Here is a 72089-nt window from a genome sequence, read left to right as displayed (position 1 = left end):
AAATATCAACTATTAAAAAGTACTGATAGTAACTGTCTGATAAGTTCTACTTTTTCTCTTTAAATGTGGTTCAAACCGTGTACCTTATATCATTCTAAGAATCTTGTACACTAAAAAGCGACCGATACAAAAGCGAAGCGAAGGAAACGACAATAGATGAGTCAAGATATTGATTACCAACAGCGATATACAATTGATAGAATCAAGCTAAAGGAATAAGTGAAAAATCGGAATCAAGTATTTAGAATAACATGATGTTTAAGCCTCAGAATGAATAAATTTGGATTCTCGTATTACGCTCTGCATCTCGTTGCTTCTTCCTCAACCAAATACTCTAGTTATCTCACGGATTCCACTCAAAAGCCTGGCCAAGAGAAATGACTTCAATCGGCATAGTTACTTGTATCTGTTTTCCAAAATATACTCTTACGTTATCTAGTCAAAAACTAAGATGTCGCTCAACCTTACACATTCACATTTTTCCTATCGTGCGTTTGAACACTTAAATTTATGGTTGTGAGAATCCGGCTGCAGTTTTATAGCCCATTCCACCTGATTTGGAAGAGAAAGTGGAATATCATGATCATATGTCACATATTCAGACTATTAAGAAGACTATTTAACTCAGCCTGTAGCCCTTCTATGGTTAATCCAGGACCCAAGCCCGAGTAAACCAGGAGGGTTGAGGATGGAGTCAGCCACCCCATCCCATAGAAAACAACATTACTAAAAAACCTTAACCAGATTCAACAAATTAAACCGTTGAAACTCCACCCTGGCAGTTGAAGGATCTCCATTTAGAAAAATTATGACGTTCATAGTGAAAGCCGAGATTCTTCTGAATTCACGAGACCGATATCCTCTCTAACAACCAGAGCGACAATTAGTATAGATACATGGGATATCCAGACAATGTAGGTGACCAGAAGAACCAATCAAATAGCTACGGAAATGAGGAGATACAACTTGGCGGTTCTCGGAATAAGTGAAACCCGTTAGACCCATGCTGGATAGAAAGGATTAGCTTCGACAGAAATGTTGTTGTATTCCGGTAACAAAGAAGAAAATACTCCAAACACGAAGGGAGTTGCTCTGATGCTGTCCAGAGAAGCATGTAAAGCACTTATAGGATGGGAATCTTATCATTCCAGGATCATCAAAGCATCCTTTAAAACAAAGGAGGGGATCACAATGAATGTTATCCAATGTTATGCACCCACCAGCGATAGCAATGAAGATGATAAAGATCAGTTTTATGGGAGACTGCAGTCGATCGTAGAGAAGCGCTCAGGAAAGGATCTGACTATCCTGATGGGAGATCTAAACGCGAAGGTCGGGATGAAAAATACTGGACATGAAGATATCACTGGACGATATGGACTAAGAGAAAGGAATGAGAATGGTGAGAGATTTGAGAATCTATTTGTGTTCAACAAATTGATTATAGATGACACAATATCCCCCCACAAACACATACACAAAGCTGAATGCGTCTCACTGGGTCACACTACAGAGAATCAGATCGATCATATCTGTTTCAAAAAAATATTCACAAGGTCAATGGAAAACGTGAAAACCAGGAGAGGAGCTGGTATAGCTTCAGATCGCCACATGATGTTTGCTAAGATGAAACTGAAGCTAAAGAAGCAATAAACAACTGGAGGAGCAGCATTACAGAGGTTTAGTACAACCTTGCTTAGAGATACTGACAAACTCAACGTATTCAAGATAACTCTCAAAAACAGGTTCCAAGCCTTACAAGATCTAATCAAAAAAGAAGTGACTATCATTGAGAACAACTGGAGGACATCACTATGGCCATCAGATAAATCAAGTCTGTAAGCAGCAGAACCATACATCATAACACATAAGACAATTATGTCAGACACAGAGGTAACTGCTAAGACGCTTCATGTTCTCTTCAGAAAAATTTGAGAGGAAGAACAATTACCATCAGACTGAAAGGAAAGATAAATTATCAGGATACCAAAGGAAGAAAATCTTAGTAAGTGCGGGAACTACATGGGGATCACACTACTGTCGGTACCAGGGAAGGTTTTCATTAGTGTGTTGCTGAACCGGATGAGAGATTCAGCAGACGCCCAGCTTCGAGATCAATAGGCTGGATGCTGTAAGAATTAGTTGTGTACCGAATAAATTGCAACATTACGGATCATTGTTGAACTCGTCACCATACATCGACTTTTTTGACTGTGAGAAAGTATTTACAGGTTGGATATGAGGACCTTATCTAGTCTTATCCGACACCATGGTGTACCTGAGAATATCGTCAACATTATACAGAATTCATACGACAGACTACACTGCAAAGCGGTGCATGGAGGCCAGCTTACAGATCCGTTCTAAGCGAAAACCGGTGTCAGATAAGTCTGCTTTCTCTTTTTTCTGGTGGCCGACTGGAGTTCAAAAACCTTCACCTTCCAGGCGAAGCATGGAATATAATGGACAACTTGGATGCAGTTGGACGATTCGGACTTCTCAGATGATCTAACTCTCCTGTCCCATACACAGCGAAAATGCAGGTGAAGATAGACAGTGTAGTACCAGCCTCTACAGCAGTAGGCCTCAGCATGCACAAGGGAAAAGGCAAGACCTTGAGGTACAACGCAGAGTAAGAATGTAAATATGCATATTGTTTCGTAAATTTCTTTATAAGGTAAACAAGCTTTCCTTTTTTAAATCTGCAAAGATATTAGAAAAAAACGTCAAATATTCGACGATTCAATCAGTCCCATAAATATTCCACACAATATTTATTATTATTAATTCCTACATATACACATTTCTGTATATCAATAATATTATTGATGTGGGAAAGCATTTAAGGTCTTAAAGAATAAATAAGTAACTAACTTTTAACATATGAAGAATACACTATTTCACGTGATTTTCAGTGTGAAGAATAACTGGTTGAAAAACTGGGTCAGCGAAAAGAATGCTGGGTGATAAAATTAAAATGAAAAATTGGGTGTGTCCACTTGTAACAAAAGTATACTTACTAAAACATATATGAACTCCATTTTTTTACAGTAGATACATAAACATAAATAAAGTAATGGAAATAATAGGAAATTTAGCAAGGTCATATAAAAAATTATATACAGTAATAAACAATGGAATGTAATATAAATAAATATAACAAGGAGTGAGAAACGAAATAAGGTTGCTATTAAAAACGATTTATCAATAGATATAGTAAAATAGAACTTCATACAAAAAAGGTTTCAGTATCATCACAGGCAAGTTAAAGCAGATAAACAGGGAAAGATAAATAAAGTGAATAAACAGAGGAGAACAAGTGAATAGCGTTGGAGTAGTGAGATATTTGTAAATTATAGAAAAAAGTCGAATCAGTAAGATTAGCTTGTTAAACAATTTATCCTTTTATTTCTTACGACCTAAATATCTAATTGTAAGACCAACACGTAATGCAGCCTAAAAAGACAATGATCAAAACTATAGGTTAATATTATATTGTGGTCACGCTAGCTTGAAGTTACATTTTGTGCAATTGACCCCAGCTTTAGACACCGTTACGGAGTGAAGTAACTGTGGAATTTAATTTGATAATTGAAGGACTAGGAAGTACCGATTAGATTAAAATACTATAAACGATCAGTCATAGTCTAGTGTCATTAATTACTTACTATCAGCTATTCGCTTCCAGGCTGTATTGTATGAAACATATGGACTTTCTTATTACCTAATAATAGCCATCATGAGGAGGACCAAATAACAAGAAATAACATCGCATTCATTGATGTGTGTTCAGTCTTTTGTAAACATTTTTCAAATTTAATCGGTTTATTATTGCCTCTTTCTGTAATGCCGCGGAGTGCAAAAGCTGACAACGGTCTGTTATGGTGTAGAGCATCACTTTTAATCTATAAATATCACACAGTGATATAAACAGAGCTAACCAACGCTTGACATGGGAGGGAAATGCTAACAACAAAACTCAATAACTTTTGGATAAAGTTCTTGTTGTGGGACATATCTTAGATGAGGCTGTTTAAAGGTATCTGTCTAAATACTAGTACGTATAAGCAATAATTCGATTTGATTAAATAATCAAAATTTTTTAATGCTTCAGCAATATGAATTAAGAGGTTTGTTTTTTCTTAAGCGGTCAGGATTCAGTGACCAGATTTGCAAAGCACCTTCTCTGTTTTCAAACTTTTTGTGCTCAAATTAGAAGCCCAGTGTTCTAATTTCATCTGAGGCAGTTTTATTATCCACTCAAGTGAATTTTACCTACACATTTAGACATATAAAAGAGTGTATCCCACATGATTTTTTACTTACTTATTATGGTGTTTGGCAAATATTTAACAAAATAGGTTGTAAACAATTGTATTTTCTAAACTACAAAGTTTAATCAAATTAAATATAGCTACAACTTCTTGTCTGAAATCGAATCATTCCCAGATGAAATATAAGGTAGATCACATAGTCAACTTTCATAACTCACTGGGCGACTATGTATCTCCACGAGTTGCTTTGAGGCTTGTAATAAAGCATCGAAGTTTGTCATTTGTTGTTACGTTGCACAACCTGGTCGAGCTAAAAGCTTTTGTATAGGTGGTTTATTTTCCTTCATTAGGTGAAGACATGTTCAAACGAATTGCTTTAAGTTTTATGTAAGAGGCATTAACTACTACATAAACAGTTGAATTTTTGTTTTAACTAGTTTTGAGAGAATAAAAGTAAAGTTGTGGAAATTAACCATCACCAGTGCATTGTGCAAAAAGAATATTATTAGAAACAGATAGCTTTGGCTTAACCTCTCAAACAGAAACTGTTATTGATGTTCTTAAACGTTTGAGTAGAAGTATTCCAAATCTAAATTTCCAGTAACTTTAAGAGTAGTACTGAATAAGGGATGAAATTTTGTTTTCTATCCAAACTAGATTACCATCAGATTCATGGTCGATTGCTACTAGATTACAAAATCTCGTAATATATTTATCTTCTATGTTGATCCGGTTTGCATTGATGAACAGTTCATTTTTTCGAAGATTTATGACTCCGTCAGCTATCATTTGATCAATCAACAACTCTTTGTAAGCAATAAATCTAATAAATATGACTGATTTGTTAAGGTATACTAGGCCATTTATTTAAAAATGAAAATCAAAAGTTACGGAATTTTAGTCAATTTTTCTGACATATAGAGAAAGTCAATTGGCATCCAAACTATGAGCTTGTATTTCAAATATGAGAGGGACTTACTGAAAAAAGAAGTGTGAAGTTTGTATGAACTAATGATTCCTTTGTACCTGATGACTGCCTGGTTTCGAATTCCAAATACAATACGTCCGTTTGTGCTAATTTAATACTTCTTGATTAAATCGCGTTATTTCTGGGATTCCCAGTTTGTAATATAATTCAAATACTCCTAATTATCACAAGGAGATACAATAAAATGGTGAAGATGCTTTCTTTTGCCTTTCACCGATGACATTCCGTCCTTTGGTTGTGAAGTGAAAAACTGTATTCTGATACTCCGTGAATTAAATAGTGACTTTTAAAGAAATTATGCCATATTTCTTCGGCACACCTATCTTAAAGCATTTATTTGGGAATTTAATTCTAATATTTTAAAAATTCCTACAAAATTAATTTAACTTTATACTAACACAAGACTACAAGTCATATAGTTTTTCAACAGGAATATGTGTAATTAACAGTTTTCATACATTATCTGAGAAGCAAAAGTGGATTTCAGTAGGACATCAGAGCATCAGACATTGTGTGGGACACGTAAACTACTATCTCCAATTCTAGCAAGGGAAAGGAAGAAGCCAATTTCATTCAGTGGGATTAAAAGGTCCGATTTGAAAAAATGAGACTAATGACAACTTTAGCAACTCATTGCATTTAATTGCAAAGAAAATAGATTTTCAGCTGATAAAAAACATGACAAAAAACATCCATGTTAAAAATAAACATTTTACGTGTGTCTACTTCACAGTATATTCAAATAATAACGATTTTTACTGTGGTCAAAGTGAAGTTGGATGAGAAAGTGTAGTGTGTGTATAATTAAAATAACAATAAAATTAGAAGTAGGCGCTTTTTAAAATAAGTTTGACAGGTCAAATATCTTGAGAATGGCTTACTTTTAAATCACGATGTATGACATTGCCGGAATGAATATATTTAACTGCTCGCAACAACTGGTAGAAAATGAACTTTTTATGTACGTCTCTCAAAATATTTCCTTTTTTGATGCAATTATTTAAGTCAGTTTCTGTTTTCATTAAGAAGGAAAGTTTACATTACCCATGTACTCAAAAACTAAATAAATGTCTTTGTCGTTTTCTGCTTTTATAACATTTAAAAGACGAATGATATTTGGGTGATTAGAAAATTGCTGCAAGAATGATATTTCTCGAAACGTCCTCTAAACGATTGTTTAAGATAGTGCTTTATACCTGAGCATCTGTTTGATTCCTGAAAGCATCAAATATCTTTTTGAGTGCCAATTTTTTATGTGTTTTCTTATTCACCGCCTTCCAAACTATCCCATAAGCCTGTGGATAGGAAAAAAATTAATTGTGACAAACCCCTTTTCCTATACGCCTCTCAATCGTGTAATTTTTCAAGATAACTGGTTCTACTTCCAGTTGCGTCATTTTTACTGAATTTTGATAGCGCGGGAGCTTTGTGTAGTCAATAGAATCAAGTTAAAACAACAACGTCATATGTTGTTTTGACGTTTTGATTGACATTTTTCTTATCGTTTTTACGTTTTTCAGGCTACATGCTAAAGACCACAAGGTTAATCACTCCAAAGACTGAAAGAATACGAGGTTGGGACACTTTGGACGGTACTATCTCTGTCGACATACAGATTAATGTAAAGCCACCTCAAATGAGCCCGAAAACAGCTGACTCACATTGATCAAAGGAGGGAAAATCGACTTCAAGGAGGTTTGTCCTAAGTAAAAGCTTAAAAAGGAAGTTTTCTCTGTCCCTCGTCCTGGTAGTCAGCAAGAAACACCTAGGAACCCTAGTCGAAAGGCTAGATCTATTTATAGCAGGAAATACAACATGAATGCACAAGTTTTCGATAACGTTCCAGAATCCCACAGCGTGTTTGACGCAACTAGGATTGCTACTCCGACGAAAGTTAGTGAGTGGGTACAGGTCGTGAGCAGGAAACGATATAACGTTATAAAAGATGATTCAAACCCCAAAAAGTAGTCGAGAAATTAAAGACTGATCACAGTGACAGGTCAGTTGTCATTCATAGAATCAAGGTAAGTGAAATTTCTGAACCTAAAACTCGTTTTGTGCATAACATGGGGTTGATAAAACAGCTGCTAAATCTGCTTATGCCTCAGGGTATCTCCAGAGTCACTTTATTAAATGTGTATAGATTAGGTAGCCAAATGAACTTGAAATAAAATCAAACCAGACTGCTTAAAGTTGTATTTGAATTTCCTAATGAATGCGACTTAATTTTACAGAACAACCATAAACTAAAGGGTTCAGGAATTTTTGTCCGTAAAGACTTGCCACTGGCCGACAAAGTAAAAAGACGAGAAGCTGAAAAAGAACTACAACATAAGTTAGACACTGGAGAAAAGAAACCTAAAAATTGTAAATTTTCCTATTGTGAGGCTTCGACAAAGAATGATGTCAAAGCCACCACGGATTTAGCACGATGATTGGTCACAAAGAGATCGATGTCTAATCTTAGGAGACATTAATACACCCGTGGTAGACTGAGAAAATCTGAGAACTGAATTGTCAGAGAATTCTTTCGAGCAGGAACTGGTTATCACATGTGCCCTAGCATACCATATGAAGGAAGCGACTAGGTACGACCTGCATTTGGAATCATCCTTACTAGATCTTATATTGACCCATTATGAGGATGATGTTGAGAACCTCCAATAAATGCCAACTCTAGGCAAAAATTACCATGTAGTTATAACCTTTGCCTTACATATAGTTGCCAAAAACGGGAGCGCATCAACCTAACCAAGACCTAACGTCTGGAGAGCAGATATACAAGATATTATACACTTAGCATCGCCAGTAGATTTTACAATAGAGCCAGAGTCCCGAATTGAAACAGTTACAATACATCAAGGGGCTGAGAAACTCTCCACCATGATTTGGTGGGGAAGTTCGCACACTTCTCCGTAATAGGAGAAGAATGTGAGATAGATTTAGGTTACTGAAAACTGAAAAGGCGAAATCTCAGTATCAAAAAGCTCGGAATACCTGCGCCTCGACCCTCCGTAAGTCCAGAAAGCTGTACGAAGAGAAAATTGTTGAGGAACCCATAGAATGTCGTAAACGCTTGTATTTGTATATAAACCAAAGGACAAAAAGAAGAGGAAATATTCCAACACTGTGGGGAGACAGTACTACCTCATCACTAATGAAGGATGAATTTGGTAAGGCCCAAGTATTCTCAAACTACTTTGGCGATATATATACCATAGAAAAACCCTCCCGCCACTCCATGCAAATCCCCTCACACAAACACTAGACGGGGTGATAATTAAGGAAATCGATGTCTTTGGTCTGCTAAATAAGCTTGACATAGATAAATCCAGGGGCCGATGAATTGCATCCTAGGCTACTAAAGGAATTAACTAACTTCAATGCCAACCCCTTAACCATATGTTGTAATCAATCTGTACTTCAGGGGCGATTACCAAAAGACTGGAGGAACGCCATAGTACGTCCTATCTTCAAAACAGGTACGAAACACAAACCTGAGAACTAACGATCCGTTGGCCTAACTAGTGCAGTTGTTAAAATTTTAGGAAAGATTATTCAGAAGGAGCTGCTCAAGTATCTCAGTGAAAACCTGATACTTTTGGAAAATGCAGCATGGCTTTAGAATAGGTTATTTCTGTCTCACTAACTTATTAATGGATCGTGAAAGCTGATGCGCTCTTAAAGACCAAAAGTTACCTATAGAAGTAGGTTACATTGACTTCAGCAAAACGTTTAACATAGTTCCTCACAACCAGCTGTTACATAAGTTGGGAAATGTCGGGGTTGGATACAATTTACTAGTGTGGATAAAAGACTTCCTAGTTGAGCGACAACAAAGAGTACGGATGAAATCCAAGTTGTCTATCTGGGAAACTGTGTTTGGCGGAATGCCTCAGGCCACAGTTTAGGAGCCAGTTTTATTCCTCTTATATGTAAATGACCTTCCTCGTCTTACTATATGCTGGCGATGTCAAGATATGGAGAGCGATAAGAGGTGATGGTGATAGCTTAGAACTCCAAAGTGACCTGGAGAAACCATATGAATGGTCTCAAACTTGGCAGTTGCCGATAGATACATCCAAGTGTATTGTGATACATATTGGTCACCAAGGTACAGATACATACATGATGAATAACACTGAGCTACCTCAGCACGTAGTCGAGGCTCCATCCCTTGACTCCTTCAAAAAAGTTTAGATCAACTGAGAGATCTCCATTGTCAGGACTAACACAGGCCGTTAAGCCTCCTGTCCTTTCCGAATTGAAACGGACAGAATACCTGCAGAGCAGTGATTTGTTTCTTCCAGTGAATTGCGGTATAAGCATAATTAAAGAGTCTAGAGCAACTATGAGAACCTGTGAAGCAGTCTCTTCCGAGCTGGTTTTATTGGAGAAATATCTTTGGTTATTTACTTACTATGAATGGGTCTGTTTCGTCTCCGTATTTTCGTTTGCCATATGACAAACTATTGTTTGCACTTTTCCAATATCCAGTGCAATATGTTTATCCCGCACTGATCTTCAAGCACCTTGTAGCTCATGGTCTTGGCCACGATTTATGAAGATAAATGGGAAGAGATCTATACTACAAACGTAAGTCTTTTGTTTCACATGAGTCTAAATGTTTTGATGTGACATTTTCACGGGCCATTTTACACACTGGCCACAACCCATTTCCTTTTTGTTACGAAGGCCTTTCAGAACTTTATTTAATCCTCATCTAATTCCAAGTGTCTCTTTACCCTCACGTATTCAGCGTAGATAAGGGCCTAGAAAGTTGAGTGGAAATTAGGAAGAGGAGTGGTTTCAAAGTGGTTTCGTTTGAAAATATTTGTTTCAATACATTTCATCTCCAACTCACTCTATTTGTCTCGCTGCAGAACACTCGGTTTTCCAGAAAAAACAACCGAGGTAGGTGAGTGAAGCTTGTCTTAGTAACTTTTACTATAAAAAGTGATTGCAGTAACGTGTCGAGAGCTTTTTCGAGGTTGAGGACTATTATATGGACCGGTATCTGTTATTGTGGTAAGTTGTCCAGCTGTCTCTTTTAAGCAAGTACTAGACACGCATTGACTGCTTTTTCCGGGTCCGTATTGGACTTCATGAATTTTATTGACTCTGTCCGCATATTACCCACAACTACCATAATGCGACCGGTCTATTACAGGTTGTGTCCTTCCTTTCTTTTCCTTTGAAGAAGAGTGAAGTGATAAAGATCCGTGTCCATTATGTCGGAAGTTGTTGAACTTCTGGTTGTGTCAAATAACGGTGTAATGACAGGTAAGACTATAGGGATGGGTAGTTGTCACGTACTGGTGATTTCGCTGAGCTCAAAAATCTTGGTTTTCTCAGCATCGACCCGAGAGATGGCTGGGCATTTCCCAGACCGCTATCTGGCGGCAGAGTGGGAGAGCGTCTCATGCTTGTAAGTCTCCGATTTGTTTGGATGGCCGAATTAGAAGCAAAGACTTCTGCCGCTGGTAGATTGATAAGTTCGTCACCGTAAAGCCACTGAAGTATGTAGGTTTGTTTGTTTGTTTGTTAGCCTCTGTTTGATAATAAAATCACAGAAATATTTTGAGTTGGCTTGTGTTTTAGCTCCTCAATTGGTCTAGAAATACCTCTTATCGTTTCATACTTTGTAATGCTTCTGTTTATTCGTTTTAGGTAGATGACATTATCAGAATTTTAAAAAGAAACTTTTGACTTACTTCAGGCTCTCTTTTTTGTACACAGATATACTGAGCCACACTTTAGTCTGGTCGTTATCTGCTCGGGCACGTCGTTATCTTGATATACATTATAATCCGTACATAATCTGAAGACGTCAATGTTTTTCCAGAAGCTGGTTATTGGCTGCCTTTGTATACTTTGTTCATCACAGATGTTCTTCCGATAGATTACCAGAGATATACTTCACGTTATTTCACTCGTTTTCCTCTCTAGACGTTATACTCTCTGTAGAACTTCATCAATGTTTAAGACATTCTCTTTTAGCCATGTGGTGTACCATACATAACAAAGTTAGGGAAGATACTTGTCTTTCCATAATATCATGTTTGTGATCATTTTAAAGACGGCTCTGCCGTGATTACTACTCTTCACTGATATCTGGACATGGACATATATGACCAGAAAGTGATATCATTTCCAGGGTTACTTGTCATTACCTAATCTAATAGAGCCGCCTACATGTTCATAAAGTGCTAGATTTTTCATGCTTGCGACGACCTGTTCCTGAACCGAACATGTTCGTTTGTGTGGACTAGACAAATCGCGAAAAACGAAGCCTGCTTAATACCCTTTAAATTCTAAACACAAGAAAGGGGTCGAATAGCTTCGAAAAAGAAGGGAGATAGCCATTTGTATCGGAATACTGTTTTCAGAACTCTATTTTATAATTACACATAATTCCATACTTCGTTCTGGACTACCTTCATTTATACAGTTCCTTATCCACTCATACCTTGTTTACACTTATTTTCCTTAATATATTAGAATGCTCCTGCTTAATAAGTACCTTAAAACAGAGAAATAGACTAAGTGGTTATACCTTAGCTATTCCTCCATGAACATTGTCTACTCTGCTTCTCGGCCTTTGCTTTTCTTACATCCTCCTTCAGCCCCCTTGAGAAACGCCACCGAAAACAGATATGGAACGGATGACTTCGTCCTGTGTAAAGCCTCAGATATTTCAGAGGGGTGTGAGGTTGCGGTTTCTAGAAGCCCCCAACTTCGCATGTATCTATTCTCGACCATCAGTCGCATGTCGCAACGCTATCTTCACAAAGCGCACCAGTTGTGATATTAACAATACGTTTCTTACTAAAACCATCTACCTTCATATCTTATAAAATATCAACCCAGATGAGTAATTTACCACAGTGAAAATGGTAACTTCTGTAACAATTTGATCTTGCCTGTAAACCGGCATGCCTCATGTAAATTATTACTATTAACTCCACTTCATCATTCGTGACACTGTGTTGGTATTGGTTTCTAACCACACGATTCTCGAAGCTGAACATATTATAACTGAGAAGATTAACATCCGAAATACGACAATTGAGGAGGTCAGTAGTGGTGGAGGCGGGAACTGTTATCCGAATTGGCATGACTCAGCCATTCAGTCGTGGTCACTCTACGTAAACCCATTGCGCCCTGTACTACAAATATTACTCTCTACCCAGCTTGAATGTGTTCTTCAGAAGTATCTGACAACATATTGCTGATTCGTGAGATAGGACGAGTCAGTGCAGACATTGATTTGACTTCCATGTAAAATCTCATAGATTGGGTTTTCATACCATAACATATCTACAATTTTAAGATTATTACAGTAGCAAAGATAAATTTACTAATACCAAAGTAGACCATAATTCGTCGACGTCAGTGACGAGTCAGGTTTTATTTAGGAGGACGATATTTAGTTCGAGTTAGAGACACATTTTTCTGTTTGCCCATATTTTCCCTTTATTTTCCTTTACGTGGTTATGGGAGCAACTTACTGACTGTCACATTAAACGGTGTTATTTTATGGAAGTATCCGTTTAAGGAGTTGTAAACAGATTGTAGTTTGGAGCAGGTTGTTCAGTTCTGTGTGAATCGAGTTCAGCCAGTGTAGATGTATTGTCGAGGACCTACGTCACAGGCTTTACATCGAGGTTTACTCAAAATTCAAAGGATTTTCCTAATTCGCGCAGCTTTGTTGTGTACAATAGTTTTGTCTGAACAACCATACTCATACACAATAAACTATCATAATGGTCAGTTCTTTAATAAATACTGATGATTTACTTTAGACGCTTTTTACAGACAATGTTACGATACGTTCAAGTCCAACATCTGAGGACTATGTAACCACTAATCTATTAGACATCACTAGGGTTTTGTATGTCTTGTCTTCCGACCCAAGGGCCACTTTTACTTTTCGGAGTTTTGTGGGGCTAGGGTCTGACTCCAATTAGACCGTATGAATGATTGCTGTCAAAGTATACATTTTGTCTATCCTCGTATGTAGTAAATGATTTAATCCGCGTTGATGAATAACGGAGTTAAATAAGCCAAGTACGGGAATGGATTTCGAATACATATATTTTGTACATTCATTGGTCCGGACAGGAAATCAAAGGGATGAAGCGAATAGAAGAGAGCGAAGCGAAAATGACGAACATTGGAGATGGCGGGTGAACCAACTCACTTCAACCAAGCGTTAATAGATATTTATAGTCAGATAAAAAATAAGTTACGGACATGTGATGAATAGGATAAAAAGTGTACGCACACAAACGCTCATATAAAAAACAGTCACGGTTGATAAGGAAATAATTAACAAGGTCAAAGTGTGACTCATGATGAGTAGGTAATTTGGCTCGTCCTGAAGCTATAATAAGGTACATGGGCTTAACATATCAACCGACACTACAGATTTTAACAAATTTAGGATCTATTTGATCGAGTTCTGCAGATTTTCCCATATTGAGTGTATTTGATAGGGTCTAGATATCGAATTTTGTATTGCTCGCAACGCTCACAGTTGGTACTGGAGGATTTGTTTGCTTCCAAGGGAAGGACGTATTTACAGCCCACCACCATTTTGCAGTTGTAAAGCCCTTTTCATTGGTAGATTCAGACAATGACTTAGGCGGTCTAGATTGACTTTTGTTCAATTCCGTCTTCTGAACAATTATTCTATAAGCCTTCAACAAGGTGCCATCAGCGATATCTTAGGTGTTTAGTTAGTTTGGTAGATTAATAGTTAATCTGGTTTTATACTTAGACGACTTCCGGTCTTGCAGGTTTTTCTCTGCAAGCTTAAATAAAAGGTAACTAGTCTATCATTATGATCAGCCCACAGTTTCTCAAATACAGTTAGGGAATTTCGCATGTTCTTTACGATATGTTGCTGTTGCTCCTATGTACTCACTGCTTGTATCTATTCCTCAGTCTTTTATGGAGTTGCAATCGGAGCTCCATAATCCCCACTTTGAGATCCTGAAAATTTGCCTGGTATTTGGGCGATCAAGCCTCGTATTTAGCTCCTTGTCTGACAAAGACCTATCTAGCTTCGTAGCTGGACTCGGTGTGTACGTCTGAAATGATCCTATTTAAAGGATGAGCCGAAAGGAACCTGATTTGATATTTGATTGCTCATGTTTTTACTTCAGGCAGACCTTTTTGCAGGTGGTTCCTCATTTATCGGCCGGGGTGAGTCGTCTGAATGGAAGCTTGCTTGAGGTGAATGTACGTCACTAATGCAGTTTACAACCACATTCACAAATTCGAGAGCTTCTCATGATAAGCTATTTGCCTGCAAGTAATGCCAACTGAATATCCACATTCATTCGGGTTCAACATACCTTTCAGAAGCTGAAAGTTTAAGATTGAATAAGGTCTCATTGTACCACCTTTTTCGTACCACTGTGCGCCGAATATTGACAGAGGAGGCGGTTGAAAACACCTCTTAAGACCGTTTTGCAGTTATTAAAAGGTTCTCAAATAATTGAAAGAAAAAAGCACACAGAGTCAGAACAGACATTGAAAAAGTAGGGTAACAAAATCGAAACTAGTCGCGAACCAATTCCTTCAAAAAGGAAATAGACAAAAGAACGTGTTTTTTACAAAGAGCATCCTTTCCTCATTTATTCTCTAATTAACCAGTTAAAATGAAAAAATGGCTTGTTCGATAATGAACAGTCAGTGCTACAAAAATGTATTTAGCGAGGTGGAAGACAACATTCCTTCAAGATAGCGACAAGAATAAAATGGAAGTGGCACAATGGAAGAAGCACAATTGTAGGCAAACATCGCCACCAACTGGATACTAAATTAAGGATCAAGTATGACAAACAATAATGACTGATATTTTTTGACAGACCTTCTGTGCCGCATAGTATGTATCATATCGTTAGTTTTAGGATTTAATTGCTAAGTCTAACAGCGCCTGTTCGTCTTTTTTTACTTCGAGGAATGACGGTAAGAGACAATGCGTATGGAAACAAACAGTCCGGTTCTTCGTCTTCATTTCTCCCATTTTTCCAGTCACCATGAATAATAGAGATGAAATAACAAAAACACTTTTCGAACAAAATTGATCGCCTGGGTTCGTAGGGACCTCTGTGACAGTTCCAATGAGTAAGAGATTCTTCATCATCACGTTTATTGTGTACGAAAGACGGAAACATTTACTGACTACGACTGCCATTGACGTTTGTTTTCATGAGATTAATTTTCGTGGCAGTCGAGTCATGTCAGGGAAGTTACGGCGTCCTACTCAATGTTCAGAAGACGTGATGTAGATAACGTTGCAACAACACCAGTTAGAATTCTTATGAAAAATTTGCTGGACTCATGAGCAGTCTCTTGCTTGAACATTCAAAAGGTAAAAGTTACAATTTTGAATATCTTCCGATATTTATTCCTGCGTAAAATATGACTACCTTTACTACTTTTCTCATTTAAAACATGTGTCTTGTTTACTTCCAGTATGAATCGTCTCACATTATATCCCATGATCTACTGAGTGCACACACGGTACTAGCGTTGCCACCAGCACGCACATTACAACTACATTTTCAGCAAATAATAATAATTTATTCTCAAATAACAGTTTGTTGCATGAGGTATGCCTGTTTACAGGCAAGATCAAATTGTTACAGAAGTTACCATTTTCACTGTGGTAAATTACTCATCTGGGTTGATATTTTATAAGATATGAAGGTAGATGGTTTTAGTAAGAAACGTATTGTTAATATCACAACTGGTGCGCTTTGTGAAGATAGCGTTGCGACATGCGACTGATGGTCGAGAATAGATACATGCGAAGTTGGGGGCTTCTAGAAACCGCAACCTCACACCCCTCTGAAATATCTGAGGCTTTACACAGGACGAAGTCATCCGTTCCATATCTGTTTTCGGTGGCGTTTCTCAAGGGGGCTGAAGGAGGATGTAAGAAAAGCAAAGGCCGAGAAGCAGAGTAGACAATGTTCATGGAGGAATAGCTAAGGTATAACCACTTAGTCTATTTCTCTGTTTTAAGGTACTTATTAAGCAGGAGCATTCTAATATATTAAGGAAAATAAGTGTAAACAAGGTATGAGTGGATAAGGAACTGTATAAATGAAGGTAGTCCAGAACGAAGTATGGAATTATGTGTAATTATAAAATAGAGTTCTGAAAACAGTATTCCGATACAAATGGCTATCTCCCTTCTTTTTCGAAGCTATTCGACCCCTTTCTTGTGTTTAGAATTTAAAGGGTATTAAGCAGGCTTCGTTTTTTGCGAATTGTTCAGTTTGCTTGCAATAGGATTATTCGGTAGCAAGTGAAACCAATTCAGCTTTTTAAACACGATATGTGGAGGCATTGAGCGCAAATAAGTTCGCATCAATATCGTTGGTTCGTGACATCTCACTTGACATAAGGAGCCTTGATTTAACATGTTCTGCTTTACAGACACGGATTGATTGAAATTATCTCGCCACCATTGAGGTTTCAATTCAGAGCTAGTGTAAGTACCTGTACCCAGCAACGAAGTTATGAACAAACCCAAGACAGAAAATAAATAATGAACAACACGGACCACTCGATCGAAAGGTCAGAATCAATCCTCCAGCTGAGCATCGAATATTACACTCCAACTTAGATTCCGGCTCCTAGTAAGCCTACCAAGTGAGAAAGAATTAGGATAGAAGGACGCCCTAAATTCCCGGTAACGCAGCTTGTTTAGGAACATGGAAACTATGGCGATACTTGTACTCCTTGCTCATCGCTGCCTAAAACCAGTGATTTCTGTAACGTCTGGTTCCACTGTCTCAATGATACAACAGTGCCAATAGCAGTTCTGTGGGTTGATGTCAAGTCAGTCTTGCCTGTTATCCTGGTGTTAACGGTCGCAGAATATGAAAATAATACTGACGGAACTAACAGAAGAACATATGACTCCACTGAAAACAACCATACCAATTCTCATCAGGATACCAATTTCAGGAAACATAGTCGCAAGCAAACAATCAACTAGGGGAGTCAGCCTGTTTACGAACACCAGGGAAATTAGCGGTTGGTGTGTATATTCTGGTCGATTTTGATATTGAACTACGGTGAGTTGCCATTCATAAGGGAAACAGAAACAGCGTAAACCATAGGCCGAAAGTTCATCGATGAAGACGTCAGAGAGGACTTAACGACTTAATTTACCACTAAACTATTAGAGGGTAGCTTCCTCAAAAGTAGGGCAAAATTTGATAATGAGCAGTGGAATAAATACTTGAAAGTGCTAGGAATAGGGGGTATTTCGTCAAGACTCGGTCGTCTGTATACGTGACCAAATTGTAGTTAAAAGTAAAACCACTATTTTTAATGTAAATTGGATTTAACAAACGTTTCGGAAGAAATCCCACTATTGTGTTGGGAACCGTCATTTTGACAATCTTCGTTAATCCGAGTTAGACACGGAAAACTATAGTCTGTGAAAAGATTTTGTCGGAATATCGTGCAATCGTGAAGTGACATGTTTCACATTCATCGCCCATCACAACCATCGACCAATACGTGTCTGCGTCTGGTATGTGTAAACATACGAGTCCCATGGAGCTTAATTGAGGCTCTGTGAGCTTAATACGGCTTTAATTGGAATGACAACGGTAAAAAAGCTATGCAGAATAAACCCCACTCATAGCTGAACTTCATTATCAACACGCGTTTCAAGGGCACGTAGACTACAATCTTGCAAGAGAACGACACACTATGAAAGTCAAAAATATGCAGTTGCCGATAACGAAAGAAATGGGTAACATATTTGAACAACCATCTGTTTAAGATTCGAAAACAGATGCTGCTCTAGAGAAAAACCAGATTGTGGGAAACCGTTCAGTGTCTCTACAGCAAAGCAGACGAACTGAGAAGCAAATTGGGGATCAAAAACAAATGCTTCCACATGAATCTGAAGATTATAGTTCTATGTGGACACATGGCATGGAACTGTTAGGAAGTGACAGTACCCGAAACAGGAGGAGGAAGGACGAAATATATTAACTCCCACTTCAAAGGCAAAATAGCAAAAAGAACAGAAATAATCGAGGTGACAAAATCGTGCTGAAGTCGCTTCAATGCAAACAGCACTGAGTACTTGGTTGAGGAATACCCCGCCCATTCAACAGATACCCACACTCACGAGTTATCACATCTATCACACCTGGGAATACACCTGATACTTATAGCTTCAGGATTCAAAACCCAGTCTCTTAATATTAACGAGGAGAATGCAACTCTTACAGATTGGTGCCATAAACGAATTTTCACCTTCATGAGAAAATAGGTGACAACCTATGAGTGAAGTCACGAGATGTGGTAAGGACGGGAAACCCTCAAAATTTGATAATTTGCTATCAAATGATCATCTCCTGGTGGAAGATGTCTATACGCAAGCACCAATAGGAAGTAATGATAATGAAAGTCAAATCCTGCAGGACTACAAATGAAGTACTTTTGAGGGACAAGAATATTAATTGTCAATGCTTCACTTGTCCAGAGTGCACAGTCATGATGGGGCATATTCAGAAGGTCGTGTGTCCAAAAGATTGATGGAGGCTAACAGTGGGTGACCACTGGGGGACAGAGAGGGATGATATTCATTGAACTATCCGATACGTCATGTCCTAGAATGAAGCCTGCATACTGAACGTCCTGGGTTACCGACACATAGGTTGGTGAAATCTTCGACGCTGACTTCACAGATCAAATAAACGAGGAATTTTCAGATGCGCAACGCCCATCGAATCTAATGATAGTTGATAGGCTGGTAAATATTCGCCTAACTCTCAGGTTGGTGTCATGTAATATGCTTCATATAAAACTCGAATGGGAAGGCAGACAAAGAGTCTTAAGCCTCATGTGAAATAACGCTATTGGGTAGGTCTTCAACAAATTCACATTATAGACTGAGTTTTCCTGTTCATAACACCTCTCATATTCCTTGAGAATGTTAAGTATATCAGTTTCAACCGATTCCGTCGCGCTTTTATGTAACCTTCGATGCGCCACGAAATAGGTCGCTAATGCTAAACGCTTGAAATTAAGGTGCGAGGGTTCTGGTACACAATGTTGAGGAATTACAGGGCCTAATTAAAGAAGGAACAGTGGTTAATGTCTCTTTCAATAATGAAACGTAGTCTAATGTTTCGACATTTAGATGAAAGTCGGGAGGAGTACTTGGCTTACAGCTTGATACGAACTTATCTAAATCGCGAACTACATATTTTTTCATGTTGCTTAGTTGTTTGTGCGATAAATCTATTCATAGATTAATTAGTTTCTTCGAAACACCTAAGTGTAACATGTGCACTGGACCTAAAGGAAAAATTAGGATCATAATAGTATCAAATGTTTCGAAATCGGAATGGCCTTGACGGTGAAGGGGTTGAAACCACTGACGAAAGCTGTCATCAGTCCTCGATGCATATTTATCATTTGAAAAGACCATCTTTCCATCAAGGTGCCGACCCACTACAACAAACGTATCACAACCTGCTTTCCCATCGTGATTAGCAGTGTATCCAACATCTAAACGAGGAAGTCCATCATGCATTACAGCTACCAGGTTAATGGCTATGTATTTGATGAACTTAACACTTAGAAGACTCACATCCATTAATTCTTTCAGTTCTGAAGTGGTGCCCTTCGAATGCCCTGGTACGGCCGGGAGTGGATAGTCTGCTCCCCCTCTAGTAATGCTCTCACATGGCCAGCGAATATATAGCCTCTGCCAAAAAATCCTACTCACTGCCTTCTCGTGGCATTACTGTTGTTCACAAAAGTGAGAGGACGAAAAGCGAATGTCCGGTGCTTTAACCGGGTTGGTGGACACGGAAAGTTTACCTAGGGGAGTTGGAAAACCCTGATTCCAAACCAATGGTGCACATGGGCTCCAGTATCCTAAAGTAACAAATGGCGTATGAATCAATCGTTGCTCACCGGCTACCATGAGATTGCATCTCCTCATGATGCTCCACTGCCTAGTCGATCAGATTTTTAGGTCAAAAGCTCGGCGAGTGGTCCCCTAAGAAAACCATCTGCTTCGGCTTGGGCACCAGGGCAGTATCACAGCCCTCACACAAATCAAATGAGATTTGTGTGGCGTATATGTATCTGTTGCTTCCTTGTACCAATATTTATGTGTTTAAATAAATAAAAACAAATAAAAGTTCGCAGATATTTTGTCAACTTCTGACTATATAGTTCGTTGTACCTACCATGAACAAGTCACTAAAATTAGGGCAACGATGAGTTCTCATATAGACCGTAACTGTTGACTAGAACTCTATGAAACGGAAAGTCCATCTACGCTGGCGTGCGAATACAACGCATCAAAATCACAAGTACACAACCAAAGTCCAACATATATTAGCAGATTGTTTTTCAGTCAGAGATATTAGTAAACCCCACTGCTGATGAACTTCGGTTAAACACCTGTGCATGTCCACAGCACATTTCTGATGCCGCTTCTTAGGTCAGGAACAAGATCCCGAAACACATTCAGAATGCGATCAGCATCTCTGATGCTCAAACAGCTGTTTATCATCAAATGTCGTGTTGATCTGTTCTTTTCGGTTTGAGGACGTTCGTAAATATAGGCAAATGCCATTACATCTTGCACGAAATGAATGAACGAACCCACTTTTTCACGTGCCATTATCATCTAGTCGTCTTTCATTGTCGTGACTACCGGCAGCTATCCCAGTTGATAGATTCTCATTACAACTAAATTCCGTATTGACTGATAATAATGCGACATAAATCACTGATATAGCCAATTACCGTTGATCGTGCTTTCATCAATAAGTTAGCTAAACGGAGGCAAATTATTTTTTTATATGAAAGTCGTTCGCATCTTATTCCAATTTCGGTCATATGTCGATCTATGACAATCAAGCACGCTTGACAGTTTCACTATTGCCCTATGTCTACGAACACTCTCACGGACTTTTACTGAATTCGTCTTGGAGGACAAACGAGGTAATTAGTGATAATGAATATAAGCAAAGAGTGCACGCCACTTACTTGCATGTTGTAGGCTATTTGTGATTTACAGCAAGCATGTCCGGATAATTTGGATAAACGAACAACAGAGTTTGTATATATACATCTCAGGAAGTCCCCTGTATTTGAATATTTAGACACGTAATAATGATAATTGTTCTCAATCGCCATTTAACAATACGTCGTTTTGTAGAGCAATATGAAAATGTCAGTACAGGGAGCGACATATCCAAACGGCATACTTTACATATGTTGGCCCACAAATTACCTCAAATACAAGACGTTAAGGGAAAAAAATCGACATTTCCATTCAACAACCGACGTCAAGAGTGAAAAGTCGACTTTTCGCTCTATTGACGCTGTTGTTCCCTTCATTCCCCCTCGTTCGTCTTTATTTCCCTTTATTGCTTGCCTGGGTGAAGATATTGAAAATACTGTATACTATCTACAGCTGTTAACAGCGAATACTTGTAATGATTTTCAGAACTTTTCGCATGCTGTTTCTAGTGACAGCATATTGTGCGTAAGACTTTCGTAATTTCGCCACTTTCTTGCTATACGGTGTTAATTTGACTTTTTTTAGCGGTAAAAGTTTACTATACCGACGGCTTTGAATGACCAAATTTTAAACTCTGTTGGAAGTAGATTCAGAGCAAATTATCACTTACTTGACGATAGCGTATAACTTAACGGAACGGTAAAAAAAGTCAGAACCTTACAAAGCCGTCCGCCGTCTCGTTTTACCGACCTTGAACCGCCTGACAAGAGGCACTGTATTTTAAATTTCCGGCGATATACATTTGTCGTTACACTGAATTTGATTGGTTAAGTCCAGGTCACAATCGTCTTGTACTTTCATTTCTAGATTACAGATCTTTGGTCTCCAGCGTAAATAATCGACATTAGCATTTATAAGTTTTCTTATTATCTTAATACAGGAAAGTCATGATATGCTGACGGCCTCAAGTGAGCCAATCAGAATTAAGATAGTTCCTTAAATACTGCGCGGCATTCAAAATGATCAACCGTATCTCTATATCTTTGTCACGAGTTTCCATAAGCGTCGAATTCTTTGCACCCGCTTCTTATTGCTTAGCTACGGTTCAATCATTGTTACACGTTAACATAGGAGTGACTTTTAATTTAAACCTACTGAATAATTGATTGGTTGGGTCGAGACCTTTAATTTGTCAGATGCATTTAGTTGAACGCTAATTGATCAGAGAACTTATATGCAACTCATCGAGAGATATACTCCAGTGGCAAATCCAGCCAAGTAATCGAGTCTCACATTTCAGTGATAAGAACTCGTATGTTACTAATAACAAGATGAGGACTGACAGTAACTGAATCTTAAAATGCTGGGGATCAATGAAGATATTTATTGCTCATTCAGAAGGTTAGTTTATGGTGATGCTCAATGAAATCAATGAAAATTACTTGCTCTCATGGCAAATTCTTCCTGAAAATCCTGTATTTTAACCCGTAGTCGTCTTTCGTGATGATACATTTAGTATTCTGACTTTCCAGCTCCTTCTCAGAGGCACAGCCCGAGGTTTATTCAGTTTGCAAACAGAGGGTTGGCAAAGCATTGAACTATAACTGAAGTCAGTTCGTGATGATAACGCCAAAACTAATTCCCTGGCCCAACTCAAAACTACAGCCTTGCTCTTAATACATTGTCCTAATCGGCGAAACTATAATTTATGGACGACCTTTGAACGAATCTCAAGTGATCGCGAGAAATATTAGCTAATCAGGAAACAGTCAGTATAGAGTGAAAAAAACATATTATAAAAAACCAAGGAATTAAAGTGGATACACTTCTTTTACATGGTCCAAAAACTTGTCAAGGTTAGAAAGAGATTCAAAGGTTCTAAAATCGTAATGCATAAGGTAGAGGAACTCATCTATATGGCTCCATAATAGTCGGTCTCTGGAGAAATGGTAAGGTCGCAAAAACTTTCTCAGCCTCGACCACATAGCTTCAATATTGTTTGTGTGTACTCCGATTGTGTAAATTTGTCATTTTTATTGTGAACATATCCCTGCAATACACATACCAGTGAACAGCCGAAGCTTCAGTAACATCTGCGAATGTTGCAGTCAATGTTACTGGTGCTTTCATTATACAGTTCGCGGCAATTATTATAATATGGCTTAGTCTCAATCTGGATCGAGAGAAAAAGGTTCCTATTCTAGCAAACGTCTTCCTCCAACATATGTTGCATCGAAAGATAACATCACGGTAGTCTGCACAAGGTCTACAAGTCATTTGATTACCTCAATTACAAACAAAGAAGTTTCTTAGTAGTCCCATTTATTGTAGCCGCCTAATTGTCACGTCTTCTCTAAATTCCTCTGTGAGTCGACCGAGCATGAACATCAGGTATTGAAGTTGGCGCCGTGACCTTGAAATCCCTCGAACGCTTCTGATTGACTCGTCCATAAATTATAGTCTCGCCTTATGACCTCTTTACATTTTAGCCGGTGTCATTTGATGTCGAAAACTGTATGGGTAGTATTTCAAGTTAGGCCTGACTCAAAACACTATCGTGACCCTTTATACGTTACTTGAAATTTTGTCTTGCTACCGAGTATTATTTGCCACATGAGTGTATATTATTATTCAGATGCAAGCTGTTATTTTAATGTTATTTTTTATTGTTTTTCTTTGTTGATCGGGTAAGACTACAGTTTATTGGAGACTTTTGGGCAATGCTTCAATGACCTTCAGGATGTCCTACTTGCGAGGGTTTAATGAGGTTTGTAGATTAGTGTAAGGCATGAGGAAACGGATTTACGGTTGAATTGAGTGGTTATGAACTAAAATCAGGGCTTTCATCACAAGCGGGCATCAGCTATAATTCCAAGATGCTATTTAGCCATATGGGGGACTAAATTTTACGCCGACGTCAATGACTTGCTATAGCAAGTTTGATTGGTTTGTCCATAAATTGTAGTCTTATCCTTCTACCGTTAAAACGGACACTTTGATTTTTTTTTGTTTTTTTCCGTTTTACAGTGCTAATATATGAAAGTTGCACTTTAATTGACTTTTTCGACCATCTCAAGGTCGTCCGCAAAGTCTCATAAAGTCGTCGGAGTAGAACAGGTTTACTTTTTTCTCTGTCAAGTAATTACCGACTTTTAAATATAGAGGAGGGTTTGTGGCAGTGTTTCAGTTGGTTTTTGGGTCATCATAACAATATGAAGAACTTATAATTTCACGTTCTTTAACTTGACAGGAATACAACAACTTTTTGTTTTTTGTGATGGGACTAAACTTCAATGGAAATTTATCCCATTAAATGCTCAGCTCAGGAAGTTGTTCAATTCTTAGTAGCTGTAGATATTCCACACAGTCTCTGCATAGCCTAATGATTTCATGTAAGTAATGAAAAGCTGGTAACGTAATCATGCGTTCATGAAAATCGGACACTAGTGCTTAAGCAGTAATACCTTAGAATATACCATGGCAAGTCAGAGCAACAGTTCACTACCAACTATCAAATTAAACAATATTTACATAATCACTATGTATTCTCATTAACCTTCGGTGGTAGAACTATTCTACTTATTATTGCTATCATTACTAATAGTTAACTATGTTTTCTTTGTTGATACGACTTTTTAGATACGAAATTAATTTAATGTTTGCAATTTAAATTTGTTTGCTCTTTTTGATGTTATTTTAAACTAATTTCGCTGGTTCTGAATCCATTTTCTTAAACTTAAATCGCTGATTTGCATTTTGTGTTTTAGGTTACTCCTGTAGTCGAGTTTCTGTTGGCTTATATTGCTGGGTATTTAATACCAGGATATAGAAATGTCCTAAAGGATTCTATTCCTACTTCGTAATAAGAATGCACTTAAAACTCAGGATTCGTTTTTTAATAACAATACTCCTGGTACTATCTATTTCAATTGCATTTATTTGGAGATTGCAAAAGCTGAAATATACCGACTTACCAGGAATATGGACATTCAAAAGGAAATCTGATAAGTTTAAGCCAACTTTGATTAAATCTGTTGGGTATCAATGTGATTCTCATAACATAAGTGTATTCCGAACTCAAATTAACATATATACTAAAGTCCGTCATCAGTCAAATTCTTGTATTGACTGTAAAAGTTCCATAGTAGTTTTTACACTCTCGAAATCCTCACCTACGAGCAGATATCTGGTTCATATTATAAAAGTCTTGCTGATCCCACATCACGTTATTTCAATGAACCATGCTCAACTGAGTAAGATTTCAGATCTTCTGAATTCGATTTCGCAAGAAGAACGTATCAGGATAATAATATTCGAAAATTTTGCTATTTATACAAACTTACCACCACTACAAAAGTTACAACTTGACACTCTGTGCAAAAAATACAATATTGGAGTAGTCGGGTTTCTGTTAGATGGTGAGGGTTTCACTACTGAAGGTGGCACGTGGTCTAAGGTTAGTTACCTTCATTTTTGTGGTTAAATAATGCAACTGGTCACGCCGTTGATTTAAAATTAGCTATTACGAACGATCACTGACGTTCTGTTATGCTTCTACTTATACTTCGGTATCTAGGTATACTGGGTTCAACTAACAACTCTAAGTATTATGTTGACTTCGAATGACCAATGTAATTCACCAGATATTTTTAATAAATTGTGAACAGATGAAACAACTGACGTCGAGTAGCTGGCGGCCATGTAAATGTTCCTCTGCCTTTTATACTATCTGAAGTTCCACTAAAAGCTTCATTTGTGTCTCAGGCATGCTCATCAGTCCAACTACGTAATCTTAAGTCGGAATTGTGTTTCATAATCGATTTTACTGAACTGTTAGGAGTGGCCAAAGTTATTGTACTTATACTGGTGTGTATAGGAGAAGCATGCATCATTTTTAAAACTGACAATCTCGCGTTTAAAATGCCCGTTTATCTATTAGAGAGTGATTATTAAGTACAGCAGTTCACTGTCACTGTAATAAAGGGGCCCCAGAGTCAAATATTATGTGTGAATTGTTGGCACTTAATCAGAGGTTTCTTCATATCATTATTCATGTATGGTGTAACCTCTGAATAATTGATGCTAAATTTAGACTTCAAGTACCAAATAAACAGAATAAATCGGCTAATTAGGTTGATTGTCCTGTTAGAGGGTTTCAGATTTACCGGTTAGTACCATAATCCGTGGTTAGTAAACTAGGGCAGAGGGATTTGAAATTAGCTATGGCGGCCCAGATGCACTTTTCATTCCAAAGTTCCATTCATTCTTTTTTAACTGTGTCCTTACGTTTAGTTTCACATTGACGTTGGTGTCATAGTGACCACTTTAATTTTCCTCACATGCCGATATAAGTTTTGATAATAACGATAGTATTAATGCTTACACAGTCGGTTTGGTCCAGTACACAAATTAATTTGAAGTTACTGCATAGAACTGTTGCGCAGTGCAATTTTAGGCCACAGTCATCTTTAAGGTACAACCTCTTAAAGATAGTCGTTGGACTCTTCCTTTGAAACCCTAAAAGTGAAGCTCCCTGTCGTAGGCTGCCGTTGAATTAATAGATTTTCTAAAAGTTTGGGAGCTTCAGAAAAACCATGAAATTGTTCTTTTTCACATCGAAATATCCTATGAAGTTGTAAATAAAATATATGGTGCTCTTCGTGTGTCCGACCATTAGGCTAATGAAATCTATACCTTCAAAACTTTCGACAACATTAACTTATTAATTATTGAGGATCTCGTGTAATTAACTATCTAAAGTGCACAATTTCGCCTTAGTCAGACCGACTTTCACAAAAAGCGCCTACCAACTTGTTTTCACCATACTGCTTTGTGTTGCGGAAGAAATTGTTATTCACTTGACAAACTTTTATTATGTCATCAAATCCGGTCAGGATACACTGCGATCTGCCTGTGAAAATTGGTCACAAACTTCAAAAAGTAGTTGTATTTTGAAAGTATACTGATTGACTGACTTTGTTTTTGATACAGACACGGAAAGGCTTGGAATATCTCTAAATATACATTAGTCGAAAGATAATTGTTTGATTAGCTCTACTATTTTAACCAAAGTTAAGTACTGACTTTAACACTTTATATTATTTAGTTTGAGTAATTATCAGTATTCAGCATGACTGTGAACGTTATCGGTTTAAAAGTTGCTTCGTAAAAATTGTAGGGGATATGCTTCACTTAGAACTCGAAACATATTTATTCAAACAAGATATTTTATAATCTACATGAGCTATGTGCTTAGAGGGTATCAGATTTCATGAAAAGTATCCACATAAAAAATTATAGATGAGTTTTTCTGAACAATCCCTTCTGGCGAAACTGTTATGTTGAACTTCCTAGTACCTGTTAATTTGTCTTTACCTCTTTCTGATGTAAATTTAATGTGAAAACTTATTTCAACACTTTTTGAACTCATCACATTTGTGTCAACAATCCTTTTTACTGTTGACTTTATAATTATGTCTTCTTACTTTAAGATTGGTGAATTACCACTCTACATCCATCGATTAAGAAAACCTCCACAAGGATTCTATACATCTCTGAATGCATCAATACTTAGGGCCACTCGCTCTGGTCGCATGAATTCTAACACACTTGAGATTGAAAAACAGATTCACGGAGCTGGCAACCAATTACAAACTCAAACTGTTTGTTGTATGGCAACGTTGGTCCCTTTTACAAACAACAAACAGTTCTACAACACCATCGCATTTACTAAAACTGGGGAATATTCTGGACGAATGCAAACTTATGACTCATTACCGGTTGATATGAAGAGTTGTGCTGTAAGTTGATTTCTATGACGAGAATAAAAGTAAATAATGTTCATTACAGATTTCCAATATTTTTCAGGTCGGCAATTGTAGTTATAGTATGTGCTGAGAATTATAGAAGTATAAGGTACCTTTACAAGTTTAGCATGAGTTTTTTTTCTTCACTCACCCCTATTGATTATTGGTAAGACTCGAGGAAGACATGATGTTTCCAATTTCACTGTCCAAAAACACTTATCTAAACATTAAATAAACTGTCATCCCATCATTAAAGGATGAAATCTTATTCATTTTCATACTGAGAACTATTTTCTAATGCCTAAATTGAGTAGAAAAAGTAAAGCAACGGTAGAGTCATGTTATGACACTTTGGAATGAATGATACTAGTGTTTGGCTGGAAATCGCTGACCCTTCATAACTGTGAGTGGGGATATTAAGATAGAACAGCCTAAGTATATACAAATGTTATCAGAAGTGATCTAAAGTCGAAGTCACTGGCTATCCTGTTCTAGTTTTATTTCACCCTCTGAATCGATAGTTAGGTGTTCCAATTTTAACTGTTGCTTTGGATGGTTTTCATTGACGCATTTATTGAAGTTATATGGTGTATTTTTAGTTCTTTTTCGCGCATTTGTCATTTTAACCAGTACAGAATGTCTCTTGGGTTCTGATTGCATTAAGCTTCATACACTTGAGTAAATTAGGATGGAAATTGAGTAATTCAAAGTCAAAATCGAACTCCTTTCTTTACGATTCAAACTGAGTACTTGCTTTTCATGTCGTATGTACCATAGTTTATTCTCAACGCTTTGTTCATTTATTTATTATTATTATAGTTTGCAACTCCATGCCACAAATTTTGTATGATTAAAAAGAACTAGTCTGTCAGGAATCCAACTCATTTACTTGAGATATATCTTTATACAACCACAGCTCAAAGCTTGGGTAAATAGCTTTCAGGTCACCTTGTTGATCTTAATTCTTTTCATACCCGTGTCCACTTATCAGTTCGACAACTTTAACTGTACACAAGCAGTGTAATCAAATGCTTAGATATTCAGCTAACATTTATTTTGTCAAAACGTTGGCACTATACGAAAAAGTCTTAAATGTCTTCGTATATGTTTTTGATTTCTTATAATAATCCTATCTGTGGCTTTGTAGTTTAGCCGCTTCACATTAATCCTCTGGATTTTACGTTAGAAGTTTGCTATAGATATCTTAGTTCGGACAGCCGGGTGGTATTATTAGCTTTTGCACAGTAATTTTAACTAAGTCAAATATAAGAACCGCTGTTTAATCACCAAATTTATTTAAAATTAAGGTTTCGGCGAGACTATAACTTATTGACGAACCAATCACATTTAAGATAGCAGGTCTTAAATTTGGGCGCGAAATTCATTCACTTATTTGGTTAAATATCATTTTGGCATTACCGCCGGTGTTAGTTCGTGATGAAAACATTAAACCTAATTCTTAACCCAAACGTTCAACTGTAAATTTCGACCCTAACTCCTCACACTAATCTATAATCCTCATTTAACCCTATCAAGTACGTGGACATACCAAAGTCATTTTAGCGTTGCTCAAAGGTCGTCCATGAATTATAGTCTCACTAAGGTTTCAACTGACGTCTATAAGAGATGTATTTATGTAACGAATAACAGCTAAAGCTAGTTTGACTATGTCGTCGTTTTTATATAAATTATCATTGTTGTTTAAAATAGATCACCAAATAGATTCTCACCCACTAAAAATATTTTCGAAATATGTTGAACATATTCATTATTGTTTCGTTAACTGGGGTCTTTTGTTGATCTTTGGATATATTTTACCGTCTCTTGGACGTTAGCATCGAAATTCGATACGTTGAGTTACTTGGGTAGTTAAAATCTAAAATTATATCAAACATTTAATTGTAAGGAGATTCAACTTATGTAGAAGTACAAAACATCTAGTTTGTATGTGTATTTCACAGATATCACATTGAATTAACTAAAAACACCGATGTATAACCTCTGTAGAATATGAAAACCTAAAAGCTTGAATAACATCTTAGCATAACTCTAAATGAAATTTTTTTATTTTGTCATATCATAAATCATGTCTAGTTTTTAGCTTTATTTTGATGATGATGTAATTGCCAGTTGATTCGCTAATGATGGAGTTTCACAGCTTTAATTCTTTGAGATTGGAGGACACAATTTCTGTTTAGCTTCATAGCTAGGTCGAAAATACACTCCAATTCTAAAATACTAAATCGAAACAAAGAAATTGTAGCTATAACAATGAAGTAGATTTTGTCAAATATCAATCGGTAGCTGGAAATGTTGATCAAAATCATGTTTACCAATGTCAAATCATAAAGCTCAAAATAAAGTAGTTAGCTGATACGATCTAAGAAAATCAAATATCATCAGTAGTACATTAGCTCGTCATCTATGGAACATTGGGAACGATATTTACATCAAATATCTCTTCAGTAAAATCGGTTAATAATTCAATTCGAGTTTACCTTGGTTTACGGAGGTCATTTGAATTAGGTTTAAACCAGAAATTTGATCTACAAATAACCTATTATTTGACTTCTAATTATCATGGTAACAGTTTTTCATTATTTTAACTCCTATTTAATAATTATGTTTTTAGTTGTGGTCGAAATTTGTTTATTTTAAGTAATGTTTTGCTCCTTGCATCATCTACCTATTTCTATCATGGTCTATTTCATACCTAACATGGTCGGTTAGAATTTTCTCAGTAATCCTAAAATGATGCCGCTTTCACTCTAATTTGTTGAGTCATAAATCACAATTATAATCTCACATTTTAAACGGTTTTCTCCGTTATCTAATCGACTGTGAATTCCATAATTTTAAAGTATTGTAATCGTTGTCGTCTCAATTATTGAAACTATACTACGGACGGTTTTGATTCTGAAAGAAAGGAAAACGGCTGGCAGATTTTAAGCTTGTTTTTGTCGATCAGGATTTTCCTGTCGTTTATTAGAACTGTTATGAGGATCAAGGCAATTTTTATGAAGCCGTAGATCTATATTCTGTGCTTCATTCGCACTTCTGTGTAGATCCTATGCAGGTATAAGTAGCCTCACGAGTGTTCTTATTTTATGTTGTAAAAAACTTCAATGTATCTTTTATTTGCCTTTGGAAGAAATCTTACAAGAACATTTTGTGTCATTGCTCTAAAGAATTACTCTACAGAGTCTCACAGTGGCACCTTTCCAGTTTACCAAAGTTTGGTTTTAGAAGATGTTGGCTTATTTGATGGAATTCAACGTGTTCTTTTTGCTTTCCGTCCTGGAGGAATTTGGCTATCGTCAATATTGCTACTTGACACTATTGTCTATCTATCTAAAGGTATTTTCCACGCTTCTCCACCATCATCTCATCCTTTCAGTCCTCAGTTTGGTGATATTGTCTCGAAAATGAACGTATCATGTATGTCTGACATTGCATATTGTTTTCAACATGTTCTTTCTTTTAAACCAGATAAAACCGAAGTTCAATATATTCTACCTGCTACTGCTTATTTAATGAATTTTCATCTCGATATTTGACATTTTTTTCCTACAATGATTTACTTTCTTTGTCTCATCTTCTACTCTCTTTGGGAAGTTACTATATTCTGGAATCGAACGGTATAACACATCATAATATTTATTTTAGTGTATAATACAGTACAAATTTTTGACATCCTTTGTCATTTGGGCCTAAAAACTAACAAAGTGATTATTCTGTCTTATCTCCCAGTTCTTCATACAGTTGGATCAATGTAAACCATTGAAGTATATTTATTTAGCTATATTTTTACTAATAGTTAATTTTTGTTAGTGTTCTGGGCAATCCGTACATTCTGTTTTCGTGCGTTGAAAGCCTAGCACATAAATCAAATGTCCTAAAGGTATTCAGTAATATGTAACAGAAAGTAATTGGTCGTAAATTTGTCTTAGGTTTTCTGAGTACGCGGACCGTTTCTGAAATATCGAAGAAGGAACACTTGTTTTCAATGCAATGTTCACAGAAAAAAATGCAGTAACATCGACAAAGTAAGCGCCTTGACTGTGTTAATAAGTCTTTTGTAGTTCTGAGAATTACGTTAGAATACCTTTAATAGTGTGATATCCTAACTTTGTACTGTATTTAGTATTCAGCTATGTTTGAGAACATATGAGTCGCTTGCTTCAGTCTTGGATGGTGGCAGATGTTTTGTCGTAGTATTGTATAAATTCAGAGATTTGATTAGTTGTGACATGAGATTTTGTCAGTTGTCTTGATGTACAGTTACATCTTCAATTGATTATTTGTATTAAGAATATGACATTGTGGTTATTAGCGATTAAAACGACCTTTGACAGTGAAACGTCGTAGCCTAGTTAGGATGAAATATAGAAACATTTTAACCTATTTAGTAACAAGTTACAGACCTATAAAACCACTCTTTATTTATGTCCCAGGAACTCTATGGTACTTAGTAGCAATTAGCTTATGGAGTAAACCGATTAATTTTCTCAATAAACGTAATCAGTTTCATTTGATGTGTCATTTTCAGCTTCAGTTTTAAAATTTCTAAATATCTAAGGGTTCTGATAACCCTTCAGTTATATAATTTGCGGCTCAAAATATCATCTATCCATTCTACGTAATTAACTTTTCAATTCCCTGATAACCAGTCAGAATAAGGAAACTCAATCTTTCTCTGAAAATGTTGAGTTCTTCAAATAACAAAATACACTTGCTTACTACAGACTTGTCACCTTGTTAACAACAACTTCCACATTGTATGAGTCCAACGTATCATCCACAATAGGACACTGTGAAAACAGTTAGTCACCGTTTCCTATACAAAATATTTCTAGGCTCTATTTCTCTTATCTCTACTTCAACCAACCCATGTATTAATATAAATCTTGGGTTGAAATCTATTTTTTTACTTCAGTTTTCTCTGAACCTTTATTTCAAATAAGCATTTTATTCCAAATGACAAATTCGAATTAAATCATTGTAATGCTCGATAAATTTTATATATTTCATTGAAAAAAATATAAGTTTTCTCAGTTTCTTCAAACAGAGTATTCTCATCAATAATTACCTCGGGTCTGTTAAAATACTTTGTAATTGCTCGAATAAAGTTTCATTGGGAAAATAAATATTAATTTATTGGAAGATTAAATAGTCATACTGCTCTTCATATTTATTGAAATATTATTGTTTAAGTAATGCATTTATGACAGAAAAGATGTAAAGATTCTTGTTCTAAGAATTGTCTGCTGTATCCGTCATTGAAGTCTTTAGGGATAGATTCAACATTGGAACTTCACAAACAATATCAGTAACTAGTTCACGATTAAAATAGGTTTTCGTCGGAGGAATTTTTTAAGTCAGCACCCACCATTGATTTTCTGCCTAACTCTTCCTCCTGGTGTTTTTCCCCTACAGATTAATATAGTTATGTTCAGTCAGTCAGCTACAACGTAGGACCAGGCACATATATGCATTGGTCCAAGCTGTCATAACCTCATTAACACAACAAGATGAACGCCGAATTCATAGTAGTTAATTTAATGGTTCTCATATATAAAACAAAGATTGTATATAAGGATATAGTACAGGAAGAAAGACAGATATGAAACAATTCTAATCTCTCTGTTTAAGGGAAGACAGGGAGTGTATACACCTACGCCATTGTGATCGGTTCTGAGCCATGTCACACAGAGTCTCCAACAATTGGTTACGATAGTCACACGGACCCCAATCAAGTGGTCTGCATCTACCAACATGGCTCATACTAGAAGTTAGTGACTTCAAGCACTGATGCCACGTTTTGGTTTGGCTGCCCCTAACTCTCTTCCAACCATCCCCTACACTAGTCAGAATAGCGCGTCGTGGTAATCGGTGTTCAGGTATACATAACACGAGGCACAAACATCTCAGTCTATGAAGATTCACAAACTCATCAACTGACTTACCATCATTCCCTAATATACTGTGTCTAACCTCACCATTACTTACCCGGTGATCCCAGCAGATGCGAGCAATATTTCTAAGACATCTGTGGTCAAATACTAGTAACTTACGAGTATCTTCTACTCTTAATGGCCATGTTTCACAGCCGTAAAGTAGAACAGAGCGAACTGCTGCGCAGTATACTCGTCCCTTAATTGATAGACGGATATCTCGCTTTCGCCATAGGTGACGTAAGTTGGCAAAAGCCAAACGAGCTTTTTGAATCCGTGCTGAGATTTCGTCAGATACCAACCCATTAGGGCTGGTCAGACTTCCAAGATAAGTGAAGTTTTTGACGCGTTCTACTGCTTCACTCCCTATCCTTAGTTCAGGTGTTGACGCAGGCCAGTCCTAGAGTAACAATTCATGTTTAGAGGAGGAGAAACGCATTCCAAATATCCTGACATTGTTACTAGGTTCTAACGGAAGACTGCATTTTGTCAGCGTCTTCACCAAACAGAACTGCGTATTCTAAGTCGATAAGTGAACCTCCTCGTAGGAGATCAATTCCTGAAAATTCATTCGAGGAGAGTGTTATTTCCAGCAGTAGGTCTATAATGAAATTAAACGAAATTGGGGATAGTGAACAGTCTTGCCGGACAACATTTGAGGTTGTAAAGTTCGATGACAGTTCACCATAAGCTCTGACTCGACTAGTAGTGTTCGTGTAAAGTGTTTTCACAAGGTTTATGTACCCCTGAGGTACACCTTTCAATGACACACACTGCCACAGAACCTTTCGGTCTACAGAGTCAAACGCTGCTTTTGAGCCTAGCAACATCAGGGTCATCCTCGTTTTCAGAACTGCCTATGAGTGATCTCAGTTGTTCCTGGAATCTACTTTTGGCTTTCTCATCACTTAGTTCAACTCTAATGGGTTTTCTTAATGTGGCTTTTCTGTATCCAGTGAGGCGCAAGCAAATACGTGCTCGTATCGGAACATAATCAAAGTTTAAACATGTACTCCAAAACGATCGTCAGTCTTCTATCGAGCCTCTCAAACGATGACTGATGGCAATATGGTCTATTTGAGTCCATCATTGGTTTGATGCAGGTGGTTGCCATGTTAGACGATGTCTTTCCCTATGCTTAAAATTAGTGTTTGCTAAACATAAACGATTGTCTGAGCATAGTTGCAACAGACGATCACCATTATGTGTTCGCTAAGTTGGGATACTAAAATACCCACCTAAATGTCTTTCTGTTTGGTTTAAGCTACCTACCTGGGCATCAAAGTCACCTGCAACAAGTACTATGTCTGATCGCTTAGCTTTTTGAAGTTCATAGAGCTTTCTGTAAAAGTCATCTTTCACTTCATCATGGCTGCAGTCAGTGTGAGCGTAGGTAGAAACCACAAAAAGGCAACGACGTGTATCTCTATCCTTCCGAGTTCTTACGGAGCCGTCTAGCCGAACAGCACATAGATGACTGTTAACAGGGATCCATTCTAATAGTGCTTGTTCTGCCCTCGTACTTAGTGCAATGCCCACACCTGCAAGTCCACGGGACCTAGCCATCGGGTCGCCAGATACACGGAGGGTGTATCTCGTTGGCTCTACATTTTTGCGAGGTGAGGTCAAGTGAATGACCACAATAGGATCCTGTATGCGTGTTTCAGAGACACAGCATACATCAATGGTACGAAGTTCTGGGGTTTTAGCCAAAGAGGCCTGCTGGCCATTTTGACATGGGGTGCGTACTTTGAAGGCTTCAATGTGTAGTTTGAAGCAAGGTTTCTGTAGACCTGGGACAGTGTTTTGCGTACTAGAATCGTTGGCTATGGTGACACTTGAGGAAGAAACCGAAAGAGGAAGTTCAGTGTTGAAAGTCGAGGTAGGAGAAATAATAGGAATCGAAGAGGGAGATTGATTATGGATACAATGATCTTGAGTGCTGTTAGAGGTATGAGGGCGGTTATCACTTCTTGGTTGCCCACACATCGTGGAGGGGTTCTTCTGGAGGTACCTGAAAAGGGGATCGGGTTAGATTTGGCCTTAGTGACCTGAGAGCGTGACCGCAGTGCCCAAGGGACAACTGCTTGAGGTCGGTCACACACGACCTTTTTGTGAGTAGTTTTCGTGTTAGCTCCGTACTTGTTGGGACCTTACCGCTGGGGACGGATATCCGTGGGATAAGGCGAGGTGTGCATTTTTAGGGTCTTTCTTTTCTAACCTCACCCCTTCTTGTGGAAAGTCAGCATCACTGTTACGCTGGTTGTCTGAAGGAAACACTTTACTGCCGTCACACTTCTGTACAGTCAACAGTACGACTTCGCCTTCGGACCTTAGGTTTTCTGCTTTTAGTCTTACCGCTCTTCAATCGACCTGTCTGGCATGGTAGGACCTTGAGGAACGATTGTTTCAGTCAGTATAGCTCGATTGGTTCATTACGATAGGCAAGCCTGACCACCACGTCAAGGTAGCAGCAACGGTCGGGACATTTTAAATTAATCTTTGTTCCATATCATATCGCCGTTTACATCATAGTTCGACAATGAATGTTAACGTATGTACTAAAGATATATTTCTCAATAATAAGTTAACTGTTCAGAAATATAATTACGCTCTTATGTAACAACACTGTATTTGTTCCTTTTGATTTTGTTGCCGTATAATTATTGTTAACTTTTATTTTTATTCAAGCTTCAAATGAACTTGATTTACTGAGGTGGGTCCTAGTTGATATTGATGATGTGTTTGTTCCAGACCGAGATGCACATCTGTCAATTGATGACATAAATGTAAGTCGTTTTTTAGGAAAAAAAATCAAACTTTTTCTACTGGGGTTTTCTTCTAGTTTGTATTCGAGTAATTCCTGAAACAGCTTCTTTAGTGATATGACATTACTTTGGAGTTTCCCCTGATGTAATGTCTGGAAAGAAGACTGATTTGTCGAGGTTGTGACTTGGGACTGAATTCTATGTATAACTTATATGAGTCTTTGTTGTTGAGTGCCTGTGAGATAGGAACTAGATTAAATGAAGGATCAATGTTGTCCTAGTTATATGGGAATCATCGGTATATGATGTTACTCAGATTTATTAATACAGCTGAATGTAAAATTTTGAAGTCTGGTTGGTCATATTAAAAAATTCGTAAACTGGGTTGATAAAGCTATAAACCTGTACCATCTGAGTTGAGTGTTCCGCGTATATCGCATTTCAAGAGATTATTAAACGTGTTATTCAAAAATGACGAAATAAAAATATTACGTCACTCAGCATAATCACCGCTTGTTTATCCCATTTATGTAGAGAGAAGTACAAACTTTACTGGCTATTACCTTTTAGAAATTAAACATTATCTATACGTTAATGTAATAGGACACTTATGTACTCTGTGTTGATTCACGATAGGTTCATAGCCATAAAGTGTTTTTATTTACCTGATTTCTTTTTGCCTCATTAATGATTGATAAAAACCGGCTTCAATGATATACACAGACTGAGTTTAAGTTAAGATTCAGTTGTGATTCCGATCTCTGAAACTGACTTATAGAGGAGCATATTATGTCTGCAGAATATTTGAATAACTTGTACTTAGTGCTGAGAACCCGAATCGGACGTTGCATAGTGAGAACACAAAGACTGGTTATATGGATTTATTTGACACACCTTTCTTATGTGATTTCTTTATAGTCAGATTTGCATAATTTGAACTGAGTATTACTTAACATCAAATAATTAATAACGTACTATGTGGACATATTTACAATATTATACAGTTAAACATCTATAATCAAACAAATATAACTAACTGACAAGGTTATGTAATTACTGTTTCTCAAGGTGTGATCACACGTGACAGACGATTGGGAAAAATCACTTTCATGCGTCATTCGCACCCCAATCGGTAAAGTCATTGCTTGCCACATCAGAGCATTGATTTCGTAACCTAGAGGTCACCAGTCTGATTCCGGACACCATTCGTGTTTACCTTCTCTCTTTGTCATTTTTAGATTAAGCTATTATAAATACTACTTTATTACTTATCTTATAGAATGCTATGTTTAAGTTCTTAAAAATGAGCTATGCCTTATTCTATATACCAGTATTGTATGCAAATAAATTGATGTACTATTTTCTCATATATTTGCAACCATTTATTCGTATATGTCTATTTTAAAAGGCTATGATCAAAGCGCAAAATTACTGGCGCACTTTTATACAGGAATTTACGTTTAATATGGGATTCTGTGGTGCATTTTTCAGTAAATCACGTTGGTCGGATAAAATTGTTTACAATTATATTTTACGTAAGTATATTTATTTTCTCTAAATTATTTCTCATTCCTTTCTCTTAGTCCATATCGTCCAGTGATATCTTCATGTCCAGTATTTTTCATCCCGACCTTCGCGTTTAGATCTCCCATCAGGATAGTCAGATCCTTTCCTGAGCGCTTCTCTACGATCGACTGCAGTCTCCCATAAAACTGATCTTTATCATCTTCATTGCTATCGCTGGTGGGTGCATAACATTGGATAACATTCATTGTGATCCCCTCCTTTGTTTTAAAGGATGCTTTGATGATCCTGGAATGATAAGATTCCCATCCTATAAGTGCTTTACATGCTTCTCTGGACAGCATCAGAGCAACTCCCTTCGTGTTTGGAGTATTTTCTTCTTTGTTACCGGAATACAACAACATTTCTGTCGAAGCTAATCCTTTCTATCCAGCATGGGTCTAACGGGTTTCACTTATTCCGAGAACCGCCAAGTTGTATCTCCTCATTTCCGTAGCTATTTGATTGGTTCTTCTGGTCACCTACATTGTCTGGATATCCCATGTATCTATACTAATTGTCGCTCTGGTTGTTAGAGAGGATATCGGTCTCGTGAATTCAGAAGAATCTCGGCTTTCACTATGAACGTCATAATTTTTCTAAATGGAGATCCTTCAACTGCCAGGGCGGAGTTTCAATAGTTTAATTTGTTGAATCTGGTTAAGGTTTTTTAGTAATGTTGTTTTCTATGGGATGGGGTGGCTGACTCCATCCTCAACCCTCCTGCTCTACTCGGGCTTGGGACCGGCAGTAACCCTGACCGAATTTTACCTGATTTTTACGAAAAATTGACTACTTTTGCATTTTCTTTTCACGCTGGGATATTCTGTCCTTCATGGTTTATCTATTTGTAGAAAAAATTACTTCAACCTTTATCGTCTAGATTAACAATAAAACTTTCATGTTAAAGAAACCAAACTTTAAGATCAATGATATAACAACAATGCGATTTCTCTGTATTTTATATATGACTGCTTTTTTTCCAGAAAATCGCCATAAATTTTGGTGGTTTAGTCATTTATGGCATCATGGTAGACCTCATATGATGAATAAAACATGTATTCAACAAGCTATAGAACGTAATCAAGTATTCGCCGAGGTAAGCAATGAGATCATTTGAATTTTTAATGACAAGACCGAAAACTTTAGCCATAAACTTGTATTCATAGTAAATTGACGGGAAATTAGTAAGCAATGTACTTTTCAAAAGTTCTCACACTTTTAGTGACGAATTCGTCTTTGTGGGATCACAAACAGAGTCAGAAATCTTTATTGCTGTGTAGCTTGAAAATAGAGCTAAACAACTGTGTAATATCCTATTGTGTTGTTTATATGGCGTTATAATAGTCTTAAAACTGGTTTAAGAGTACCATTTTACTCGTTTGCTCCATCGACTTGAGTTAGATATTCTAGTCTTGCCCCGTATACCACGCTTGTAACGTTTAACTGATGTCACGCTATATATGTGATATGTAATCTGCTTATAAATTTACTCTTGGTCACTGAGTTTTATGTTCATTATCACTAATTATTACAGCTTCACAGTTTTGAATGGACTACTGTTGATCTATTCCAATGGTTCATTTTAGGAACGTGATATTCCAGTTCAAATCGGTTATTCTGTTGCGCCTCGTCATTCTGGAGTTTATCCTGTCTATCCTGACCTTTATGAAGCATGGCGTACGGTGTCGAATGTGAATGTTACATCTACAATACATTATCCTTATGTTAGGTCGTCTGATTTTCATTCGGGTTTCCGTTACAATAATATTCAGGTAACATTTCTTGAGGAATCGACGTTATGTATTCATGTTTTTGATTGTTACAAAATATTCTTCTGTACTGTTCAAAAATATCAGTTTCTGTTGTATATACGATGGGTATAAGTTTATACAATTAAATAATCATATTCCGATTTATATACTAAACTCCTATTCAGAATAAGAATACGTGTCAGATGGAAATCAAATGTATGGTCTGTTCAGCTGTTTAAATAGGTGAATTCATTAGTTCATCTGTTTCTTATGTGGTTTGAGAACTCGAGTTTTAGCCATAATATTTCGGGTTAGAATCTCGGTTTGTCAGCAGATTAATATTTCTAACAATCGAATAACAAGCGTAACTCAAAGCCTCTGTTTTTAATGAGCCAATGTTTAGTAGCTAATTCGCACCAAACATATTATTAATTCTGTAAATCTTCACAAATGTTAATCAGTCTACAGCTTCAAGAATAATTAAATAATCTAACTAATTTAGAACGTGTACACCCAATATTTCCAGTGAAATTTAGAGCGAATGGTCGGGCTACCTGTTTGAGGGTACGACAGGTTAATACTTGCTGAATATTATTTTGTCTTAATTGACAAAAGGAAATATACAGATATCATATCGGTAATAATTTAAACTTCTATGTTAAGTTTACAGTTACATTTATCATAGAGGAATTAATAATTCCATCTTGTTCCTTAGGCTGATTGATATCTCAAAAGGGGTTTTTGTGGAGATTTAGTATATTTCATAGTTGAAAGCGTGAGTCAATTGAAGCTAGACCACCATGGAAAACCTGGAAACACTGGACGGCCGTTTCGTCCTATTATGGGACTCCTCAGCAGTGCGCATCCACGAACCCGCCTCGCGAGCGAGATTCGAACCCAGGACCTACCAGTCTCAAGCCGGAGCCCTTAACCGATAGACCACTGAGCTGGCATCCAACGGTGTTAATGTATATCTAGGAGCTCTAATGAGAAGCAGTGACCAGTGGAGTTCAAAACCACGTCTGTTGTGAGATAGGAACTCACTGAAGACAATTGGTGAATGGTTGCTCAACTTCGTGGATCAGTTGAAGTTAGACATTAACACCGTTGGATGCCAGCTCAGTGGTCTATCGGTTAAGGGCTCCGGCTTAAGACTGGTAGGTCCTGGGTCCGAATCTCGCTCGCGAGGCGGGTTCGTGGATGCGCACTGCTGAGGAGTCCCATAATAAAACGAAACGGCCGTGGTGGTCTAGCTTCAATTGACTCACGCTTTCAACTATGATTGATATCTGCCAACCGGTCAATTTAGTGAATCTTGAGGACCTACAAGTGTCTTAATATTTAAGGAATGTTATCATAGTTGTCTGTTAGTCTAAATGAATTTTGTGGTGTACAGTATTCCGAAACTTTCTAGTCCATGTAGCCAAATTCGATTGCGGTTTCAAAGGTTAAATCTAGATATGATGGCATTATTATATCTATGTCTTTGAAAAATCTATAGGAAATCTGAAGCGAGGGAGAGCAGCAGGCCCTAACATGTTCACCCCTGAGATTTTTAAGGATGGTGGTCCAGTACCAGCAGCGAGATTGACTGAGGTCTTTGGTAGAATCTGGGAACTGGACGTAATTCCATCTGACTGGTCCCAATCACTGATTGTGCCAGTCTATAAGAAAGGACAAAAGTCCTCCTGTGACAATCACAGAGGAATCAGTTTGACTAATATAGTGTCTAAAATATTAGCTTCAATAATACTTGGACGCCTAACCAAAGCTCGTGAAGAGCAGACTAGAGAAAACCAAGCTGGTTTTCGACCTGGACGTGGTCGCATAGACCAGATATTCACTCTACGTCAGGTCCAAGAACATAGACACACATTAAGACGCCCTACAATAGTAGTATTTCTTGACCTTAAGGCAGCATTTGACACGTATTACGTATGCGCAACCACCGACTGCCCTGACGAACAATGTTTTATGGTGTAGCAGTGGGTTGGAAGAAACCTAGGGGCAGCCAGACCAAAACGTGGCACAAATCCATGAAGTCACTGACAAGTGGACTGAGCCATGTAGGTAGGTGTCAGTCAGTCAGTCACAGCGTAGAACTTTGTACGTACGTACATCAGTTCGAGCTGCCATACCACATTACCACAGAGATGAAGTTGTCGATTCAAGTCCCATAGTGGTAGAAGTAGTAAGAGTATAAGCATTATGTGAAAGATTAGGGTTTGAAGAAGTTATTGAAGGAGTATAATCCAGTGAAATAAATTTGGAAATAGAAAAAGGATAGGGACATGAAGAATTCAGAAGATTAGAATCTGACAGAACACAAAGAGTGGATGCACCTTCGCCATTGCAAACGATTTCGAGCCATGTCATTCAAGGTCTCTAACCATCGGTTTCTATCATCTCGCGGATCCCAACCAGGTAGTCTACACCTACCAACATGGCTCAGTCCACTTGTCAGTGACTTCATGGATTTGTGCCACGTTTTGATCTGACCGCCCCTAGCTTTCTTCCAACCTACTCCTACACCATGGAACATTGCACGTCTGGGCAGTCGGTGGTTGGGCATACGTAACACGTGTCCCAGCCATCTCAACTGATGAAGTTTCACTACTTCATCAATCGATTTTCCATCCTTAACTAGTACCCGTTTCCTAACAACTGCATTACTTACTCGGTGGTCCCAGGATATACGAGCAATGCTTCGAAGACACCTATGATCGAAAACTAGTAGCCTACGAATATCCTCTACTCTTATCGGCCATGTTTCACTGCCATAAAGTAAGACGGAACGAACTGCTGCACAGTAAACTCGTCCTTTTGTTGCTAGACGGATATCTCGCCTACACCATAAATGATGCAAGTTGGCGAAAGCTAGACGAGCCTTCTGTATCCGTGCTAAGATTTCGTTACATACCAGACCACAAGAGCTGATCAGACTCCCAAGATAAGTGAAGCAGTCAACACGCTCAACTACTTCACTCCCTATCATTATTTCAGGTGTCGATGCAACCCAACCCTGAAGTAACATTTTGCACTTCGAGGGAGAGAATCGCATTCCGAACATGCCTGCATAGTTGCTTATAGTGGTCAGAAGACTCTGCATTTTGTCAACGTCTTCTCCAAATAGAACTATGTCGTCGGCGTATTCTAAGTCAACAAGTGAGTCTCCCGGTAAAAGTTCAACTCCTGGAGATTTAGATGAAAGTGTTATCTCTAAAAGCATCTCGATGACAAAGTTAAACAAGAATGAGGAGAGTGGACAGCCCTGATGAATACCACTTGAGGTAACCAATTCTGATGACAGTTCGCCATAGGCTCTAACTCGACCAGTTGTGTTCGAGTAGAGAGCCTTTATGAGGTTAATGTACTTCTTTGGTACTCCTTTCAGTGACAAACACTGCCATAGAACCTCACGATCAACAGAGTCAAAAGCCGCCTTAAGGTCAAGAAATACTACTATTGTGGGACGTCCGAATGTGTGTTTATGTTCTAGGACCTGACGTAGAGTGAATATCTGGTCTATGCGACCACGTCCAGGTCGAAAACCAGCTTGGTTTTCTCTAGTCTGCTCTTCACGAGCTTTGGTTAGGCGTCCAAGTATTATTGAAGCTAATATTTTAGACACTATATTAGTCAAACTGATTCCTCTGTGATTGTCACAAGAGGACTTTTGTCCTTTCTTATAGACTGGCACAATCAGTGATTGGGACCAGTCAGATGGAATTACGTCCAATTCCCAGATTCTACATAGGACTTTAGTCAATCTCGCTGCTAATACTGGACCACCATCCTTAAAAATCTCAGGGGTGAACATGTTAGGGCCTGCTGCTCTCCCTCGCTTCAGATTTCCTATAGATTTTTCAACCTCGTGGAGAGTTGGAGGACTTACATTGACTTGCCATTCAGGACGACTGGGGATCGTGGGTTACTTAAGTGTGGTTGAAGGCCAGTTGAACTGATCCCTAAAGAGTTCTGCCCATCAATCCAATCTCCTGGTAGGTGTAGAGTAGGTGGTTGTGATCCGCGAGATGATGGCAATCGATGGTTAGAGACTTTGAATGACATGGCTCGAAATCGTTTGCAATGGCGAAGGTGCATCCACACTTTGTGTTCTCCCAAATTCTAATCTTCTGAATTCTTCATGTCCCTATCTATTTTCCCTCCAAATTTATTTCACTGGAATATACTCTTTGAATAACATCTTCAAACCCTAATCTTTCGGATTACTGCTTACACTCTTACTACCTCTAACACTATGGGATTTGAATTGTTATCTGCATCTCTGTGGGAATGTGTTATGGTAACTTGAACTGATGTACGTACGTACGAAGTTCAACGTTGTGACTGACTGTTATCTATGTCTTGCTAGTGAAGTGTGGTCAACCCTATACAGTAAAATGACTTCAGTAACCTGATATAGTAACTGTATGGATATACCTATCTAAGGGATTGAAAATGGATGTTTGAGTTTTGCAGCTACCTTAATTGGTCCACTGTACTTTGTAGCTGGCATATCGATCTTGTAAAATAATAAACTTAAGACCACTAAGTAACTGACTGATAAATCTCTCAAAGACGATAACTAGTCACTTGATCAATTGATGTTTAAGACTTCATTCACTTGTTCGATGGTAATACTATAATGTTTATGCCAGTGTAAAATGTTCAACAATATGTAAGTACCCCTAGTTTTAAGAACTAATCATTTTTCAGTTGTAGACTACCTGAAATCTTATTTATTCAAGTCAAAGGTGGCTAAATAATTTATTCTCAGCTTTATAAGTATATGGTTAAAATTTTACAATAATTCGCTCAAAGAACTAATCAATATTATTGTGTCATTGTAGGTTCTTCCTCGTCAAACCTGTGGAATTTACACTCATACACCTCATCCCGAAGATATACGAGGCGGAATGAAACAGTTAATTGAATATATTTTCGGTGGAGAACTATTTCATACATTCCTGTTCAATCCGGTACGTTCATTACTAGTATCATTCAAATATCTCTTTGAGATTCCATTATTACATCATACCATATAAATTCATACGTGTTTTAATTTCTAGTGTTGCTCAAAATCTGTTTAGCTAGTTATGAAAAAAGCTCACTAATTTGATCAATTAAATTGTTACATTACAAGGAGATAAAGACAGTCTGGAAACTTATAAGGCATTTTACAACTGCAGAGTAATAATAAATTAAATGAACTACTGATAAATAATGAAACCAAATCTGAAAGGAAATGAAATCAGTTGATTGACAATTATTTCTTTATCTCTTACTCTTAAATTTAACATCTCTCATCAATTAGTCCTACTGTGGTGTGTGCTACTGATGTCGGCAGACATAAGTAGTATGTATCACCAATCGAAAGTGAAATGCATGGCGGCAGAAGGCTAAGAAGACCGGAGAGAAAAGAACGAGAACAGAGATTGATTGGTGTGTGAACGAAGAAACAATCAATTCTGAGACAACTGATTGACATTTTGCAAATGAATTGTTTACTGTATGGTTCTCAGATTTTACTAATATGTTTTGTAATTTTGTATTCAAATACATGTGGTTGTTCTCGTTCACTACATTACTACACGTGAACAATACTTGAAATGTGCTTATTAATCTCAATATGAACTGAATAATGAAGAAATACCATTGAATCTGTCTCGCTGACAATTCATTATTTATCTTCTGCTGATTTCACTGCCGCACAAATTTCCTTAGTTCAGAGACTGCACCCACAAAGTTTGACCCATTGTCACTGTAAATTTCTGCAGGCTTCCCTCTTCTTCCAATAAAACGTAATAAGGCCATTATAAATGAATCAGTATCCAAACTATACGTCATTTCAATATGTACTGCTCGTGCTTGCAAACAAGTGAATAAACATCCATACCTTTTTTCTAGTGACCTTCCTCTTTTGACTAAAAACGGTCCAAAGTAGTCTACTCCTACCGCTGAGAAGCTATACCGATGGGGGAAGATTCAAACAAACAATACTAATTGAATTTAAACTTCACCCCATTGCACAAGCAAGTGGCTATCAGGACTCAGTGGCCGAGTGGATAACGCGATGGCGTTAGAAGCGAAAGGTACTGGGTTCGAGTCCCAGAGTGAACATCAACTCTGAGATGCAGGTACATCCAGCTAACTTGCCGGCGGTTTACGACGAATTCAGGACAACAACTAACGGCGCTGCTTCCAGCTTGTAGAGTGCAACAAGGCTGGTATAAATTCAATTAGTATTGTTTGTTTGAATCTTCCCATCGATGTTTTTAGGACTGCAGCTGATCAGTCTCTAATTGGCATATGTGCATACTGTGCGTATTGCCTCGATATAGCCTTAATTCACAAGCATGGTAAGCAAAGATGGATTGTGGCTAGCAGTGGAATCCAGGACGCGCGTTTCGTCCTATTTGGGACGGAAAAGTTAGGACAGTAACAGTTCGTACGAATAACTGATTAGTTAGAAGGGATATACGTGAGGTATGTCTCCTTGAAAGTTCCAATTAGTTGCTTATTATATCAATATAAGCGGGTCGGGTAGGCGTACTGATGTAAGTCCTACTCGTTTCTCTTTTGTGTACTGTGCTATATAGGGAACCATGACAAAAAAATAAATCAATTTAATCTAATACGTATGAATAATAGTAATGAGGTGTTTGGGACATTTGTTATTCTCATTCAGCTACCGCTTTTTCTTACTAGTAACATTAATTATCATTGTTAAAAGTAATCAAACCAAGGTAGCACAGTCTATGAAGTTATTTACTGTTGGTCTGACCTATCTGGAAGAATATGAACTCTGATGTAGTTTCACGGGTTGATCGTTATGTAGTTCGAACTAAACTTCAACGGCATAAACCCACCAGCCTATTTGTTGAGTGTTAATATTACTTCGTATTTTTCTGTTACTCAATTTCATTCTTTCTGAATTATATTTTCTATACTTATTTAACTTCCACTACCGTGTACATTATCATTACTACTTGTTTACTTTCAGTCTGATGCCTATATGTTCCAGGCCCTCGGTAGTTTATAAATTGGCGATAGATTAAATAACGATAAATTATAATTCCTGTTAATAAGATGGTTTGCATTGTCCTATTGCTTCTATTATAAATATCATAATACTACGTAGTATTAATCATAATAATTATCATATTATCTTTATTGATTAGGTGTCCATCTTTATGACACATCTTGTCAATTATGGAAATGACCGACTAGCTCTTTATTTATTTAATGCTATTTTTGAATTCATGACGAACTGGACAAATATTAAGCTAATTACATCACCTCCTTCAGAATTAGCTAATATCTACTCTGAACGTTTCAAATTATACGGTGTCAATGAACTTCCTTTGTATTCAGACCCTTGTCGTAATTCACATCTTCATGAATTATGGCCAAGTGATTGGCCGTGTGGATCAAATCATCTACCAAGTTTTATTATTATTGGACCTCAAAAAACTGGTTTGTTTTAAATTTACGACTGCTTAGTTTTTCACAAGTCCTCTTTATTTTCTATGTTTTTTTGAAAATTTATTTTATCAAATTTAGTGAAATGTTTTTCCCTTCAGCTATATATATATATATATATATTCCACTTTATGGTGTCAAGGTTTGTTGAAGGAATGAAACCACTTATGGGTAATGATTCAGCTGATAGTTCAATTTGATAATTGTAAACAAAATTGTTAGTTTATTTCAATTATGAACCAAACAATGTTAGACCACAATTGAAAACCTGGAAGCACTGGACGACCTCTTCATTCTAGTATGGTACTCCTCAGTAGTGTGCACCCACGACCCCGCGCGCAGGAACTGAACCCAGGACCTACAGTCTCGTGCACGGACGCTTGACCTCTAGACCACTGAGTTGGTAATCCAGCGATATCCAACTTTAAAGTGTTATTGTAGGAAAATGAAATGCCAGTCATTAACAAATAATCCGTTCACAATGTGAAATGATTTAAGCATCAAAGTTTTAATGGGGCTTTTATGATTGCTTTGGTTGATAGTTCTAGAATATTTGAGATAATTTGGTTAATTAACATATCATAACTGCATTGAAATTACGATTAACTGAAGAAAATTTAAAATATTCAGTTAATTGTAGTCTCTCTCTCTCTCTCTCTATATATATATATATATATATATATATATCGTGCAACTTCATTTTCTTGTTTTGTTTTTGTCAACTTTTTATGTAGGTTCTACAGCTCTATTACATTTTCTTTTATTAAATCCTGAATTAATGTCTAATCGATTTCAACATGATTCTACTTTTGAAGAGTTACAATTTTTCAGTTCTGATGATATTTATTCACGTGGTGTACATTGGTATATGAATCAGTTTCCGAATAATTCAATTATATCTCCAACGCATGCTTATGATTTTGATAATAATAGGTCTAATTATTTAAAAAGCTATGCCGCTGAACAAATACGATTTGAAAAATCAGCTACCTACTTTGATAATCCTAAATCGCCAGCACGAATTCAAGCTTTAATGCCCGAGGTGAAATTGATTGTTCTTCTACGCAATCCAATTGAACGAGCTTATTCATGGTATCAAGTAAGCTTTCTTATAAAATTTTTGTTATTTTATGTCAATCTTATCCAGATCTATTTGTGTACTATATATAGAGATTTATACATATCTCTCACTGTTAAATTTGTCCTTAGAGTTGTTTATTTTAGAAGGTATACGTTATAATATCTAATGAGCTTCTGTGCATTAACATTTACGCTTTTTTTATTTCGAGGTATCTCAAATTTTAAAAAAAATACACTATTGTTCAAATTTCTTCTTTATTTAGTTACAAATTTGCTATGATTGAGTAATTTGCATATTTGCTATGTTTACTGATTTACGAAGTATTAGTTATCGTGTAGGAATGAATATGAATTAGTTCAATCGGGGATTGCTTTTAGAGAATGTCAGGTTGATCAATTCGTAAGACCAGTGTACTTGTAATGTAACCTAAGAGTCGTAGCCTTTACTTTAAGATTTACCACCTCTTGATATAAGTCAACACCGCGATTTCTGTTTTTCATTGCCATGAGTACGATTAATTGATAGTATATATCTACCAATCGTATTTCTCACTGTGAACATATCTTTTATTTATGTTTTTTTAATAAAGCATCGTTTAGCCCATAGAGATATTGCTCCACAGCTGTTGTCTTTTGTTGATCTGATGCGGTATGGTTATAATCTAACTGAGGCTACTCTACTTAGCATTGTACCAACTGATAGATTTTCTAACCTTTCTATCGACATTAAGAATTCAAGTTTAATGCAGCAACTTGTTTCAAGCATTAATCACTTGTGGTCTCGATGCATTGGTCCAGGGAATTACGAACAATATTTACGTAACTGGCTGACATATTTTCCGGCCTCACAGGTACTTATCCATTTTTTCATTTGCTACTTTATTGTTTTAAGATTAAAGATGTTTAACATCCATTTTTAGCTACTACAGATTACAAACTTTATTGGGAAAGAGGCTAAACCGATTTATCTCAGTTTCTTTTGATTACTGAATACATCACGTAATCATTTATCCTGTATGGCGTAAAATTGCAAAAAAGAATAAGTGTCTTGCTGTCTACGTATAAAAATTTTATCATAAGATAATCTTTTGATGAGTTTTGTACATATTCTGAACAGTTTCAGTGCATTACAAACAATTTTCAATGGATAACAAACAGTGATACACTGGCTTCCTGGTACTTAACAGCACCATATATTTATCAAATCGTGTATGAGTTATGCTTCCGTAGAAAAGTGAATCCACATATTTTGAATATGTAAAAACTCTCCTGATTTAAATAACCTGTGAACTTTCCCAGGTTTGTATTTGCTTCTTTTTAATACTTGTAAGGACGGCTCACAGCTGAACTCGAGGAAGCTCTAAGGGGCTTAGAAAGAGCCGAAGATATTCTATCCAATCATCTTTAGGAAGAATATCTTAGAATCTATACGTGTAGCTTCTCTATTGGACAAATGCTAAAACTTTCTGTATTCGGATTGGATGACTATAATGATGACTCGTTTTTACTAAAAAACTATAAATACCTTATAGTTTCGTACCATGTTTGACACTGTTTGGAATACCATTCCTTTCCATCGTCTTCCGACATCTCATTAGGGACTTGGAGGGTTCTAGTGTTCAAGCTGTTCTCGGTATAATAAGAATCTAAGCTCTAGATATAACAATACTAAATATCATCAAGTATAAAAACGTTGATTTCTGCGCCCCATCAGCTTTTAGATATGGAGGAGTCTATTTAGTGTATCATTGTGTCACTGTCACGCTATTTTATTTGACTGATTGATTTATTCAATTCTTCAACAATGTTCATACTATTTCTATCGTTATCAACTGTTATTCTGCAGATGTCATTATTGAAAGATGTAGTATGAAAGTGGATCAGTGAAGCATTGGTTAAATCAGACAATTTTTTCTAGCCAAGGTTGTATAGTAAATGAAATACAGATTTAAGCAAACTATGATGATTGGGCGTTTGGTTAAATTTTATGTTACATAAGTATTTAGAAGTATAAGGATGTGTTCAAATAATAGTTGTAGCTGATTCAGTCGTATTTCACTAACTTAATAACATGTCGCTTCTCTGGCTATTTAATCGGCACAGGGGTAGAGACCGATCACAGTGGCTGAGTTTCTCCTCAAATCATATTTTAGGAGTATTGAGGAAGTTATTAGGTGTAACTTAATTATAAATAAACTTGAATAAAAATTAGATTAGGAAATAGGTCAATATACCAACAGTAATATGTTTACTTTAAAAAATGTAATAAATAAATGCACTTCTGTTGTCAGAATCTACAACTAATCTGAGCTACTATCATATAACTTTAAAGTATATATAGCTATTACTTTCTTTAGTTCCAATTTTACGTATGTCACGTGTTGTTTCTGCAATAATTTATTCAGATATCTGATTTCTTTTCAGCTCTTACTTTTAGACGCTGATAGATTTTCTCGAAACCCAGTGCCTATCATGAAGATTGTACAGCAATTTATATTAGTTCATAGACAGTTAGATTATTCACAATACTTACAGTAAGTATGAAAGCATATCTCATAGAAATATTTCTACGTATTTTTACCTTTTATAGTTTCATAATAATTCCGGTCGTTAAATGATAACAACCGTTGAACTAGAGAGTATCGGACGACTGTTTCGTTTTAGTTTAATGACAAATCATGAGTTTACATTATTTCACACTGTTTACCATACACTAGTGATTGTTAGCTAATTTTATGACTAAATACAAAAGTAAATGTTACTGAATAGTAGCACAATCAGTAATTTTCTCAAGTCATCATTGTGATCTTAATATTGGATGATAATAGTGCTTTTGTAATTAGTGAGAATATCTTTTCTTCACATATACCCGCATTTCACAAAAATATACTCATCGTCGCAAATTACTCATGGGACAAGCAGCGAAACTGTATATACCCAAATTGATATACACACCTTAAAACCTATGAGTTTTTTTTTGCTATTCATGTATGCCTACTTATCTAGAAGAGTTGAATTTAATCGGAAGCTTCTCCTTAAATCATATTGCGGTTGCTTGTGGCAGATATATGGGAGAAACAAATGTTATTGCTCTCAAAATAATGAAAGGATTATAAAAGAGTCAAAAGTTTAAGTTGTTGTACTTAACGTTCTGCACGAACTTACAAAAAGATTACCACCATTCCAATATTAAGTAACTCATAACCGAAAAGATATTATAAGTCATCTACTTACAACATTAATTAAAAACAAGCACTACTAGAATGGATCCCTGTTAACGGTCATCTATGTGCTGTTCGGCTAGACGGCTCCGTAAAAACTCGGAAGGATAGAGATACACGTCGTTGCCTTTTTGTGGTTTCTACCTACGCTCACACTGACTGCAGCCATGATGAAGTGAAAGATGACTTTTACAGAAAGCTCTATGAACTTCAAAAAGCTAAGCGATCAGACATAGTACTTGTTGCAGGTGACTTTGATGCCCAGGTAGGTAGCTTAAACCAAACAGAAAGACATTTAGGTGGGTATTTTAGTATCCTAACTTAGCGAACACATAATGGTGATCGTCTGTTGCAACTATGCTTAGACAATCGTTTATTTTTGACAAGTACACTAAGAAAACCCATTAGAGTTGAACTCAGTGGCGAGAAAGCCAAATGTAAATTCCAGGAACAACTGAGTTCACATCTAGGCAGTTCTGTAAACGAGACTGACCCAGATGCTGCTTGGAAAGACATGCGAACAGCTGTGGAAACAGCAGTAACATCTATTAGTAATTTAAACCATAGGGTTCCAAAAAACAAATGGATTTCTTCCAAGTCTATTTCACTGATGGATTCGCGTAAATTCATCCCATCAGGCTCTGAACACGACGAAGAGCGTAAACAAATCAAATGTAGGTTGACTAAAAGTCTAAGGAACGATCATGAGCAGTGGTGGGCAACGAAAGCAAAAGAGATGGAAAAAACAGCGGCTGTAGGCAACACCAGACAACTCTTCAGACTAATAAAAGAAACCGGAATTAAGAAGTTAATTGTAAGCGAGACAATCTCGGAAAAAGACGACACTCATATCTGCTCTCAGTCCAGATATTTGGAATGGTGGGCGGAACACTTTAAGGAGCAGTTCACCTGGCCTTCAGCTACTCTGAAACTACTCACCATTCCCAAACAGTCAGAACGGAACATTGAAGTAGGTCCCTCGATTCTACTTGAAGTTCAAAAGGCTGTAGCTAATCTGAAACGAGGAAAAGCAGCCGGTGCAGATGAATTGGCTCTAGTGGTCTTTAAGTATGGTGGTGCAGTTTTAGCGATCAGGTTGACTAATATTTTAGCTAAAATCTAGGAGTTGGACGTAATCCCATCCGACTGGTCACAATCACTGATTGTCCCGATGTATAAGAAGGGGTCCAAATCATCCTGCGATAACCATAGAGGGATTAATCTGACTAACATAGCATCTAAAATACTAGCCTCAATAATTATCGGGCGCCTAACTAAGACTCGTGAACTACAAACACGAGAAAATCAGGCAGCCTTCAGACCTGGTCGTGGCTGTATCGACCACATATTCACTATTCGTCAGGTTTCAGAGCACAGACATGTTTATCGGCGTCCGACAATGATAGTTTTTCTTGACTTGAAGGCAGCATTTGACTCTGTAGGCCGAAAGGTTCTGTGGCAGTGTGTGTCATTGAAAGGTGTACCTCAGAAGTACATAAACCTTGTGAAGGCTCTTTACTCGAACACTACCAGTCGAGTGAGAGCTTATGGCGAACTGTCATATGATTTTACAACCTCAAGTGGTGTCTGACTAGGCTGTCCACTATCCCCATTTTTGCTTAACTTCATTGTAGACCTGTTGCTGGAAATAACACTCTCCTCGAATGAATTTTCAGGAATTGATCTCCTACGAGGAGGTTCACTTATCGACTTAGAATACGCAGTTCTGTTTGGTGAAGACGCTGACAAAATGCAGTCTTCCGTTAGAACCTAGTAACAATGTCAGGATATTTGGAATGCGTTTCTCCTCCTCTAAACATGAATTGTTACTCTAGGACTGGCCTGCGTCAACACCTGAACTAAGGATAGGGAGTGAAGCAGTAGAACGCGTCAAAAACTTCACTTATCTTGGAAGTCTGACCAGCCCTAATGGGTTGGTATCTGACGAAATCTCAGCACGGATTCAAAAAGCTCGTTTGGCTTTTGCCAACTTACGTCACCTATGGCGAAAGCGAGATATCCGTCTATCAATTAAGGGACGAGTATACTGCGCAGCAGTTCGCTCTGTTCTACTTTACGGCTGTGAAACATGGCCATTAAGAGTAGAAGATACTCGTAAGTTACTAGTATTTGACCACAGATGTCTTAGAAATATTGCTCGCATCTGCTGGGATCACCGGGTAAGTAATGGTGAGGTTAGACACAGTATATTAGGGAATGATGGTAAGTCAGTTAATGAGTTTGTGAATCTTCATAGACTGAGATGTTTGTGCCTCGTGTTATGTATACCTGAACACCGATTACCACGACGCGCTATTCTGACTAGTGTAGGGGATGGTTGGAAGAGAGTTAGGGGCAGCCAAACCAAAACGTGGCATCAGTGCTTGAAGTCACTAACTTCTAGTATGAGCCATGTTGGCAGATGCAGACTTTATTTATTTATTTAAAAACGTAAATATTGGTAAATATTGATAAATATGCGCCTCACAAATCTCATTTGATTTGTGTGAGGGCTGTGATACTACTCAGGTGCCCAGACTGAAGCAGGTGGTTTTCTTAGGGGGCCACACCTCGAGCCTTTGATCTGAAGGTCTAGTCCACAAGGCAGTGGAGCATCATGAGGAGATGCAGTCCCATGGTAGCCGGTGACCAACGACTGATTCATACGCCATTTGTTCCTTTAGGATACTAGAGCCCATGTGCACCATTGGTTTGGAATGAGGGTTTTCCAACTCCCTTAGGTGAACTTTCCGTGTCCACCAACCCGGTTAAAGCACCGGACATTCGCTTTTCGTCCTCTCAATTTCGTAAACAACACCGGTGCCACGAGAAGGCAGTGAGTAGGAATTCCCTGGCAGAGGCTATATATTCTCTGGCCATGTGAAAGCATTTGGAGAGGGAGAACGGACTCTCCCACTCTCGGCCATACCAGGACATTTGGGGGTTAATTTAAAAAAGCCGGCGACACCCGGTCACCCATGCAGGTCACCCATGCAAATACTGACCGGGCCCAACGTCGCTTATCTATCTATGTCTGTAAATTTTTCTCCATTTTTCCAACTTCTAGTATCTAAGTTGAACTTGATATTCCTAAGAACTACAAGGAACCGTACGTATGTATTATTGTTATTTCATGGTTAGTCTTACCTCAGAAGCCATAACTTGTCATCAGGAAGCTGATTGTTCTTACGTATTTTCAGTCAACTTCATACTCAGCATTGAAACTGTTTTGAGACTGGTTTTCAGCTACTACTAAACTTATTCAATATATAACCATTAAAAAATACCAAATAATTTATACACCAACCTGGATCGTTAATAGATGTTAGTTGATTCAGTTATAAGAAATTAATAGAAGCTCTAATACCAACTTGAACTCGCTGAATAACAGGTAACCATTGCAAGTCAATACGTGGAGGATGGGTTCCTATAAGACGTTCAGCTGAGAGAGACCTAAGTCATTGTAGTTAGCGGGTTTCAAATACGACCAAACGTGTATTCTAAATTCACTGTTATCCATCACCAAATTCAAGCAACTATCTAATTCTACTTAACTTTAAATTATTTTGTATGTTAAAAGATCTATGACATGATTTCAATTAAATTAAAACACATTTTTCTTCTCACAATCTGTATTTAGCTTCAATCGTAAAAAAGGCTTCTTCTGTGTGACTACTAGAAACGCATTTAGTTGGAATAATGGTTGCTTGGGTCGAAGCAAAGGAAGAACCTATGAACCATTAGATCGTAATACTTTATTGCCAAACTTAATGGAATTGTATTTCTCTGAGGCTAATCATAAACTGTATAGATTGTTACAAAAATATCCTCTATGGAGTAGTACATTGACATTAAATACACACAAACTCCCATCATGGATTAAAATGAGCGATTAGCCTATTAATGTCTTTTGTTTCTTGGTTAACTGTGCTTGTACAAAATGTTGTCATTTCTGCATTTCTTAATTAATGAACTTTAAAAAATTCACTTTTCTCTTTATATATATTTATCATTTGTTCCCTGATGATTTCAATCAAAAATCACTTTAGAAAGTAAGAAATATGTTATATGTTCGAGTCTTGATAGTAATATCAATCCTCTGTAACGCAGCTAAATGTATTCGAAAATAAGCACCTAAGACTTGGTAACCAGCTGCTACCGAAGTCACTTCATATATATATGACACTGTGTAGCATTTAAAAGCGATACAAACAACTATGATGGGTAATGTAACTGCTAAATCGATTTCAACACCAATATAGAAAATTGCACTAGTAATCGGTAGTTAAGGATTATTGTACTCGAAAAACAACTATATCGCTTAGCAACGTACATTTTTAGCCTATGGATATATAACAGTGGAAGATAAGTAAAATGATGACCGCTTATGGATGTAAGATATGGGTTTCATGTGAACATATAGATCAGAGTCGTTGGGGTTACATAGAATGCAAGACAAAAGTAGCAGCTTAATCTATTTTGGTCAACAGACACTATATTGAGGACTTTTTTAATTATGTGTTGGTAACTATAGAATATGTATAAAGAGAGCTTCATGTGTTAGTGAAAAGCCTTACATCAATTATTGTAATATTTGATTGACGTTTGGTTATGGTCCTCATGTAATTATATAAGTCACCCCTTTGGAGACCATATCTATATAGAATTCAGAAATGACTACAGTGGCATGGTGAATCTGTTCTCTACAATCTTAAAGATTTCTATGTAACCGCGATCGCGTTTCCTATTTCTAGTGATCTCACCGTGAATAGCACCTGGCTACATAAATACATGCGAACGAACCACTCCCCATATCCAAGCTGGTTGTCAATGAAAATTACTGTTTTAAGATCTAAACATGTGCCATTTTCGACAAAAAACAAATTCTTAGTATTCCTGGACTGTGTTCAGTATTCGGACCATATATACTGAAATCAGATGATTTAGTTTCCTTTTAGGTCATTGTTAGTGAGTGAGATCTTCCAAACGATACCGGTGGACCTAAGAAAACAAGATAAGTCTTTATATCTTCCTATAAGTTCATATGAGGGGATAGCATTCGCGCTGATTTCAAAACCAACCATCCCCACAAATAAACGAATTAAACACTTGTCGCTGTAATAGTCAAACACGTTGTTTCTATATACATATATATACCAATCAGTCAACGATCTTGTAGATTTTCTTTCAATCAAAAACTGCACTAATACTTCGATTCGTTGAGTGGCTTTTCAGGTTTCTTATCTTGTTGTAGTTATTCAGCTGCCGTGTGTTACAAAACTGCTCTCAATAATTAACAAGTCATTGCACGATAGTTCGAATTTTACTTCGTGCATTATTGAGTTATAGGTCCGTTTCATCTCACAATGATGCAAACATACTGTGGGCTCCTAATAGTTTATAGTGTAAATTCTCTAAACAGGGTCCCCACACTTTTTCTGTATTTATCCTTGATATTTTGCTGGCCCTAATGTTTTTTTTACAATATTTCTATCTGTGAGCCACTAGATATAGAGACTTTACTTGTCAAACACAATGAGAAGAGTGTCTTCAAATTATATCCTAATTTAATTTATGGCAGCGACGTTATGATCTCCCTACAGTGAAAGGAAGAAACTCCCCTGTGATGAACAGTAGTACGTGTTTGTAGCTTAGCGATGTTTGATACCTGAAACCCTATCACTAAATCACAAATTTTATTCCATTTAGCATACCATAATCCATGTAATCACACAAGACCGTTGCCTATTAAAATATTTGTTGCTCCTAAGAACTCATACACAAACGTGAGTGTTGTTGCTGTGTTACAGTCTACATAACCTGTAAAGCAAAAAGTTGCTAGTAGTTCGTACCAACGTTGTGTTATTCTACCTTTTAAATAACATTATGCACACGTATACGTCCGATGTGGCTTTTTGGGGAATATAAATGGGTTTTAAAACAGGGAAATGTAACTAAGTGTCTCATTTTTGTTAGAAAAATAATAAGTTCATATCATAAAAAATCACACGAAAAGTTATAAGACTTTCGGATACAATCACAGAATACTTTTTATTTACAAGCTTAATATTGTAAAATGCAGTCAAAACGTAATGATCTTGGTGCTTCACATAAATTTCATCTAATAGACAGAGAGTCGTTCTCACTTCCTATCAAGTGCTGGATTCACTCACTACAGTCGGTAAGTTTGATTTAAGATGTGAACTCTGGGTAGTTTTTAATGAATTGTTTTCATCCAGACAGCTATATTCATTACCACCAGCCGTTGGGTCAAGTTGTCTGTTTGAATGTTTGGAAGAGTGATCTAGCTTCCCAGAACCTGGTACCAAAGAGATTGTCAGTTTTAAGGGTGATCGATGATGATTAACTGTTCCGTTAGAATATTTGCATTCCAATTGGTCAGATGAAGTTGCTGAGTTCTTGTACGAAATCATGTCACCCGAAGATGACTCCAAGAAATTCTCCTCAGTTTCGGTATCATCATCTTCTAAACGTTGTTGTTCTGCTATGCGTCTAAAAGTACAAAAATACTTTATTGCTTAATGATCAACTCTTTTATTAGAGTTTAAGGTGATGATATAACACCACTGTCCAAACCAAAGCAAGCAGCCGTTTTCGTTTCTTATAATGGGAGTTGAAATACGGGCTCCCAAGTATCCATAATTATTCTCAGTGCATTCGCACTTCAATTTTTAGCAATGCGGAATTTTATATGACACCCCAACTGTAAACTATTAATAATTTTGAAAGATATACTACTACACTTAATATGTTCATGTCTGAGAATAATATTTCTCCCAACTCCATGTTACCCTCAAAATCCTCAAATATCACTTCATTCCATGCATATAGAAACTAATAACCGTGGTACTTCAAACGTGAGGGAAATTCACATTATGAGTTCGCCATGAATTCTATTTATATCCAAAGTTACACTAAGAATAAAATAAAGACTATTAAGCGTGCAACGGCGGTGTTAGGTACGACTGTGCATGCTATCTGTCAGTTTAAAGAGTTAGAGGTTTTGGTTCTAAAATCTGTTGTCAACAAACAAGCTGGCAATACTGCAGGAAATGAATTACACTGATATTTTGGGTGGTGAATTTCAAAGAAAGACAATAATTTGTTGGTCTGTCTCAACTAAATTTGTTACAATAGACTCCATAATGGAAACGAAGATATTAATGACTGACCCATGAAAATGACCGTAGCAAGACCAAAGGTTCAATAAAACATCAATATAGAAGTGTCTCACTTACTTGTTGGCTCTTCTTGAACTGTTTCTCCCTAATCCCATACAATTAGATAAATGAACAGCATAGCGTGTAGCAGCAACCTTACAATTACATTTTCCACATCGACAGCAACTGGCAGTTTTGCTAGGGTCTCTGCCAGAGCCTGAATTCGAAGAACCATTGCCAAGATTATCCGACAGGTTTGGATTTTGTTCAGGAGCAATTATATGGAAATATCCTAACTTTATTGCACGATGCATTGTTAAAATTCCATCCATCAAACATGAGTCTACTAACTCATCAATAAATTCTTGCAGAATATCCTGAAGATCACTATGTGTTACAGCAAAGGGCTTTTGCATTTATTTCGTATTAATGTAGGTAATATTCAGGACCGCTACTTGGTAAATAAAAAACGGAAATGTATTTTCTCACAACGATGTATATGTATTCATGTATCTATATTCAGTGAAGAAATACAAGTCGGAAAATCCTTATGAAGGAAAACAGTGTAACATGGTCTCAACAATCTTAGAAGTACACGACTATGAGGAAAATGGGTTACACACTGAGTTATCACTTTTACAAGGACAAAAACTATTATGTGCCAACATTCGAACACTTTCAGATTTTCGTTGAACCCGTATGTTCATTGATATTGATAAAATGCGGATAAAAACCATTTGAGTCAGATGACGATCATCTAAACGCTGAGAAAGTAATCAAATAAAAGAGCAAAAAGCACACATCTAAAGCTTATGCTCTAAAATAAAATCAGTTGACAGCAATCACAACGGTAGGAGGGTGAGCTTTAAGCAAACATAATCACGTTCCCAGTGTTATATGCCCTTGAATAACAGGTATAAAAAAAGGAAAATTCGATAGATATGACTCTTAAAACTATATAAGAGTGCACAAATGGGTTGTCTGGATACAGAGAAACATTTGACTAACATTAGGAACTTTAAACATAATAGGAGTTCTGAAAGAACTTTGGGAGGCCGTTAACCTATAAGCCTAAACAACCTTCACATTTAACAGTTTCGGTCAAACAGGTGCCCATAGTGAACGACTTATCACTGGAGGAATATTGATTCGAATATGTTTTAAAGATTCTTATCTTAAATATGGGATCATTTCACAATAAAAACTGGGTGATAATTACTATTTTACTTCAATGTTCAATAGAAATGGTACGTCAAACATATTTATGCTTAGTCGATGTATCAGTTTCAGTTCAGAGAGGACAGGATGCTTGATGGCCTGTGTTATTCCTGGCAATGCCGATCTCTCAGTTGATCTAAATTCTTTTGAAGGAGTCAAGGGATGGAGCCTCGACTACGTGCTAAGGTAATGAATTTCACTCAGTGATGGTTCGATGATAAAGTCGATGGTCGGCTGGCAAGTAATTTGTTCTGGGCTTGTGAACATTTTTGGAGTGTCCTCGTAAGTTCTCTGTTTGGGAGGATAAGAATAATGAGGGCATATCAGGTACGAATTTATCACTAAGTAATTTGAAAACTGTAATCAAGTCGCCTCTACTTCTTCAATAGAAGACGATGAATTCTAACCCGTCTAGCCTACTGTTTTTGTTAATAGATATATTAAGTATTTTTAGATGTTAATTGGATTTAATCGCTGTTAATACAGCGTTTACAAATTGATGTTGTTCTCATCGAATAGGTTTGATTATCCATGAATTTTCACGAGTGAATATTGGTGAGTTTGCGGCAGTATATTTTCGAGCTTTCACTGCTATAAACGGTTAACACTGCGAACGCTAACTATGCCGTTTCTGGTATGTTTAACGTTGGTTACAGAACTAAATCTAGATAAATTCTGTTGAAATATTGTCATCGCTCAGTTTGATGTTCACTGGTTTTATCTGTGTACTACTTTTAGTCCTCATAAGCTAACCGTATAGAGATGAGACACTTCAAGAACTGCTGTTGTTGAAAACATATGCTTGATGTATGCTTCGACTCGATCAGATGCATTTTTAATAGAGTTTGTAGGATGAGTTAATTATCTCACTATGAGGATAAGCTACAAAGGCACAAAAACATGTGGTGTGAGAAGCGATGTCCTAATGTCATATACTTGTCTACCAAGACAGATTATACCCCAAATGCAACCACAAGTTAAATGATCCAAAAAAATAAGCTCGACAATTACTGTATGCCAAGCAGTGGTTTCATTGTTAATGTTGGTGTCTTAGGCACAAAAGAGAGTTGTCCCGATGGACAATGAGGACCCCTTGATGAAATGACGACTATCGTCTCCTGCAGCTTTGCGCATACTACAACCTGTTTCTGGCTAAGATCGACTATCGGTGCAGTCGCCACCAGTGTGCCAACTGGAACCATTTTCTGCAACTCGAGCCTGAACTCAAAATTATCACTTTGCCATCAGCTAACGTTGCTGTGGTTATGTGCATGATTACCTGTCCTCTAGAAATACTTGCCTGAACTCTGATCGTGGTTTGGTTCTCATTAAGCTTATTTTGCGTCTCGGTGACAGGAAAACACATCACTCTAAGCGAAGTGATGCGACCAAATTGGTCACAGCTTGTGTTGCAAACAAATATTAAGATAAGCTATGCTCAGGTCTGGGTGTTGGTTCACTGTAAGGTGTAGTTGAGAAATAGCTGGATCTTCAGAGTGCCATGAAAATGAATATTGAAATCACTTGTAGCTTTCTAAAACGTTCTGAACATGGGCTCTAGTTTTTTCATACACTTCGCAGCATGAGGCACGCTGACATACTTTCACTCACGGCGAAGAATTATTATGTAATGCCTGTGTAAGGACCGAGAAGCCTGTTTGTTGGAGCGCGTCAACAATTTTAAAGCAGAGGCTGCATCTGTTGGCTAACGTTGGCATTTTCAAATCATCCAAGCAACCAGTAGCGAGAATTCTGTAATGAACGAAACCGTCTGCAAAGTTGATTTGACCCCAATCAATAACATTAGTCGATTTATTGAGTGATATGCATATTTTTTCGACGAAAAGTTGCTCCATTCTGTTGCGTTGACGACATCGATCGATCTGTCTTTTTTTTAACAGCCGAAAGTAACTGATCCTCTTGTTGACGTGCAACTCCTAAAGAACCTTCAATCATTCAGGCGATATAATTCACCATTCCCAGATTACTTATCACTAGGTCTTTTTAAGGATGGTGGCGAACTTCTGTTTAGGAAATTGACTGAGTTGTTTGCAAACGATTGGGAGATAGAGACTGTTCCAACATTCAGGAATGAGGATTCTGCAACCCCTACGTTAAAAAAACACTTGCGTCACCTATGCAGCAAATAACGAGGGATATATCTATTTCCGGATGCATCCAAATTTCTGGCTTCCATCATATCTCGCAAACCTTTCAAAATCCATTGAAGATTAACTCGCGAAGAACAGGCTGTTTTCCATTCTTGCTGAGGATGTATTGATCATATCTTCAACCTCCGACAGAATTTAGAACAACCCAATGTTTATTACTGGCCAACAATTGTCCTTTCCCTGAATATCAGAGCCGTCTTCGAATTGCTAGATAGTACTGTGCTCTGGTATTGTCTACTGGAGATAGGTGTACCCGAGTTTATTAACATCCTGAAGTTTTCATATACAAACACCTTAGATGGAATGAGAGCATATAACTACTTCTCCTCATTGTTCCACTCAAGCAATGGGGTTAGGTGAGGTTATACGATCTCACCATTTCTCTTTAACTTTCCCATCGATGATATTCTGGAAACTGCCCTTATGGAGGAGGTACTGCTTGCGTGGATCTGTTTACTGGAGAAAGATCTTTTAATCTCGAGTATTCTGATTACACTGTCTTACTATGAAATGATGCTCAATCCTAGCAATGCACATAAACCAGTTGGCAATCAAATTCCTAACATTTCGGAATATCACATTTTAATCTTATGCCCAGTAATTATACGTGTTTTTAGATGTTCCTAATCATGGCTCTCTATAATAATGTCTAGCAACATGAGGAAATTTTTTTCCGATTCATTGATTAAATTTCTTCAAACCCACTACTTCAGCATTGAAAAAGCGTTGTTCTCGTGCAGATAATGCCGAATGATTGCACATATGTATATAATACTACTTTCTCAGGTCTTCAGATGTTTTTGGGGCAGTTTCTCACCCTCCAACATTAAAACGGCCATTGAAAATTTGTTTACATTGACTGCGACCAATATCTTTTTTCTGATCGATTGCACCCAGATCTGGATCACGGAAATTTGTGGGAAATCTAACTGAAAACATTCTTATAGATAAAACTTGATTGCATTTCTGTATATCACTTGTTAATCAGTGTTCTCATTCAAGATTTTGTCGGTTCGGAAAGTTATTTTCAATCTGTAACAGTGGTGACCTTATGGTGTAATGATGTGAATGGTTACACTCCATTTGATGTTGCCTGTTAGATTACCGTCAACATCACTTACCCAAGTAGTAGAAATTTGTGCAGCCAATATCAGAAGATATAGATCTATTCTGTCGTATTTGAATACGTTAGCTGCTGAAATATTCTTTAAACTAATCACAATGGGTGATTCTTCATCTAACGTAAATGTCATCCTAAATACTATATTCCAAATGACTTCTAGTACTTGTATGCAAAGTGAGTTACTTTTGGATCTACTTCTCAACTGAGTACTCAAAATTACTGTAAAGAAGAGTTTTAGACAAATAAGTATGGCTCTAAAACAAATGTCTGGAAATGTTTTATCAGAAGACAAATATGTCAGAAGTACAGGGGAAAAGTTATTGACTACAATTCAAAAGCGACACTCTTGTTATTTGACAAAACAAGCAGAAGACTGTGAAGAAATACCTTTGACTACTTACTAAGTCAATACTTATTTCTAAATCGCTGCATGAATTCATATAACTCAGGTCGCGTGTGACATGCTGCTTTGGGTTCTACCCCGCAAGCTGAGTGTTGTAAATCAGGTAAATATAGTTATAACTCCTTACTTTGGCTAATATAAATGATTGGTACCAAATTACGGAAGTTAAACCATAAACATCAGCACGTGTGTAAGTACTTGAGTTATACAAGGCAGTATACTATCGACTCTTTTGTTCGTAATGAAAATTGTTGGTACTCTTAATTGCCTTGACTAAGAGAAAACTTTTACTATATACTGGCGACCTGCAAGTATTCTACACATGCCACATAAACGAAATAAATAAAACAATCAAGTTTATTTTACAGGAATCATTCGGGATAGATGTATGGTTTACAAATTATTAACTTTAGCTTGGATGTGACGAATGTGGCTGGGTTGGTATTGGATGCAGCAACATGGACTTTATTTTGAAGTGTGAGGGAGACCAACGCACATATGTGATACGGAGGCCGTTACTAAAAATGCTCGAATGATCTGACACTTTCTTGACAAATAGCCTCGATTGGTGAGATAGAATTCAATTTTATGGGTTACGTGATTTATGATTTCATTGAGCATGAGCCTGTGCTAGTACTACGTAAATTTTGCGTCCTTTCGGTGCTACGACATTATCCACTTAATACCAGCAGCCTCCGTATATGCTACAGGTTGAACGTGGAGGGAATACAGCGCAAATTACACAGACGTCTTTGAGAATGGATTGTGTTTAGAGTTGTTTTATGTGATGTAACACATTAGGACTGGCACCTCCTTAGAGAAGTCAAGCTAGACCAAATCTTATCTCTTGCTTCACGCTTGAATGTCAGTCACAAATCCTTCAAATCCAATAGTGGATTTCACTGAATGACCCCATTATAATGTAAGCCACACAAGGTTGGCTGAACTACAACATTTTAGGTCGAAGATAATTTGAAACCTCTTCTCACTTACATACGTTTTCTGTCATTTGAAATAGCCTACCATTTTAAATCCTGAAAATGTAGTTATGAGCAATTTAAATTGCTAGACAAATAAACACCTACGAGACACTAGATATGTTAGTGTTGTATTTAAATTCCACTGCTTGTTAAAATACACACTCCCTCTTAACGTATAGAATCAAGCTTACAAGTATATCAACACTGTGCTACCAATTACTTCTTACAATGCTGGTTCACGCTTTTATATGAAAAATTGTTTAAGCACAATGAATTACTTGGACTATTATTTCATAAATGTTAGAAAGATAGGCTATGTAAATAAAGAGTTATATCCTACATAGACGAATAAACAACCTTAATACATTAGAAAGAGTATGATGAAACGGCTTCGTAAGTTGGATGAGTTATATCTACGTTATTTTGGCAGTCACGTTTGACGTACAGCATTCTTCCCCTGTCCTGGATCTAGTCCTCACTCCTCAGGGTGATATTAGTGAAAAATGTGACTTCCCGCAATACAGACTAGTGGTTCCATAGTCGTCTTATCCAAGTTTATCTCTGCGTTAGCCTATCAAGAAAATAACTCTGTCTGTTCTAACATATGGATGGCAGAAATCATGGTGGTCAGTTATGGAGCCTCCACCTGGAAATCGATTGTTCCAAATAAATGGGAGGGTCAAGGAGTCACATTCTGCAGTTATACAGCAAGTAACTCGACTGTTTATTCCCTTTACAGTTCCAAAAACTAAAACAAAGGCCCATCCACAGATCCGTCTTTTACTGGGAAAAAAGGAAAACCCTAGAACATCATCAGCAGTCCTAAATCAGTAGGTGTGGTGGAATGTTACGAGTCGGTCAAGAATGCATGTATCGACACCATCCGTGCGTTTCACTGAAAATGTGAAAATTAATTGGCACAAGCCTTATGAAGCAATCAAAGGTCGGCCACAGAAGAAGAACGCACCCACGGATTGCCACTTTATTGCGGAAGTGAGTCTTAAGTGGTAGAGTAGGATCAGGACAATGAGTCATATAAACGGGCTCCCGTATATTGTTTAGTACCTGGAGCTGCTTTAGACACGTCAAAATGTGAGGAGAAGTGACGAAGAATGTTGATAAATGTGCACTACGGGCAGACGTCGACTTTATGGTTACTTAGCCTAAATAGCACTTAATGTCTACTATGATGGAAGAGTTTGTCTACATGGGCAGGGAACAATCAAATTTAGATGACAACATCAGAGAAGCACCTATTCACGTTCTCTGTTTCACAATGAACTGAGAGTGCTGGTAAATCAGGGTCTAACGACCACGTTTAATCACCATGCAGGTCTTAGGGATTAGAACATAGTGGGTGCCAGGAACGATAGTTCCTGAGTTGGATGTAGATTTTTCGATAACGTACACAGCCGCGTCAAGAACTAAACTTGAGAATAACATTTCGGCTACAAGTCCCTTGTTCAAAATGTGGCTCGATTAACTTGGAATGTGCACAAACGATTTGTACTCATGCAAATCCATAATTTCCAGGCTTACCATAACGGGAAGGATTCAGAATATAAACCACTTCACCATACCTTATCGTTTAATAATATGTATGTAGTCTGATATGGTGTATAGAATAATTAAACTCAATTAAAATTTGATATATAATCTCTATTTCTTCCTGCTACATCAGGAAAACTCATACGACTTGGTAGAGTAGTTCAAAAGCTCATAATGAACAAAATACCCCCGTACACAGGTTTGTTGATCGATTGTTCGATTCCTCAAACCTATTAATGAAGATGCTGTCCATTCTAAAGTGATGCACTCCTAAAAACCCTACAAATAGAGGAAATTTTGACTGCCTACAAGCTGTTTGTTTTCATTACTGATTTTGGCGACAAAGTGTAGCCAAATTTTAAGAAACGACGAAGTATTCAAAAATGAGACTTTACCCTGTTTAAGCCTAATCAGCAGTACTATTGCTGTGTTGCTGTACCTCCCCTTTTTCAGGAAGCTCTATATGCAACAATATCGCCCAAGTTCCTATTAGCCCGCTTTGTGCTGAGAATTATCTATTATGCCAAAAATATAATATTGAATAAAGCAAATAATAATAGTGAGCTAAACACTCTCCACTGAAATTATTGTTTAATGTTCGTGAAGTTATCTGTCCTACAAGAAGATACTTAATACTCATACTTATCCAGAGGGAGTATAATTAAACTTGCTTTTTCAATATATTTGCCTAGAAACTTATTTCAATTTCACCACGCTGGTAAATAAGTGTATATTCTGTATTAACCCTCAGGATATGTAATTACTGTTAAGCCAAATACAATGTACGCTTAGCTAAGCTGTAATCAGGAAAAGCATGACCTTTAACTGTCAAAGTTTACGATTTACGGAAACTTGCATTACAGTGATGGAGATGCGGCTCGTATTGCGTTGTTACCTCAGTGTGCCAACCGAAAAGTGTGACAATCGAAGGAATTTTAAAGGGTTTATTTATATGCCACGCGCTTCATCATTCTGTTGAGGTGATCTGATGTAGAACTCTGTAAAATAAATTAAATAACTGGTTTACTTTTTGTCATCGAAAACTTTTGTGATAATTTATTTCTTGAGGTTGGGAATTTTGTGTAGACTGGTTTTAATTTAGCAATCGGTGAACCCAACTGACTCCACAGATTGGTATCATTATATAGGTCAATGCAATGAAGTTTACCAGGTAGATTTTATACGATATTCACACAACATCTTGTATACTTAGATGAATACGTTCCTGATAATAGCAATTATCAGCTTATCTAACCGGTAAAATATGTTCTGAGATAACTCCATAAACACCAGTTACTTATTGTTGTTTTCCATCACTGTATTTCAAAAACACAGCTTTTCGCTTTCACATGAACCGTCCTGGCAAAACCAAAGGAAAAAATTACGATTAAGGAACAAATAAAATCCCTTTATCCTATTCATCCTTTACATGAACTAAGGTCATCTGGTCATTCAGGACTAAGATATATTCTCGTTTGCAGAAGTGGTCACATGACAACAGTTTCAATCTCAGTCTGAAAAATTATGGTACGAACACGAGGTATAGACTTGATGAGACAATATTTGACATTTAAGAAATAATATCGTCCTAATAACTGTTCCCATAAATTTACCTGATAGCCTGGTTGATTGCTAATTACAATACTCAGTACTTAATTCCGAATTTTCAGCGTTCGTCACTGAAGGATAATCTACCATTTATATAACAAGTTGAGCAAAATATTACTTGTTATTCGGTCTTATAGGAACAAAAAGTATATTTAAGACACCATACAGTCATTTTGGGACTTAAACTAATTCAGTCCAACACACGTTAGTTTGGGACATGTACAGGGGAGAGAAGAACACAATGTAGGACGAACGGCCTAAAATGTCACAAATGTTATGAGCTAATAAAAATGATCTTTTCACGGCTGAATTCCATAGAACATCGTTTCGCGATTGAAGAAAAGGAGGCTTGCAAACATCTCGTGAAAGCCTTTTAGTGGTTAGAATCATTAGGTTGTGAAACATCCCACCCGAGCCGGCAGTAACGGTATTCTCTCAGGGGGAGGCTGACGTTTGCTTTATTGTCATCCGTATTGAGGAGGTTTATTCGGGATATTACTTCTTCATTTTTTTTCAGGGTTGTTAATTAGTATAATTTGCCTTTCAGTTTCTGAAAGAACATGTGGGCTCAGTAAATAGTCGGAAAGCCAAATTCTCTACTAAACTGAACGTGTTCCCACCTTAAAAGACCGAACGGTAAACACAGAATTACTCGTCAAAGTTGACCATGGTCAAGAGCAACCAACGTTGGTCAATTGATTTGCTTCATGGAGTTGGCTTTCTTGGTAGTCCGTTGTCTAATGTACAGCGCTGTGATCCTCATATCTGAATGGTACGTTTACGTTGTGAAGTTCCATCCGTCCTCAGATTGTGTAATAGAGGCATGAGAACAAGATCATTATTAAAACCTTCAACTTCTTACAATCTCCATAAATTACCTGCATTGAAAATGCATTTGTCTTCCTCAAGGAATCCCTTTTATCCGTCAAATCGATCACTATTCACAGAATTATAATGACTAACATGGTAGTCTCAGACGGTATAAACATGTGCACATCCTTCACTAAAAGCAATCCACCCTAGGCATCCCGTACAGTCAGTAAAAAGAAGCTGAAATAAAATTAAAGTTTCAAAATTACACTTCCCAGAACTTTAAAACCACTCAGTAATGCAACGTGAGAAATTATATTCTTTTCTTCTTCTTAATCTCTAATTTGGTTGATCTAGATTGATCTTGGTGGGCTCTCATCAGTGAGAGGAAGTATTCAGTTTCCAATTTCTAACTGAAATATTAAGCCACTTTGGAAGCAACAAAATTCATCTTCTCTTCCTGGTGGAAGGTCACAAAACAATATCTTACAACCGTTGTTGTACTAAGACTGAACTATAATGTAATAGGTCTGACTGACACGAATAACCTCTCTTTTCACAGTTGCTTCAACTGCAACATTTGCACATGAATTTACCTGCAAACACAGGATATATGGAAAAGTTACTGTATCCGCAATAGATTTCATGTTAAGACAGTTAAAGGTGATGATACATTTCATAGTGTCTCTAGTGGTATTGGTTGGCAGGCACACGACCTTCTGAGCAAAGCATGAGACAACTGAGAAAGTTCACATCAAACATTTGATATGGAGAAAAGGCCAGTAATGGTGAACGCGGAAACAGTCAATCGAAACCGTATGACTCGACCACGCAGGCGTAGCTACCCTGTTTAGCTTCTTGCTTTTTGCATCCGTAGCCGAAATGTGTTCTTCGAATGTACTAAACATCATATTGCTGATTTTCATGATAGGACTAGTCATTATTGATAAGGATGTGACTTACACGTAAGGTAGTCACATGAAAAACCGACAATATTGAGATCAGGTCTGTCATTATCGTGTCAAAGATTAATGTGCTGATATCGAACTAGACTACAAACTCAATTGTCTTCCAACACTTACTCAAGTGAAATATAAACTCAATCTCTATTATTTTTTTATTGAGGCCGTGAATCGATTAATGTTAAACCAACATCTAAAACCTTGACGGATCAGTAGAGGCTTTAATGTAGAGCTGATAGTAGTAACGAACCTCTGCATCTGGCAACGTGGTTATAAAAAACCTATAACGCCACTGAATAACGAATCCCAGAGCAATGTTTGTAAAATGGACCATTCGACCCAAACGTCAAAACAGAGTGTTCAACTAAGCACCGAACACCTATAGAGTGGTTGTTTAAACGACGTCTAATCGTCACCAGAAAATGGATGGCTGAACCTATAAGTGAAGTCACGAGATGTGATAAGGACGGAAAACCCTCAAAACTTGATAATTTGCTATCAAATGATCATCTTCTGGTGGAAGATGTCTATATCCAAGCTCCAATAGGAAGTAATAATAATGAAAGTCATATCCTACAGGACTACAAACGAAGTACTTCTGAGGGACAAGAATATAAATTGTCATTGCTTCGCTTGTCCAGAGTGCACAGTCATGATGAGGCATATTCAGAAGGCATCGTGTCCAAAAGATTGGTGGATGCTAACAGTGAGTGATCACTGGAGGACAGGAACGAAGAATGCACACAGAACGTTCTGGATTAACGACACCGAGTTCACAGGTCAAATAAACGATGCGTAGCACTCATCGAATCTAATGAAAGTTGATGGGCTGGCAAATATTTGTCTAACTCCCAGGTCTGTATCATGAAAACTAAAACTCCTAAATCCAGGATAGTCGCGAGAATATCCCAATGTCCTCCTAGCAATTCTGAAACGGTACTCGGCACCGGTGTATCACCTATCTGCAAAGTCACTGAAATTTACTACAGAAGTGAAAGTGTAAACTCTCTCTTCTGTTCTCAGAAGAGGAAAATGAGCGGACCTGATACAGACCGGTTGCGTTAATTCCAATGCTGTCAAATAAGATGGAAATACTGGTAAGTGTTCAAACGAGGGAATACATGATTAAAAACAGCGTGCTTAATGAGGCTTAACGCAAGCCTCGTGGACTCTGATGACATAAGAACGTGGAGGTCCATAAGAACATATGAGAATTCATTCCAGCCTCCAAATTACCTGACGACAACCGATAATGAGGATGGACATTATGTTACAATTTAACCTGCTAAAATGTCATGTTTTGAAATTTATGCCTCATGAGCACTAGCAACTATAGGGCGCTTGAACATAAGCTGAGACTACATTAGTGATGGTATCGGAAAAAATGTGATCATTCACTTTGTACGAAGACAACTTGGCGTAATCACTCAAGATTCCTATAAGACACGTTCTGAGACCCACACTTTGCCTCAGCACGACGACCACTACATTGTCGCACTATGTACCCTCAGAAGAGGCGTACATCTCGTGGGACGAATTTATGGACGGGGAACTAAATAGGTGATGGGGCTGAGGTACAGATCATACGACGATAGACTTCGAGACTTCAGATCATTCTCACTGGGTTAAGGAGGACTTGGAGGTGGTCTGATAATTACACGCAACATACAAATTAATCAAAATCACCCCAACACAACCATCACACCAGAAATCACAACTCTGCTCCAACAGGTGACTCGAGAAATTACACATCCCAGTGAGAATACCCAAATTAATAGCCTCCACTTGGAATGCTTCTCTGGTTGAAGTGGACAAAGGCTTTGACGCAGAGAACATGAGGAAGGTACTTGACAATCACGTAATTTGTAAAGAATCATCATCTCCCGTTCGGACTAGTTGTAACTAGTTGATGTCTCGTAACTCATATACTACTGTAATCACCAAATATGTTGACTTATTATTAGTTCATTTATTATCATTTCCGCTTCTCATTTTATTTTATCACTTCAGCCTGTTGCTAAGTGATCAATTTATTTATCTATTTACTTCTTCAGAAGTTCATCTGCTCTCAGTTCTGCTGCATTATAATTCCCTCTGTATGATTTTCTACATTGCAACTGATAAACATCCTGTGTGGTACCTTGATGACTATTAGT

General features: G+C 37.3%; 4 protein-coding genes and 1 non-coding gene across 5 annotated transcripts in view; 3 read left to right on the top strand and 2 right to left on the bottom strand.

Moving 5' to 3' along the window:
* Smp_134260 (putative extracellular signal-regulated kinase 1/2) overlaps positions 1 to 6659 on the bottom strand; it is a gene marked incomplete at both ends in the record, with an annotated part of 30674 nt that extends 24015 nt beyond the window's left edge. Inside the window, 4 exons of the mRNA XM_018795441.1 lie at positions 6144 to 6274; positions 6307 to 6427; positions 6459 to 6557; positions 6591 to 6659. Of these exons, the coding sequence (XP_018649754.1) occupies positions 6144 to 6274; positions 6307 to 6427; positions 6459 to 6557; positions 6591 to 6659 (420 nt within the window). The remainder of the gene's footprint in view (positions 1 to 6143; positions 6275 to 6306; positions 6428 to 6458; positions 6558 to 6590) is intronic.
* Positions 6660 to 25139: 18480 nt separating this feature from the next.
* On the top strand, positions 25140 to 55825 carry Smp_134250 (putative heparan sulfate n-deacetylase/n-sulfotransferase; the record flags this gene model as incomplete). The annotated part of the gene is made up of 14 exons (XM_018795440.1): positions 25140 to 25754; positions 27790 to 28098; positions 31293 to 31461; positions 36750 to 36847; positions 38235 to 38361; positions 39376 to 39488; positions 39979 to 40164; positions 44997 to 45125; positions 47328 to 47622; positions 48363 to 48727; positions 49299 to 49357; positions 49448 to 49559; positions 51133 to 51242; positions 55570 to 55825. Exons 1-14 carry the CDS (start codon positions 25167 to 25169, stop codon positions 55823 to 55825), a joined length of 2916 nt encoding a protein of 971 aa, XP_018649753.1. The 5' UTR covers positions 25140 to 25166.
* Smp_tRNA_01974_Leu_TAG.1.1 lies at positions 46197 to 46263 on the top strand. The gene has a single exon. It is a non-coding gene (tRNA).
* A 2140-nt stretch (positions 55826 to 57965) lies between the features above and the next one.
* Smp_022570.1 (ATXN7L3-like protein) lies at positions 57966 to 59620 on the bottom strand. The gene is made up of 2 exons (XM_018795439.1): positions 59189 to 59620; positions 57966 to 58442 (listed from the first exon to the last, which is right to left on the bottom strand). Exons 1-2 carry the CDS (start codon positions 59524 to 59526, stop codon positions 58082 to 58084), a joined length of 699 nt encoding a protein of 232 aa, XP_018649752.1. The 5' UTR covers positions 59527 to 59620; the 3' UTR covers positions 57966 to 58081.
* A 10739-nt stretch (positions 59621 to 70359) lies between these two features.
* On the top strand, positions 70360 to 70647 carry Smp_134240 (hypothetical protein; the record flags this gene model as incomplete). The annotated part of the gene is made up of 1 exon (XM_018795438.1): positions 70360 to 70647. One exon carries the CDS (start codon positions 70360 to 70362, stop codon positions 70645 to 70647), a length of 288 nt encoding a protein of 95 aa, XP_018649751.1.
* Positions 70648 to 72089: the final 1442 nt, after the last annotated feature.

Source organism: Schistosoma mansoni, chromosome 2 (assembly GCF_000237925.1).
Source record: "Schistosoma mansoni strain Puerto Rico chromosome 2, complete genome".
NCBI classification, from domain to species: domain Eukaryota; kingdom Metazoa; phylum Platyhelminthes; class Trematoda; order Strigeidida; family Schistosomatidae; genus Schistosoma; species Schistosoma mansoni.
The sequence above is the reverse complement of the archived record's forward strand: the minus strand, read 5'-3'. Positions and strand labels throughout refer to the sequence as shown.

Bases quoted from the DNA above. Each gene is read 5' to 3' on its own strand.
- Smp_022570.1 (XM_018795439.1), bottom strand. From the start codon at position 59,526: ATGCAAAAGCCCTTTGCTGTAACACATAGTGATCTTCAGGATATTCTG. The intron at 58,443-59,188 runs GTAAGTGAGACA...TTGTACTTTTAG, and splicing joins AGTTCAAGAAGAGCCAACAA to ACGCATAGCAGAACAACAAC.